Source organism: Dendrobates tinctorius, unplaced genomic scaffold, assembly GCF_039654945.1.
Source record: "Dendrobates tinctorius isolate UK_male_01 unplaced genomic scaffold, ASM3965494v1 ptg000086l, whole genome shotgun sequence".
NCBI lineage: Eukaryota > Metazoa > Chordata > Amphibia > Anura > Dendrobatidae > Dendrobates > Dendrobates tinctorius.
The window spans coordinates 18,328,778-18,400,866 of NW_027361754.1; the positions used below are offsets into that span (position 1 = coordinate 18,328,778).

The 72,089-nt window shown below is 46.1% G+C and overlaps 1 protein-coding gene across 4 annotated transcripts; it reads left to right on the forward strand.

The window, feature by feature from the left end:
• The first annotated feature begins 4,727 nt into the window (after positions 1-4,727).
• LOC141097734 (interleukin-18-like) lies at positions 4,728-44,489 on the forward strand. Of its 4 annotated transcripts, none has more exons than XM_073585112.1 (7): positions 4,728-5,031; positions 20,052-20,093; positions 20,191-20,223; positions 30,358-30,390; positions 31,927-32,064; positions 32,506-32,651; positions 43,919-44,489. In XM_073585112.1, the coding sequence occupies exons 2-7, from the start codon at positions 20,075-20,077 to the stop codon at positions 44,153-44,155; spliced, it is 606 nt and encodes a 201-aa protein (XP_073441213.1). In that variant the 5' UTR covers positions 4,728-5,031; positions 20,052-20,074; the 3' UTR covers positions 44,156-44,489. The 4 variants fall into 4 exon arrangements, with proteins under 4 accessions (XP_073441213.1, XP_073441212.1, XP_073441214.1 ...); XM_073585111.1 differs by lacking the exon at positions 4,728-5,031 and adding an exon at positions 6,252-6,336; XM_073585113.1 differs by lacking the exon at positions 4,728-5,031 and adding an exon at positions 6,289-6,347.
• Positions 44,490-72,089: the final 27,600 nt, after the last annotated feature.

Sequence of the window (72,089 nt, forward strand, 5' to 3'; positions counted from 1 at the left end):
GTAATACAGCATTTCAGAAAAGGAACATTGTACCAACAGTAAAATATGATGGTGGTAGGGTGATGGTCTGGGGCAGTTATGCTGCTTCAGGACCTGGAAGACATGCCGTGGTAAATGGAACCATGAATTCTGCTGTCTACCAAAAATTCCTGAAGGAGAATGTCTGGCCATCTATTCATAACCTTAAGCTGAAGCACACTTGGGTTATGCAGCAGGACAATGATCCAAAACAGACCACAAGTCCACCTCTGATTAGCTTAAGAAAAGCAAAATTAAGACTTTGGAGTAGCTTTGTCAAAGTCCTGACCTTAATCCGATTGAGATGCTGTGGCATTTCTTTAAAATATTGGTTGATGCTTGGAAACTCTCCAAAGTGGCTGAATTACAACAATTCTGCAAAGATGAGTGGACAAAATTCCTCTAGAGTGTTGTAAAACGCTGGCAATTATCAGAAACGCTTGATTGCAGCTGTTGCTGCTAAGGGTGGCCCAAGCAGTTATTAGATTTAGGGGGCAAATACTTTTTCACACAGGGTCCTGTAGGTTTGGATTTCCTTTTCCCACTAATTGGACAACTTCTTCTCATACCCCTCGCTTGTCCCCCACAATATAAAAAAGATTATACTCACCTCCTAGATTAAAACTTCAACCTAGAAAATATTAACGCCCTGTGCAAATGCCCTAAAAAAAGAATGTCCATATTTTGCCCCTTTGATGGCCACAATACCCTTGAGTGCCCACTTAACATTTAATAATGGCCACTGAGTCCCCCAATTTACAGCTCCTCTATACACAGTATGATGGTTAAAGAGCTCCCTCAAAACACAGTATAATGACCCCCACAGAAGTCCCCAAACTGTATAATGGCCCCCGCATTAGCTCTCACACTGTATAATGGTAGCAAAGTAAGCCCCAAATTGTTTAATGGCCCCCATATTAGATCCAATACTGTATAATAGGTCCCATGCTTTATGAGGACCACCACAGATGTCCCTACAATTTATGAGAGCCCCCACACTGTATGAGGGCTCCCAACCGTAGTTCTCACACTGTATGATTGCCCCCATGGTAGGCTCCAAACTGTATGATGGCCCTCACATTAGCCCCTAAACTGTATAATTGCCCTTGCATTAACCCCCAACTACCCAACTGTATAACGGCCCCTACATTAGCTTCCCGCCCCCCTGGTGAGTATAATAAAATATCTTTCATGTCTGACCAGGGGCTTATCTACAGCACTATAGAATGCTATAAATAAGCCCTGAAAGGCAGTGGCCGCATCGTATATACAGTGGGGCAAAAAAGTATTTAGTCAGTCAGCAATAGTGCAAGTTCCACCACTTAAAAAGATGAGAGGCGTCTGTAATTTACATCATAGGTAGACCTCAACTATGGGAGACAAACTGAGAAAAAAAAATCCAGAAAATCACATTGTCTGTTTTTTTTTCATTTTATTTGCATATTATGGTGGAAAATAAGTATTTGGTCAGAAACAAAATTTCATCTCAATACTTTGTGATATATCCTTTGTTGGCAATGACAGAGGTCAAACGTTTTCTGTAAGTCTTCACAAGGTTGCCACACACTGTTGTTGGTATGTTGGCCCATTCCTCCATGCAGATCTCCTCTAGAGCAGTGATGTTTTTGGCTTTTCACTTGGCAACACGGACTTTCAACTCCCTCCAAAGGTTTTCTATAGGGTTGAGATCTGGAGACTGGCTAGGCCACTCCAGGACCTTGAAATGCTTCTTACGAAGCCACTCCTTCGTTGCCCTGGCGGTGTGCTTTGGATCATTGTCATGTTGAAAGACTCAGCCATGTTTCATCATCAATGCCCTTGCTGATGGAAGGAGGTTTGCACTCAAAATCTCACGATACATGGCCCCATTCATTCTTTCATGTACCCGGATCAGTCGTCCTGGCCCCTTTGCAGAGAAACAGCCCCAAAGCATGATGTTTCCACCACCATGCTTTACAGTAGGTATGGTGTTTGATGGATGCAACTCAGTATTCTTTTTCCTCCAAACACGACAAGTTGTGTTTCTACCAAACAGTTCCAGTTTGGTTTCATCAGACCATAGGACATTCTCCCAAAACTCCTCTGGATCATCCAAATGCTCTCTAGCAAACTTCAGACGGGCCTGGACATGTACAGGCTTAAGCAGTGGGACACGTCTGGCACTGCAGGATCAGAGTCCATGGTGGCGTAGTGTGTTACTTATGGTAGGCCTTGTTACATTGGTCCCAGCTCTCTGCAGTTCATTCACTAGGTCCCCCCGCGTGGTTCTGGGATTTTTGCTCACCGTTCTTGTGATCATTCTGACCCCACGGGATGGGATTTTGCGTGGAGCACCAGATCGAGGGAGATTATCAGTGGTCTTGTATGTCTTCCATTTTCTAATTATTGCTCCCACAGTTGATTTCTTCACTCCAAGCTGGTTGGCTATTGCAGATTCAGTCTTCCCAGCCTGGTGCAGGGCTACAATTTTGTTTCTGGTGTCCTTTGACAGCTCTTTGGTCTTCACCATAGTGGAGTTTGGAGTCAGACTGTTTGAGGGTGTGCACAGGTGTCTTTTTATACTGATAACAAGTTTAAACAGGTGCCATTACTACAGGTAATGAGTGGAGGAAAGAGGAGACTCTTAAAGAAGAAGTTACAGGTCTGTGAGAGCCAGAACTCTTGATTGCTTGTTTCTGACCAAATACTTATTTTCCACCATAATATGCAAATAAAATGAAAAAAAAAACAGACAATGTGATTTTCTGGATTTTTTTTTCTCAGTTTGTCTCCCATAGTTGAGGTCTACCTATGATGTAAATTACAGACGCCTCTCATCTTTTTAAGTGGTGGAACTTGCACTATTGCTGACTGACTAAATACTTTTTTGCCCCACTGTATGCGACAAAACTGCTGACAGGTTCTCTTTAAGCGTAATGTAGTTCCATGTGGGCCCTATGAGAGCGGTACCCCCAGGGTGACCGCACCCTCTGCCCCTCCCCCAGTGGCTACATTACTGCTAAGAGCATGCGGACATCATATGAAGACGGTTTTCTGCTTAGGACACTATTAACCAGAATGAAGAGTTCATCTAAAGGCTCCTATTCTGGTGGACTCCACAGACAATCATGCATCTGAATGTGGAAGTGTCCATTGAAAATATATGTTAATATATCTGGAAAATGGGAACCAATGTAGTCAGTGAGTGGCTAACAGTTACAATCACCCACTGGTTGTAATAGCCACCATTTAAAGGTTATTGTTATCTCCTATCTTTGGGGCCCAACAGCCTCCGAGGTTCCTGCTTATAGGTGTTGGGGGGATATGCTCATGGAGATTGACAGTTCAGACTAGCAACATGATTGAGCCACTGGCCTCAACTGAGCTCTCACCGATGCTGCTAGTTGAGGCAGTCTTACCTATGCAGAATCGGAGGAGCTCACAAGCACTGAAGTTGGCAGAATCCAGAGATCCGTCCAGCTGAGAGCAACGCTTACAAGATCTAAAGCAAAAATTTTGCGAGCATGCACTCCATGCCTCAAAGAAAGTCCACCACGTAAAGACTGGAGAAGTAGCCGGATATCTAGGAACTGAGCAGTAAAATATAACTATAAAAATCACTTCATTCTTGAGTACCATGAAGATTTTTATAACAGAGAAATTGCAAAAATACTGATTTTTCCAAGCACTTTGCAATTTCATAAATTTTTCAAATTTAAAGTTTTAGTGATTTTACAGTTTAACAAGATGAGGCGACCACTTTACCATGCACATGAAAAGGTAATGCCACTATCGTCATTGGGTGACAGGTTCCACCATCACAACTCAGTTTACATATAGATCATTGTGGCTGCGTATACTATTGTATTATCATTATTGGGTACCTTGACATGATGTGAGCAAATTTTTTTTTGTTTTCCGGTCTTCAGTCATTCTGCTAAAAAAAATGTAAAAATTAGCAATTTGACCAAAGTGTTACAAAATAGGGATCTGGGCACGGGATGGAGAAAGGGGACGGTCCTGCACTCGTCAAGCCACTAATAACGAAAGGGGCTGGCTGTCAAACCCTTTTACAATTGTTCTCAATCTTTTGGCTGTGTAAACCAGTTGATGAATCAGCAAAAGGATTTTTTATTAACTTTTCTAGCTCGAAATAGTAATTTTATGCTGCCTAATTTAGGCTGTATTCACACATTGTGTTTTTGATGCGTTTTTTAAGAAGCAGACTTGCTAAGTTGTTGCCTTTTTCTTGATGCATTTTTGTTGCGCTTTTTTCCTGTGTTTTTGTCATGCTACATTTGTCTAATGTGCATGCTGATAAAGTTTAGTGCATAAAAAAAAGTATGATTCTACGTCATCAGGTTTTGGCATCAAAAAGGCAGCAAAACCAGATACCTGCATTATATCAGCATTTTTTTCACTTAATCATCACTTTCAATAGGTGAAAAATGCAGAAAAAAAACACTAAAAGAAGCAACAAGCTGCATTGTGCAAAAACAAAGGTATACACCAAATACCGAAAACAAACAAAAATAAGCTGTGTGCATGAGATATCCGAAAGCTCATTGACTTTGCTGGTAACTGTGAAACACAGCTGAAAATTTGCATAAAAAACGCAATGTGTGAACATAGCCTAAAGGGTTTTTTCACTACAATAACATTGAGAATCTGTACATGGAAAGCAATTGGAGATCAGCTACCATAGATTGTGTCACCGCTGCCACTGGCACATAAACTATAGGACTGAGGTTTGTTTTTTAACCCTTAAAGAAAGCAAAACAAAACAATTTGCAATGTGGTTCAGTGTGCAGGGAGCGTAGTTATATTGCATCATCTGAAAAATCCCCTTAGTCGCTAAAGTGTGAGATATAAAAGAAGAAGAAAGGAAGAACAAATTCCAACTGAAAGAAGTTTTGGCAGCGTCCATTGTAATAAGAGGAGGCTGGCGGAAGCTGCTGTCACTTTTCTGGGAGCGCGAGAAAAAGAACCACAGTCTCACGCCAGTTCATTCATTGGGATCTGCAGTATTCGAAGGTAAGAGAATCCATTTGTATATATATATATATATATATATATATATATATATATATATATATATACACACACTGTACATACACACTTTATATACTCTACCTGTATACATACTGTGCACACATAACGTGCATGCATATTGCATGTTCATGTATACATATATTTTACTTTTACAATTTTGTACCTACACGCTATAAATTCATACTGTGCTCATATAAATACTCTTATTACTGTTGTATATATGTATAAATATATCGGCAGTGCGAGACAAAAGTTTGGACACACCAGCGCTTGCAATTGTTTTCCTTGTTTTTATTGGAATGTGCACATTCTCAATTCAGGCTGAAAGCGGCAAAACCATGAAAAAACACATATAGAAACAAAGAGTAAAGAAACACGTGTGAAACAAATGATATGTTATATCTTAGATTACCTGCAGTACCCCTCCACACTCCTCTTTTACTCCTATAACAGCTTTACACCCCCTTGACATTCTCTCCAGCAGCTTCAACAGGTCATCACCTAGAATGAATTTCAACAGTCTTGAAGGAGTTCCCAGAAGTGCTGAGCTCTTGTCAACTGCTTTACCTTCACTCTGCATCCCACTCATCCAAAACCATCTCAATTGCGTTGAGGCCGGATGATTGTAAAGGCCATGACACCTGATGCAGCCTCCATCCCTCTGCTCCTTGGTCACATTGCCTGGAGATGTGTTTTACATCATTGTCTGTTGCACCACAAATGATGGTTACACTAAGTGCACATCAGATGTAGCTGTAGAATGCAGTGGTCATCATGCCGGGAAAGATTACCATAAATTTGGAATAAATCACCATCCGTGTCTCCAGCAAATCACCCTCAACATCACATCCAGCTTCCTTTCAAACCACACATGTATAAACCATCCACTCATCGTTTCTGCATTTCACAAAGTCATGGCTGTTGGTATAAAATATTTCCATTCTGACTCCTCAGACCACAAAACAGATTTTTTATGCTCTAAAGTCCAGTCTTTGTGTTGATTGACCCAAACGGGCCTCTTTTTTTTGGCCAGTCCTCCATTGTGGCTTCTGTCATGATACCAGTGCTGGGTGACCGGCACTTCTGGGGTTAATGTCCTGATCGCAGTGCAGACTCTCACCTGCACACCTGGGACCTATTAGGGTGGCCTCTCATTGTTTCTGGGAGGCTTCTTATAGCCTCAGAAAGCTCCCATAGCCGGGGGGGAGCTGATGCCCTTGGAAGTTCCCGAAAGACCGGGGACCCATCTGTCCATGGATTTTATTACCAATCTTCCCTCTTCCAGGGGTAATACGGTGGTATGGGTAGTGGTGGACAGATTTTCTAAGCAGGCTCATTTTGTACCTCTGTCCGCATTACCTTCTGCTGAGATCTTATCGAGATTGTTTGTGCAGCATGTGGTCCGCTTGCATGGGGTACCCCTGAATTTGGTGTCTGATCGTGGTGTGCAGTTTGTGGCTAAGTTTTGGTGTGCTTTCTGTAAAAAATTAGGGATATCTCTGTGCTTTTCGTCTGCATACCATCCTGAGAGTAATGGTCAGACAGAACGCACTAATCAGTCTCTGGAACAGATCCTCACATGTCTGACTTCTGCTAGACAGAATGACTGGTGTGATATACTGCCGTTGGCTGAATTCGCCTTCAATAATCGGGTGAGTCAATCCACTGGTATGTCCCCTTTCTTCATCAACTATGGGTTCAGTCCTCAGTTTGGTGAGTTTTCTCATCTGGATTCGGGGTGCCCCGGGGCTGAGGACTCTGTTCAGCGGTTAAAAGATACATGGGCAGAAGTCCAGCGGCGTATATCTAGGTCTCAAGGCAGGTATAAGTTTTTCGCGGACAGGAAACGAACACCTGGTCCCATGTTTCAGGTGGGAGAGAAAGTTTGGCTCTCCATGCGAAACATTAAGTTAAAGGTTCCGTCAGCCAAGTTGGGCCTCAAATTCATTGGCCCGTACAAGATTGTGGAAAAAATCAACCCGGTAGCATACAGGCTGTGCCTTCCACCCTCTTTCAAGATCCCTAACGTCTTCCATAGATCTCTACTGAAGCCGTTTGAAGCTGTCTGGAGAGAATCCGAATCCGCTGCTCCTCCGGTTTCGGTTGAGGGACATGTGGAATATGAGATTGGTCACATTGTAGATTCTAGGTTGGTACGGCGGTCAGTACAGTACCTAGTTCATTGGAAGGGGTATGGGCCGGAGGACAGGTCCTGGGTGGCGGCCCGGTTGATGCATGCAGATCGTCTGGTTCAGGCTTTCCATGCTAGGTACCCGGGCAAGCCTGGGGGACCAGAGGCCCCCTGTTGAGAGGGGGGTACTGTCATGATACCAGTGCTGGGTGACTGGCACTTCTGGGGTTAATGTTCTGATCGCAGTGCAGACTATCACCTGCACACCTGGGACCTATTAGGGTGGCCTCTCATTGGTTCTGGGAGGCTTCTTACAGCCTCAGGAAGCTCCCATCCCCGTCAGTTATACTTTCGCCCTTGGCATTGTGTGGTGACCCCTGAGTGTGTTAGTGCTGTGTTCTGGTTGCTTGATTCCCTGTGAATGACTCGGTCTGTTCTCTGGATATCGCTTTGGATTCTGCTTGGTACCTTCTATATCCGTTTGGTTTTTGATCTCTGCTTGGCCCTGACTGTCCGTTCTGTCTCATCCCTGGTACTGTATTGATATCTTGCGTATGACCTTTGGCTTTGTCTGACCTCCCGTCTGTTTATTCCTCCTGTACCTCGCTTGCCTGTATTGTGCCTGACCTCTGCTTTGCCCAACTCTGAGCTTTCTTCCTCCTCTGAAAGCAGGATGCTAAGCCCCGCCCCCTTGCAGTCACATGACCATTCACATGACCGTAGGTCCTGTGCCGGCTTTCTAATCTTCTACATTCAGGTCCCGTGCATCTTTATTGTCCGGCTGTTCTTGTCCCCAGGGGTCCCTACGGTGCTGGTGAGTCCCTGCTTAGCGGAGGCTGTACGCCAGCGCTGTCAGGACCCTGACAGCTTCATTACAGAAAATCGACCATAAGGTATTGCTTCTCAAAATCTCTTCTGGACAGTTGATGTTGAGATGTATCTGCTACATGATGTATGTTCACCATTTATGATGACTGTTTTCTGATGTTCTTTAAATTAGCTGTTTTTGATGCTGGCAACTCTGATGAACTTATCCTTTGCAGCAGGTGTAATTCTTGGTCTTACTTTCCTGGTCCTCATGTGAATCAGAATCATCATAGCAATTGATGTTTTTCATAACTGCACTTGAAGGTTCTAGCAATTTACCAGATTCACTGACCTTAGTGTATTAAAGTAATGATGAGTGTTGTTACTTTAATTAGCTGTGTGGTACTTGCCATACTCTGGCTTAGAACAGTTGTTGAATAGGGCATTGTATTGTGTGACACTGTGAGACAAAAAAAAATACACCTGATGGTCCAAAATATTTTCTGTAGTCTGGTGATTCCACAAATAAACTCTTGATAAGGTGATTTGTTCATTAAATACAATCCAGGTAAGTTAGTCGGTTTTGTGCATTGGGGGCATGTTCATGTCCCCCGCGTTCATTAGCACATCCTCTCAATGCACTTATAGGTTAATTTACATTTGGCTTCTAGGCTCGATTTTCTTAGCGCTGGGACATTGAATTATCAAACAGGGAGTGAGATCGAAACAAAGAAAGGGATTGAAAACTGAAAAATATATTAAAACTGAAACAGAAATAGAAATTGTGAGAGATTGAAAGAGAGAGATCAAAACAAAAAAGATCTAGACAGAAAAAGAGATGGATAAAGAAAACAGAAACAGAGAGAGGTTAAAACTAATGTTGAGCGTTCCGATACCGCAAGTATCGGGTATCGGCCGATACTCGCTGTATCGGAATTCCGATACTTAGTTCAGATACTTTTTCATATCGAATACCGGAATCGGAAGTTCCCATAATGCTATGAGCCCGCTCGATTTGATTCAGCCAATGGGAATCCTCCGAAGTGTGGACACATCCTGATAGGCATGTTAACTATTGGCATGGCTGTGATTGGCTGCTGAAATGATGTCATGATGCACTATAAAAGCCGCCGCCGCCATTTCTGTTCACTCTGCTGTGAATTTAGTTAGGGACAGGCTGCTGTTGAAGACTGTGAGGGACAGTTAGAAATAGCGATTCTCCAAAAAATATTGTGCGTTACCCAGGCTACATAAACCACCACTGTAGCTTTCTTTTGCCGAGCAGCAGTGTTCATAGCTGTCTGCAAGGGCTGTGTGAGTGCAGCTCACGCTGTGTAGTGGGTCCTTCAGCCACGTCTAGTTGTAGGCCACCCAGCGTGCCTCACTGCTGCCTCATACATATTTTTCTTTTCTAGCTGCTTATTTTTCATAAATTCTATCTGGTGTGCTTCCATCCGTATCCATATACGTTCGTTGCAAACACTAGTAGTAGACAGCGGAGCCTTTCAGTGCTAGTGCCCACTTCTCTGCACTGTTCACGGCTGTCTGAGAGGTCTCTGACTGTGTGTGAATGCAGCTCACGCTGAGTAGTGTGTCCTCCAGCTATGTCTGGTTGTAGGCCGCTCAGCGTGCGTCACTGCCTCACACATTTTTCTTTTATTGCAGCTCCTTTTTTTTCTCCTATTAGTGTTCATCCATCCGTATCCATCTACATTGGTTGGTTGCAAACACTATATAGGAGTAGATAGAGGAGCCTTTTTTATGGCTTGTGCCCTTCCGCTGCAGCCAGATTAGTATTACCCAATTTTTTTTGGAGCCTCATCTTTTGCATTGTAGGTTACCTGCCTGCATTGTAATAGCTCCAAAAAGTTTGTGATACTATCACTTTCAAATCTTTGGTCACATCCTTTTAGTTTTTTTTCAAAAAAAACAAAACAAAATAAAGTTCGACAAACACTACATTTGACAGTTGTGTAGGCCACATTAGCTTCTATTAAAGTGTAGTCCACACACACACTTCATAAAATTAGTGTTTGTTATACTTGTGACCAGCTGTTCAGGAATAAGCACACTAAGCCCCCCCTTTGTACTTTTCTGCCTATCTTTATCAGTCTAGCAAGATGAAGAAGGCAGGGAGTAAGGCACGTGGGCGTGGAGTTTCAGCAGGGAGAGGACGTGGGGATTCTGCAGGGAGAGGACGTGGGGATTCTGCAGGGAGTGGACGTGGGGATTCTGTGCCTGCTGCTGGCACCAGTGAGTCAGCATCCCCCAGTTTCACCAGGCAACAGTCCTTTATGTGCAGCTTTGTAGAACCTCGCCGTACCCCACTGCTGCGGGAGGAACAAATTGAAGCCGTTGTCGGATGGATGGCAGCTAACGCATCGACTTCAATGAATTCCACGTCCTCTCAGGGCCAGAGCACCGAAGAGCAACCATCTGTCTCTTCACCACCTGCCAAAGTGTCTAGACAGTCAGAGAGCCCTGGACAGGAGCCATCACAGTCTCTACTTCTGTTCTCTGAATCTGTTGGCTTGGAAAGAGGGGGCCAGCCAAGCAGCATTCCAGAATGTGAAGAAGAGGGAGTATGCAGTGATGCGCAACTTCTTTGTCCCTCGGAATCTGAAGAGGCGGGTGGACCAGTGCCTATGGTCAGCACACCTCAGTACGCATCAGATGATGACGAGACTCAGTTACCAATTTCTGGTGCGTACGGTGCTGGCGAGACAACCCAGGAGAAGCAGGTGTTTGAAGAGGGGAGTGTAGATGATGAGGTCCTTGACCCATCATTGCGTGAGGAACAGGAAGGTGGTGGGAGCAGCTCTGAGGAAGAGATTTCTCGAACGGCCAAAACAGGAGGGAGAGGGAGGGGGCAGACTTGGTTGCCTCTAGCCTCCGCTTCGGCACCTGGTAGGAGCATTCCTCTTTCAAAAGGCAAAACGGGCGCTCCAAAGACTTGCAGTGCGTGGTCCTTTTTGACACAGTTGCAGATGACATTTGCTTTGTCAAATGCAAGCTGTGTCATCAGAAAGTCAAAAGAGGGAAAAATGTCAGCAACCTCAATACCACAAATTTATGGAAACATGTGCGGACCAAGCACGAGGTGGAGTTACACAGACACACTGAAGACGTAGGCCAACGTACAGCACCACCTACCACCTCTTCAGCTCGTGTTGGGGCCTCTTCCTCCAGCTCACACACAGCTGGTTCAGCTTCCTCACAGGATCGCCAAGGAAGAACCTCTGGCAATGTTGTCCGGAGACCCAGTGAACTTCCACCCACAGCACCACGTTCCCAGACCTCCTCACACTCCCAGGCCACTCTACAGCCATCGGTAGCACAGGCATGGGATAAAAGGCGGCCATACTCGGCAAACCATCCCCGAGCGCAGGCTCTGAATGCTGGCATTGCCAAACTACTGGCACTTGAAATGCTCTCATTCAGGCTGGTGGAGACTGACACCTTCCGGGACTTGATGGCCTTGGCAGTCCCACAATACACTGTGCCGAGCCGCTTTTATTTCAGCAGGCGAGCCGTCCCTGCCCTGCAAAAACATGTGGAGGGAAAAATACAACATGCGCTACTAAATGCCGTCAGTAGCAAGGTCCACCTGACCACCAATGCGTGGACCAGTAACCATGGACAGGGACAATACCTTTCCCTCACTGCCCATTGGGTCAATGTTGTGGAGCCGAGTACAGATCTGGAGAGTGGCGCTGTACGTGTTCTGCCAACTCCACCGATTGCAGGAATCCAGTCTGTACACATTGACTCCTCCTCCTACTCAAGTTCCTCAGAAACAGCGCAGCAGGAGCCTGTTACGACCGATATGATCACAGCCGTGGCCAAACGTCAACAGGCTGTACTCAAATTAATTTCTTTGGGGAATCGAAGCCACCTAGCGCAGGAGCTCTGGAATGCCATCAAGCAGGAGAGCGACGTGTGGTTTCTGCCAGCGAATCTCCAGCCGGGCTTGGTAGTGTGTGACAATGGCCGAAATCTGGTGGCAGCTCTTGGCCTAGGCAACCTCACTCACATCCCATGTCTGGCACATGTGCTGAACTTGGTCGTGCAGAGCTTTCTGAGGGACAATCCAAATCTTGATGCACTGCTGCACAAGGTCCGCATAAAATGCGCTCACTTGCGGCGTTCCAGCACGGCAAGATCGCGCCTTGCTGCTCTGCAGCGCCGATTACGCCTTCCGGAACACCACATCATATGTGACCTACCCACCAGGTGGAATTCAACGTTACATATGTTGGAGCGGTTGTGTGAGCAGCAGGCAGCAGTCATGGAGTACCAGCTGCATCAGGCGCAAACAAGTCGAACTGTGCGCCGGTCACACTTCAGCACCACTGAGTGGGCATCTATGAAGGACATCTGCCTCGTTTTGCGTGCCTTCGATGATTCCACGCGGATGGCGAGTGCAGATGATGCACTAGTCAGCAAGACTGTCCCCCTTATCTGCCTGCTACAAAAAACATTGCAAGCACTAAGGGAGGAGGTTTTGGAAGAGGTGGAGGATGAGGAGTCCCAAATGCCATCTGCTTCTGGACAGTCTGCGCTACGTGGTTCCTCACAAAGGCCTAGGCAGGGGACACTTTGTGAGGAGGATGAGGAGGAGTCGATGGAGGAGGAAGACATCTCTCCAGAGGAGGGAGGTACAGAATCCTCTAGTCAATATGTACAGCGAGGGTGGGGTGATGCAGAGCAGGCAGAGATGATGCATCAAACAGGGGACAGCGTTTCTTTGGCAGTTGGGAGTCTGCAGCACATGGTTGATTTCATGCTGCAGTGCCTGAGAAATGACCGCCGCATTGCCCACATTCTCAACACGACTGATTATTGGGTGTACACCCTCCTAAATCCTCGCTACCGGGACAACTTACAAAGCCTCATACCACCGTTGACCCGGGAGCGTAAACTGCGGGAGTACCAAGACACACTGGTGCAGTCCATCATGTTTTCCATTCCACCCGACAGCAGTGGTGCTAGTTCTTTACAAAGCAGCTCTGCATCGAGGCAGTGGTGGAAACTTGGCACAAAGAGGGAGCAGAGGCAACGCCTCAGCACAAGGCAAGACCACTATGGCAGAATGTGGCAAAGTTTTGTGTGTCCGCCACAATTGTCTACACCATCACAGATGGCTCCAGTCAGCAGGAGGCAACGTTTCCGTCAGATGGTGACAGACTACATGTCTTGCCCTGTCAGTGTACTCCCAGATGGCTCTTCCCCCTTCAAGTTTTGGGTCTCTAAGCTGGATACATGGCCAGAGCTTAGCCAGTATGCATTGGAGGTGCTGGCTTGCCCTGCTGCCAGTGTATTATCAGAACGCGTCTTTAGTGCCGCAGGTGGTGTAGTAACAGACCGTCGCACGAGACTATCTTCCGATAACGTTGACCGGCATACTTTTCTGAAAATGAACAAGGCCTGGATCTCGCCAGAATTTGCCAGTCCTCTTCCCGAATAAATAATTGGTTGGCAACAGTATCCAGGTCTCCTGTTGTGTTCATGTTTCTACCACCTGAACTATAACCCCTGGGCTTCAAGACAGCCAGTTGTCGCTCAGAAGTGTCGTCTGCACAGAGAAAAACACTAGCTCCTGTGTTAGTGGGGTTCAGTAACGCCAGCTGCTCCCCTGCTGTGTGGACGGCAAAGTCTCCTGCTCCATCCACATTCAAACTACTACTTATTTTCAACTGTGGTCCACTTAGGCCTGTGGCTCCACTGTCTCTATTTTTTCCCCTGGCCTCCAATCCCGCCAGTTGCTGCTCTGAAGTGGCGTCTGCACAATCCACACTTGTTTCTGTGTTACTGGGGCTCAGTCACGTCAGTTGATCCCCTGATGTGTGTCTGGCAATGTCTCCTGCTCTGTCCACATTCCCATTACTAGTAGTGTGAATGAGGGCAGAGCAGGAGACCTTGCCGGACACACATCAGGGGATCAACTGATGTGACTGAGCCCCAGTTACACAGGAACAAGTGTGGATTGTGCAGACGCGACATCAGAGCTGTAACTGGCGGGGTTGGAGGCCAGGGGAAATACTAGAGACAGTAGAGTCAGAGGCCATAGTGGAGCACGGTTACAATCAGTAGTAGTCTACAACCTATATAAAACCTGCAGCAAGTTCGCCTCCGCCTGCTGCATGATTGATCCTGTGCTCCAACAACGCCAGTTGGTGTTCAGAAGTACCGTCTTCACAGAGAAAAACACACTAGCTCCTGTGTTAGTGGGGTTCAGTAATGTCTGCTGTTCCCCTGCTGTGTAGACGGCAATGTCTCCTGCTGCCTCCCAAATCACACAACATCTTATTTTCTACTTGCTCCAAGTTGGCCTCAGCCTGCTCTGTGATTGATCCTGGGCTACAACATCGCCAGTTGCTGCTCAGAAGTGTCTTTGGCATGGGTACCCCCTCCTGCCCAGCCTGGTTCCAGCATGCCTGCTTTTTCTGGGTATTGTCAACGTCACTTTGCCACCAATATGTTGTCCTGTCGTGTTGCCGTCGGGTTAGCCGAGCCTATGGTGCCCGCAGTTTAGGTGCTTCCTATGTGGGCTGCGGGTTCTGGTACTAAAGGCTGGTTCCGTAGTGCCAATAGGACAAGCACCCCCTGTTGGACTGTGGGTTTCGGTAACTGCTTCCTGCTCGCGGCCTTGCAACTTTGTTGATTATGGTTACCTTGTGCTACCCATCCGGGTTCCAGCACCGTCAGCTGGTTCTCGGCAGAGCCTTTGGCCTAGGTGCCTCCTTCTTGGTATCCGAGTTCCAGCAACGTCTGCTGGTCCTTGGTAGTGCTTTGTAGCACAGGTACCTCCTGCTTAGTAACCGTGTTCCAGCACCGTCAGCTGTTCCACGGTTGTGCCATTGGCTGTTGTTCCATCTGCTGCCACTCTGGGTTCCAGCACCGTCAGCTGGTTCTCGGTAGTTCCATTGACTCTTGTAGCTTCTGCTACCCACTCGGGTTCGAGCACCGTCAGCTGGTTCTCGGAAGTGTCTTTGGCACGGGCACTCCCTCCTGCCCAGCCTGGTTCCAGCACGCCTGCTGTTTCTGGGTAGTGTCAACGTCACTTTGCCACCAATACGTTGTCCTGTCGTGTTGCGGTCGGGTTAGCCGAGTCTATGGTGCCTGCAGTTTTGGTGCTTCCTATGTGGGCTGCGGGTTCTGGCAATAAAGGCTGGTTCCGTAGTGCCAATAGGACAAGCACACCCTATTGGACTGTGGGTTTCAGTAACTGCTTCCTGCTCACGGCCTTGCAACTTTGTTGATTATGGGTACCTTGTGCTACCCATCCGGGTTCCAGCACCGTCAGCTGGTTCTCGGCAGAGCCCTTGGCCTAGGTGCTGCCTTCTTGGTATCCGAGTTCCAGCAACGTCTGCTGGTCCTTGGTAGTGCTTTGTAGCACAGGTACATCCTGCTTAGTAACCATGTTCCAGCACCGTCAGCTGGTCCACGGTTGTGCCATTGGCTCTTGTTCCTTCTTCCGCCCCTCCAGGTTCCAGCACCATCAGCTGGTCCTCGCTAGTTTCATTTGCTTTTGCAGATTCTGCTTCCCATCCGGGTTCCAGCACCGTCAGCTGGTTCTCAGCAGAGCCCTTGGCCTAGGTGCCTCCTTCTCGGTATCAGAGTTCCAGCATCGTCTGCTGGTCCTTGGTAGTGCTTTGTAGCACAGGTACTTCCTGCTTAGTAGCCGTGTTCCAGCACCGTCAGCTGGTCCACGGTTGTGCCATTGGCTCTTGTTCCTTCTTCTGCCCCTCCGGGTTCCAGCACCATCAGCTGGTCCTCGCTTGTTTCATTTGCTCTTGCAGCTTCTGCTACCCATCTGGGTTCCAGCACCATCAGCTGGTTCTCGGCAGAGCCTTTGGCCTGGGTGCCTCCTTCTCGGTATCCGAGTTCCAGCAACGTTTGCTGGTCCTTGGTAGTGCTTTGTAGCACAGGGACCTCCTGCTTAGTAACCATGTTCCAGAACCGTCAGCTGGTCCACGGTTGTGCCATTGGCTCTTGTTCCTTCTGCTGCCCCTCCGGGTTCCAGCACCGTCAGCTGGTCCTCGCTAGTTCCATTTGCTATTGTTCCTTCTGCTACTCATCCGGGTTCCAGTACAGTCAGATGGTTCTTGTCAGTTCCTCAGCCTTCTTATACCTTCTGCTACTTTTCCAAGTTCAAGCTTGTGGAATTGTTTATTGATTCTCACTCTAGATCTCCCTGACGATGACCCTGAAGATGACGACCCTGAAGACCACACTGAAGAAGACCAAAAAGATGACCCTCAAGAAGATGACCAAGAGGACAAAGAACATGAAGACAACCACCAAGATGCAGAACAACAAGAGACAGAAGACCAAGAAGCAGAAGAACAAAAAGCAGAAGAACATTAAGCATAAGACTAAAAATAAGAGCAAATGATATTACCTAAATTATAAGCAGAAGAAGACTAAGCAGTGTATGGGGATGAGTCCGTTCCTCCTCATGGTGCCCCTGGAAAATGCCTGCTGCTGCAGGCCAAACTGAACGCGGATAAATCCTGTTGTAAATCTTTTGTGACAGGCAGAACGGAAGGTGTAATCTTCAAACTTTTATACATAACAACTACAGGAATGCCTGTCACAAATAAGAATATGATGAAGAAGAAGAATAGGAAGAAGATGAAGAAGTAGAATATGAAGAAGAATAATAGTTGAATAAGAAGAATGTAAAAAAAAGAATAATAGGAAGAAGGTGAAGAAGAAGAAGATGAATAAGGTGAAGAAGAAGTTGATGAAAAAGATGCTGCTGCTGAGGATGATGGAGAAAGTGTGGGAGAAGTAAAAAAGAAGGTGAAGAGCATGGAAGTAGTGAAACATACATATCTGACAAAATATAAAAGAGGTTAACATAGTTAATATCTTTGTAACTCCAAGCGTCTTTAAAATAAAAAAATTATTACTGCTATTCCATTTGATTGGGCTAAAGCTCTATGACTTTAATGTCTCCTACACCTCCCACAATACATTCTACATTATTCTTAGTTGTTTTTCTTCATGTAGAATTAACCTACAAGGAAAGAAAGGGGTTTTTTCAATTCCGATATTTCTGTTGCATTGACTTGAATGGGACTTCCGGGATCGGAATCGGCGATACCCGATATTTTTTTTAGATCGGCCGATCCAATCCGATCCGATATTTTTCAATATCGGGTGGTATCGCTCAACACTAGTTAAAACACAAAAATTGAAAAAGAGAGATCAAAACAGATGAAAATAAAAGGGACAGTAAAAGAGCAATTGAAACAGAACTAAAAACAGAAATATTGAAAAGAGAGATCAAAAAGAGGGATTGAAAGAGAGTGAAACAGTGATCGGAAAAGAGAGAGAAAACAGAGAGATTGGAAGAAAAGTCAAATGAGAGAGAGAATGGAATTGAGCTAAGAAAAAACAAAAGTGAGATCGAAATAGACAGGGGTCACAAGAAAGAGCGAAAGATTAAGACTTTAAATATGTAAATTGTTTCTTCAAGGAGGAAGAGGACTTGAATTCTAGTGACACCAATTGGAAGTATCAATCAGAAAAGTCAATATTGTCAATATCGACCCTTTAGTGAGCTTTGCCACATTATGTAGGATAAAAAAAGCCAAACCAGAATCTCTATTTGCAGACACGTGTTTCAGGGTGTTACCACCTCCACAGTGCAATGATTGGCTATATGAGAGGCCTCTGACTGGGGTGTAAGGGGGTAACCTCTAATTGTGGAGACTTTCCTGAAATGTCAGCGTAAGGAGACTTAAAGGCAACACCTGAAGCGTGTCTTAATTGAGATTCTGGTTTGTTTTGCATCATATTGCAAGGCTCGTTAAAGGATCAACATTAACTTTTAAGATGCTGCTTCCAATAGGTGGCACTAAACTTCAAGTCCTCTTTCTCTCTGAGGAAACAATTTGCTTATTTAGTTTCTCTGAAGAACACTGTCCTGCCTCCAAGTCTCCTTACACTGGCACGTCAAGCCTGTCACTCTCCACAAGTAGAAATGTGGCAACTTACAATCCAGAGTAAAATACTGAAACCCAGAGAGACACTGAGACACTGAAAAAGGAAAAGATACCAAAAAAGAGAAAGAGAGAGAAATATCATAACAGAGAGTGGGAGGACTTCTCTGTATTCCTTAGTCTGGTGGTGATTGGAACCATCTGTGAGGACTGTGTACAACATCTGGGGTCAGGGGGAGGGGGATGGGATTAATGCTTACAGACAATACTGTATTACGTGGGCTCATTAATAAAAGCAAACATTAAAATAACATTTTTTTCATATTCCCTCTTGCCCTTTCACACAGGACATCCATTCCATTCCTGGTCTCTCTGTGACAAGTAGGGAGTTTCCAAGCTTATAGTACAGAAAAATGTGATAGTTCAGGAACAGAACTTTCCATTTCCTTTTTTTCACCCCAAATTGTCATGAAGAATAAAATATCGGAATTACTTAACCCCTTACTGACGACCCTGTTGGCTTTTTACAGCTTTGCTACTAAAGGAGATTCCAGTTCTGTAAAATCCTGATTCCCGGATCTCTGCTTTCATCATTGGACATCAGGCAATTAGAAGAGATCACAAAATATCTTAATTCAAATTTTTTTAACTGTGGTCAACCCATTGCCCACCTACAACGTGATCTCGACATTCAGTGCCTTCTTACAGTAGACGAGGTGCTAACAAAGCCCCATTATTTCCCATAAGTATCTATTAGACCATCCCAGGGGCTGATTATCCAAGGCCGATAACTAAGGATTTTAGGAAAATGAACACATGACAAAAAACAATATAGCACTTAAGCCTGCTGACCCACAGGTTAGGTTTTATATTACAGCTCAGTCCCATACATATAAGTAGAGCTGACTTGCATTACTAGACCCACCCTGTAGTCAAGGGTGATGCGGTTTATGGAGGGATGCAGCCATGTTTTTCTACTCCTGGATAAACCCTTTAGGTTTCATAATTTTAGATGAGCAGTTTTGGAAGCCAGACATAATTGCTACAGTATGTGGCCCTGGGCAGTTGTTTTACTTGTTTTTCCAATTTTTTTAAGCTGCAGTTTTTGTGTCAAATTTTTATTTCTTTGCAATCGAAAAGCAGTAATTTAGCAAACAGATAAAAATCCCAACGACCTCTGCAAACTTCTGCGAAATTTAATATACCTGCGAGTTTAGGTTTGTAGGAATTCAGCAGGTTTATAGCGCCTATGTATATGGGATCATGAAAGTATCGGTAGAAGTGATGGTCTGAACGATCTGCAGCAGTCACTGGACGTAGGCATGGTTTGCTTGTACTGGTAGCGCATGATGGTATTATTTCGGCATTCTATTATTTACTTGTGGCAATATTGTATCATATTAATTATTATGTATGCCCTTTGTGTCATTATGTGTCATGCTGACATAGCAGTGGAGGCAGAGGAGTCCTCCTTTACGGATCCATGATGGAACCGGGTGGATTCAATGGACATGTAATGCTGACATCAGCATTTTTCTTGTTATGTAGAATTACGGAAGACTATGATTACTACACATCTGTTCAGTCACGTTGCATGTTTTATTGCTTTAGTACGTAGTGACTTTCTGCACTTCATGGCTTCTTGTTCTTTTGGGAAATCCCTGCTGCGGAGGAGGCTGGAGATGACGAAACCAGCTGCTTAGACAAGCTACTGTTACGTAAGCGTAAAGCATGGCATATTTCACTAGCTTGTCCACTGAAGACATCCCTACCTAGATCTGGGCATGGCTGATCTGCTGTAGGTTTGCAGAAATTGACCATATGTCGGAATCGCAGTGATTGGAGGACGATTCTTATTTTTGCGTTGAGGCATGTGGACATTTTTTTTAAAGCACTTTTCAAAAAGTTAATTAAGATAAGACAACCACTTTAATGGATACATGATGGAAAAAACTCATCCTTTAAATGTATGCCTTTATAGCCAATGGGCAATGGAAGCCACCATCACAGCCTCCATCTTCGTATACATGGGGAGACATGTGCACCCATGGTTGGGTGTTATATTATTTGTTGCTTGATGTAATTAATTTGTATTTTCTGTAATTTTTCAGTGATTCTGCAAATAAGAAAAGAAATGTTGCAATGTGACCAAAGTGAGTGCTACACAACAGTAGTGTGAGTGCAAAATGAAAACAGGGAAAGGTCCTGAATTTATCGATTCACTCAAAGTAAATCAACTTTTTTTTTCAGCTTTTACGAAGATCGACGAAAGGCCAAGTCATGGTAAGTCAAAATCACTACATTTCCACACTCATGTGCTATGTGCTTTGTTAAAACAATGCAAGCTCCATGCCTTTTTTTGATACATTTTTTATTTAAGAATATTCATTGTATATGGATGTAGAGCAAATAGTAATGTGACGCTGCGCGAGCCAGTAAATGCACACAGCGGAGAAACAGTGTTCAAGAACTATTTGTTCGAAACGCGTGTGGTTCTTTTCATACATCACCCCCTATTTTATATTTGCAATGTTGTCTGAGACGTCCCAATTGATGTTGCATCATTTTAAAAATAATTCTTCCAAATAAAGCAAAATGAAAGTGTGGTGTGTGAGCTGGATCCATTTTCACACTATTCCAATTATTTTATACCTTCAATTCAATGCAAGCAAGAAATGTCAGCATGGGATGAAACAGGCCGGTTGTCAAGCTCAGTGCATCAGCCCCTTTCAGTGTTTTCACATCAACTGTCCCTGTGGTCAGAGATGTACAAGTACATCCCAATCAAGTTTGCAGCCATATTACATCTAAAGTTGATTTCCTAGTCATCTCCATATTCATCATCTGCCAGTGTAACAACCCTGCTGGCATCACTGCATGGCCTCCCATCCCCCGCACACCAACTTACTTTCTGCTTCAAGCCATGCTGTGAATTCTGTCTGTTGCCAGCTCTGTGCCTCTGCTCTCAATGTTTCCAGACTGTGTGTATAGGGGGGCGGCGCCTGAACTCTCTGGTTCTTATGCAGTCAGGGTGCACCTGTGTAATGTGTCCCTTACCAATCACCTAGAGCCCTAGACTATTTAGTGTCGCCACTCCCACTGAAACATTGCCTGTGCAATGTCTAAACTCAGTTAGCTCCTTGCTGCTGAGCCAGCCAGGCCCTGTCCTATGTCTTGCCTTCTCTGAAGGCTCTTACTGCGTATTCCTGTGTCTTGGTACCTTGCCTAGCATTTCTCTGTCCGCCTGCCAGGAGGCAGAATATCCTGGCCCTTGAGTCTTGTTCCCAGTGCCTTGTCTGTTCTCTGTCCTCCTGCCAGGAGGCAGAATATACTGGTCCTTGTGTCTTTGTCCCTGTGTCTCTGTCTGAACTCAGTCTTACCTCTGTCTGTCAGTCTCCTTGTCTGTGGTTCCTTCTCTGCCATGTCTTTCCTTGTGTCCTCCCTATCTGTGCGTCCGCTCCCTAGCCGCTCTGCCTGCACGGCTCCCTAGCCGCTCTGCCTGCACGGCTCCCTAGCCGCTCTGCCTGCACGGCTCCCTAGCCGCTCTGCCTGCACGGCTCCCTAGCCGCTCTGCCTGCACGGCTCTCTAGCCGCTCTGCCTGCACGACTCTCTAGCCGCTCTGCCTGCACGGCTCTCTAGCCGCTCTGCCTGCACGGCTCCCTAGCCGCTCTGCCTGCATGGCTCTCTAGCCGCTCTGCCTGCACGGCTCTCTAGCCGCTCTGCCTGCACGGCTCTCTAGCCGCTCTGCCTGCACGGCTCTCTAGCCGCTCTGCCTGGTCGGCTCTCTAGCCGCTCTGCCTGTTTGGCTCTCTAGCCGCTCTGCCTGCACGGCTCTCTAGCCGCTCTGCCTGCACGGCTCTCTAGCCGCTCTGCCTGCACGGCTCTCTAGCCGCTCTGCCTGCACGGCTCTCTAGCCGCTCTGCCTGGTCGGCTCTCTAGCCGCTCTGCCTGCTCGGCTCCCTAGCCGCTCTGCCTGCCCGGCTCCCTTGAAGCCCAGCCTACTCCGCACTCCTGCGGCTCTGCCTACTCCGCACTCCTGCGGCTCTGCCTACTCCGCACTCCTGTGGCTCCGCCTACCTGCACCTCCTGTGTGAACAGGTCCAAACCTGTTCCTTCATATTCCACTCCTTCCTGCCTATATCCATACCTGCACCTCCTGTGTGAACAGGTCCAAACCTGTTCCCTCATATTCCACTCCTTCCTGCCTATATCCATACCTGCACCTCCTGTGTGAACAGGTCTAAACCGGTTCTCTCATATACCACTCCTGCTAGCCCTGTGTCTCAAGCCGTCACCTACCTGCTCTGTGTCTCCAAGCCGTGCCCGCTTGCCCAGTGTCTCCAAGCCGTGCCCGCTTGCCCAGTGTCTCCAAGCCATGCCCGCTTGCCCAGTGTCTCCAAGCCGTGCCCGCTTGCCCAGTGTCTCCAAGCCGTGCCCAGTGTCTCCAAGCCGTGCCCGCTTGCCCAGTGTCTCCAAGCCGTGCCCGCTTGCCCAGTGTCTCCAAGCCATGCCCGCTTGCCCAGTGTCTCCAAGCCGTGCCCGCTTGCCCAGTGTCTCCAAGCCGTGTCTCCAAGCCGTGCCTGCCTGCCAGTGTACCAAGCCGTGCCTGCTTGCCCAGTGTCTCAGCCTGCCTGTTAGTCACACCTGTCCTAGTGACTTGTCCCCGAGTGGGATCAGCAGCCACAGCCAGACACCACCCTGGAGTGGCACCCGACAGCTACCTGCCGCACAAGCCTGACCTCACCATCAGAGGCTCCAGTGAAGACCGAGGTAGCTGTCGTAGTCACGCCCCTTCCAGGGTAGTCTGGTTTGTGGCACAGTGGGGCCACAAACCCCCCGGCTCACGCCAGTCAGCCAAGGCGTGAGCGTGACAGCCAGTAAAGGTCCTTTCACAATTGGCAATCGTTCTCAATTATTGGGCTGTATATAGAAGGCATTTGATCAACTGACAAATGAGCCAAAGGCTCATTCTATGTCTAATGCTCGTTTTATGGCTAAGCTGGTTCATATCAGCTTCACATTGCAATGTGTAAACATAGTATGTGCTGCCAACAACATGGCTGCTGTATGGGGATAGAACGACAATATGCCTGCTGTATGGGGACAAAACAAAACCATGCCTGCTGTATGGGAACAGAACTAAACCATGCCTGCTTTATGGAAACAGAACGACAACATGTCTGCTGTATGGGGACAGAACGACAACATGTCTGCTGTATGGGGTCAGAACGACATCATGCCTTCTGTATGGGGACAGAACGACAACATGCCTGCTGTATAGGGACAAAACAAAACCATGTCTGCTGTATGGGTGTAATAACGTGCAGGAGGAGTATATGTCACCACAGAACAGACAGACCAACAGTAAAAGGGAGGTTTATTTACAGGGAGTAAAACAGATAAAACATATGAATAACAGTGAAAATGCTGTAACAGATATTATCAGAGACTGAAGAGATAACAAAAGTGCACAACAATAGACAGTTATTCTCTTATGGGGTGGCAACTTAACAGTTCCTGGAGAACTTGATTGTAGAAATCACTCTTCTCCCACGTAGGCACCCAGGCACAAGGGGTGCTTGATGTCATCCATCTCTGAGATCCTAGGTATAGTCCAACTGGCGTATGGGGGGTTAACGTGGAGGCTCAAGGGGTATGATGATGGCAGTATCCCCCTGTATGCAGGATCCTTCCCTCTGCTGCAGCAGTGGCATTCTCTTACCAGGGTCAGGGGCTCTGCCTGTGCCAGTCTCTCTTGGTAGGTCAGTGTAACAGTACAGTCTGTTCCTTGGTCACAGGGAAGCGTCTCAGCCACTGAATACAGCCTGTCTGCAAGGAAGAGTCTTGCCACTATCACAGTCTCTCTGAGAAGATTCACGGCATACAGCCCTTGCTCTGCACATACAGACTTCACAGGGGGATCAGGAGACAACTTATCTGTCACTGCAGACTCCAACTGTTAGTAGTCACAGGATACAGTCTCTGCTTCTCTGCAGGTCTCAGTCTGTCCACGGGGTCAGGACGCAGCTCCACTGTCTCCACAGTACGCAGGCTCACGTACTCACATTCTGCTGTCCCTTTGCAACGATACCCCGGACTCTCTCTGTGACTAGGAGCTCTGTCTCTTCTGCAGTCTCTATCAGCGTCCTTCCCCTTCAGCTCCTCACGCTGCACTGACCCAAAAGCCCGGGAAGATTCCCGCTCTCTGCTCTCCTCTCCTGGCCCCCTGTGCTCAGCCACTCCTCTGTCTCCCAGGGAACCTGCTGTCCTGTTTAACTGTTTGAGGCATGGAGCAGAGAGGGCAGCCCTCTCATGGCTCTTCTTGCACTTCACCCCCTTACATTCCCCCTCTTTTAGCTCACCATTCCATGGGCGTGGGGTCTTCATGCTTCTCATTACTCTGTTACGGGTAGACAGATACCTTTGAACCTCGCATCTGCTTAAGTCTTTCTACTGCCCTATACTCCCGAGTATACTGATCTATGAGTGGCTCATCGGTTAGGTTTGGATGCTCTTCCTCTACTTCATCGTCAGCCGTAGAAGACAATTCCTCAGATGCCTTCTGTGTTATCGAACTAACTCTTCCGACGGCTTCTACTGTCTTCTTCTTTTTCTTCTTCTTCTTGGCTTTGCCGCTAACAGCCGTTTCGCCCTTTACTTCATCATCAACGGGAAACGTAGGGACTTCTTGTCTGGGCTCCTCAGTTTGGGGACTTAGTCTTGGCAATTCTTCACCACAGCTCCCCCCCTCTTTGACAGGAGTACTTTCGTCCAAACTAGAACTGGAGGGAGAAACAAATTAGAACAGACTCCATTATATAGACATATTACTGATTCTCAGAGTCAAATACACTAGAACCAAACAGGACCAAATCTGACAATCGGGACACCCATAAATACTATGATACCAAAAAAAACAAGGTGTAAATCCCATATGTATAAAAGTACAATACTTTATTAGAAAATGTAATACAAAATCACAAACATGATTAAATACATAATACGAGGGAAAGGGTAAGCAAAAGAATACCTCACACTGGGTCTGGTACTAAAGATATATATAAAGAGGTGGGAGAGCGGCAAGTACTATAAATCAGTCATAATGACCATCAAAAAAGTGCAAGAAAGACACTTATTGTATGTGACCAAAAATAAATATTATTATTATTATAATTAATCTCATGGCTTGAAACAAGCCACTAGGAATAAACAATATCCAAATAAATTATAAGAAAAAGTCACAAATATTAATAGTGCCACTCTTACCCATAGTCCCTCTTCCCAGAATCCCAGGACACGCAGCCCCAATGCGCGTTTCGCGTTGACTTCCTCGGGGGGCTGGGAAGAGGGACTATGGGTAAGAGTGGCACTATTAATATTTGTGACTTTTTCTTGTAATTTAGTTGGATATTGTTTATTCCTATTGGCTTGTTTCAAGCCATGAGGTTAATTTACATAAAATTCCCAGTATTGGTCTATTTATGAGCTGGGTGTGTAATTACTAGTCTGATATAATACTATTTTTTTTGGTCACATACAATAAGTGTCTTTCTTGCACTTTTTTGATGGTCATTATGACTGATTTATGGTACTTGCCGCTCTCCCACCTCTTTATATATACAGTGGGGCAAAAAAGTATTTAGTCAGTCAGCAATAGTGCAAGTTCCACCACTTAAAAAGATGAGAGGCGTCTGTAATTTACATCATAGGTAGACCTCAACTATGGGAGACAAACTGAGAAAAAAAAATCCAGAAAATCACATTGTCTGTTTTTTTTCATTTTATTTGCATATTATGGTGGAAAATAAGTATTTGGTCAGAAACAAGCAAACAAGATTTCTGGCTCTCACAGACCTGTAACTTCTTCTTTAAGAGTCTCCTCTTTCCTCCACTCATTACCTGTAGTAATGGCACCTGTTTAAACTTGTTATCAGTATAAAAAGACACCTGTGCACACCCTCAAACAGTCTGACTCCAAACTCCACTATGGTGAAGACCAAAGAGCTGTCAAAGGACACCAGAAACAAAATTGTAGCCCTGCACCAGGCTGGGAAGACTGAATCTGCAATAGCCAACCAGCTTGGAGTGAAGAAATCAACTGTGGGAGTAATAATTAGAAAATGGAAGACATACAAGACCACTGATAATCTCCCTCGATCTGGTGCTCCACGCAAAATCCCACCCCGTGGGGTCAGAATGATCACAAGAACGGTGAGCAAAAATCCCAGAACCACGCGGGGGGACCTAGTGAATGAACTGCAGAGAGCTGGGACCAATGTAACAAGGCCTACCATAAGTAACACACTACGCCACCATGGACTCAGATCCTGCAGTGCCAGACGTGTCCCACTGCTTAAGCCTGTACATGTCCGGGCCCGTCTGAAGTTTGCTAGAGAGCATTTGGATGATCCAGAGGAGTTTTGGGAGAATGTCCTATGGTCTGATGAAACCAAACTGGAACTGTTTGGTAGAAACACAACTTGTCGTGTTTGGAGGAAAAAGAATACTGAGTTGCATCCATCAAACACCATACCTACTGTAAAGCATGGTGGTGGAAACATCATGCTTTGGGGCTGTTTCTCTGCAAAGGGGCCAGGACGACTGATCCGGGTACATGAAAGAATGAATGGGGCCATGTATCGTGAGATTTTGAGTGCAAACCTCCTTCCATCAGCAAGGGCATTGAAGATGAAACGTGGCTGGGTCTTTCAACATGACAATGATCCAAAGCACACCGCCAGGGCAACGAAGGAGTGGCTTCGTAAGAAGCATTTCAAGGTCCTGGAGTGGCCTAGCCAGTCTCCAGATCTCAACCCTATAGAAAACCTTTGGAGGGAGTTGAAAGTCCGTGTTGCCAAGCGAAAAGCCAAAAACATCACTGCTCTAGAGGAGATCTGCATGGAGGAATGGGCCAACATACCAACAACAGTGTGTGGCAACCTTGTGAAGACTTACAGAAAACGTTTGACCTCTGTCATTGCCAACAAAGGATATATCACAAAGTATTGAGATGAAATTTTGTTTCTGACCAAATACTTATTTTCCACCATAATATGCAAATAAAATGAAAAAAAAACAGACAATGTGATTTTCTGGATTTTTTTTTCTCAGTTTGTCTCCCATAGTTGAGGTCTACCTATGATGTAAATTACAGACGCCTCTCATCTTTTTAAGTGGTGGAACTTGCACTATTGCTGACTGACTAAATACTTTTTTGCCCCACTGTATCTTTAGTACCAGACCCGGTGTGACGTATTCTTTTGCTTACCCTTTCCCTCGTATTATGTATTTAATCATGTTTGTGATTTTGTATTACATTTTCTAATAAAGTATTGTACTTTTATACATATGGGATTTACACCTTGTTTTTTTTGGTATCATAGAACCGGAGGGATCAGGGTCATTCAAGTGGGAATCTTCAACATCCACATCGGGCGTCACTTTCCATGCCTTTTCAGCCACACTCCCTGTTTCACACCGCTGTTCTATCTTATTTGCCCAGTTGGAATCTTGTGAGCTGGCAGACGGCACAGACCCCACCTCAGGGGACGACACTAGTGGCTTTTTTTCCTCATGGACTGGAACCGCAGGTACGGATATTTCAGAAACTCTTGTCTCCATCTCTCCTTGGTCGGTAGCTTGTGGCGGGTCTGATAGTAACTCATCTCGATGGACCATTCGGGCAATAGGTTCCTCCTCCTCTATGGGTCAAACTTTACCATCGGGGCCTCCAGACCCAGGTTGGGGTTCTTCCAATCCTGCCTCCATGTGCCGGGACAGTACCGACATATGTTCGTGGACAGTCGACATCCTCCCCGCCTCTTCATGGCGTCTGACACCAGAGCACTGTCTTGTTCGGCGTGGGGCTCTCCTTCTTCCGCCATACCTTTCCTTCCAGGGGCGACGCTCTCTCCAATTAGCAGGACCCTCAGAGGGGTGAGCGGGTCTCTGCCACCGCCGTTCTCGGGTAGGGCAATTTCTGGACAGGTATCTCACTCTTCGGCACACCCAACACTCACGGCTGCATCTATCTGGTGGGCGCTTTGGCCTGTATTGCCAACCTCGGTGGGAAGCGTCGCTCATCGGTGGTTGCTTTTCACTCCTGGACACATGATTACGCTCTGGAGCCGTTGCTGAAGCCTTCTTAATGCTCCGCACTTCTCCTCCACTATCTTTCTCTATGTGCTTCCACACATTCCTTCGGAACATGTCGCTGGTTCCCAAGACAGCAGTGAGGGCTTCTCCCAGACTCTCAATCTCCTTCCAGATTCTTCTTATCTTCAGCCGGGAATCCCGGATCCATGCCGTCTCTTCTTCATTAGGGCTGAGTACTCCACAGTTGCAGCGTGTAGACGGTCTTCTTCACTGAGCAGCACTAGTCTCACGTTGGGGGGAAGTTTCTATAGCAGGGGCCCTAATATTCGGCCATTTCCTGACGGATCCGCTTAATCTCTTCTTTCAGGGCTTCTACCCATTGAGGGGCAGCTACCTCCCTGCTCCATACCTTCCCCACTGGTGCTAACACTCCCTGCTCCTGCTCACGCGTGCGCGCCTCACTCTCAACCTGAGAGAAAGTCATGTCTGGTTTCTCCCGCACGCGCTCTCGCAAGGCCTGCTTCATCAACACGTCTCCCTATCCCATCACCAGCTGGTCTCGCAGCACGTCAATGGACCCTACGCCTACACCGTCCTTCCGTCTAGCAGTGTAGAGCTCTTGTAGGGCGTTCATAAACTGAGTCACTGTCTCCCCCTCTCTTTGTACCCGGCAAAACAGTCGCATGCGCAGCTCCCCTACGTCAGTGGGGTCCCCATGCGTCTCCTCAAGTATCCATAATACTTTGTCCAGGGTATCTCTCTCCCGGGGGGACCTATGCATGATAGAATCCTGTGTCTCCCTCTCAATGCTATCTCCGCCTCTAGGGCTGGTGTCATGGGGTGCATCCGCATCATTCCCCGGATACACTCCGTCTAACCCCACAATATCACATTGCTCCCATTAAACCGTGGTATCTTATTCAACATGGCTCCCAGTGGAATGCTAGTCCTGGAGCCTTCCCTGACTGCTTGGTCCGCCTCATCCGTGCCTGCGTGTGACATCCTGCCGACTACGCCAAATGTAATAACGTGCAGGAGGAGTATATGTCACCATGAAACAGACAGACCAACAGTAAAAGGGGAGGTTTATTTACAGGGAGTAAAACAGATAAAACATATGAATAACAGTGAAAATGCCGTAACAGATATTATCAGATACTGAAGAGATAACAAAAGTGCACAACAATAGACAGTTATTCTCTTATGGGGTGGCAGCTTAACAGTTCCTGGAGAACTTGATTGTAGAAATCACTCTTCTCCCAGGTAGGCACCCAGTCACAAGGGGCACTTGATGTCATCCGTCTCTGGGATCCTAGGTATAGTCCAACTGGTGTATGGGGGGTTAACGTGGAGGCTCAAGAGGTATGATGATGGCAGTATCCCCCTGTATGCAGGATCCTTCCCTCTGCTGCAGCAGCGGCGTTCTCTTACCAGGGTCAGGGGCTCTGCCTGTGCCAGTCTCTCTCGGCAGGTCAGTGTAACAGTACAGTCTGTTCCTTGGTCACAGGGAAGCGTCTCAGCCACTGAATACAGCCTGTCTGCAAGGAAGCTTCTTGTCACTATCTCAGTCTCTCTGTATGGGGACAGAACGACAACATGCCTACTATATGGGGACAGAATGACAGCATGCCTGCTGTATGGGGACAGAACGGAAACATGCTTGCTGTATAGGGACAGAACGACAACATGCCTACTATGTGGGGACAGAATGACAACATGCTTGCTGTATGGGGACAGAATGACAACATGCTTGCTTTATGGGGACAGAAAGACAGCATGCCTACTATATGGGGACAGAAAGACAGCATGCCTACTATATGGGGACAGAATGACAACATGTCTACTGTATGGGGACAGAATGACAACATGTCTACTGTATGGGGACAGAATGACAACATGCCTGCTGTATGGGAACAGAATGATAACATGTCTGCTATATGGGGACAGAATGATAACATGCCTGCTATATGGGGACAGAATGACAACATGCCTGCTATATGGGGACAGAATGACAACATGCCTGCTATATGGGGACAGAATGATAACATGCCTGCTGTATGGAAACAGAACGGTCATATTATCGATCGTTCTGCCCCTCCTTCACCTGCACAGTTTGTATTGACCTGCATAAATGAACATTTTAATGAGTATTCATAAAGCTACAGACACGTCATGACTTGCTCAAATAGCATTTTCCACATTACAATGAAAGACCAAGATAGCAACACCAATTCCAGTAATTTCCCCATATACTCTTATGTTAAGTCTACTATTATGAGTTATTTATGCTTTTTTATATCTTATTTTTTTATTTATTCTAGATTATGTTCTGCAAATGAAACTACATTCACCTGGTAATATGATTTCAGACTTACTCCTAGAACTTATACTGTATACCCATGCTGAAATGAAATATGACTATACTAGATTTATGTATACACTTTAGCATGGTGGTATAGGGCATTGGAGCAGTAATAAAGACATTCTTGGTGGTCAAGATTATTAAAGGGGATAATGTATTTAGCTAATGGAGAATTTCACTAAGTCGAAGCTTCCGCTCTGACAGCTACAGCCTAAGTCTAGGAGAAGAGCTCCGAACACTGGAGAACTGCACAGAAAGATGTGGTTTTATCATGAACTATACAAATTACAATTACAGGAAGCATGATAGATTTCAGGGAAAAACCCTTTTTTCTTTGCTTCATCTCAATTGGTAATTCATACTGAGAAGTGATTGACTTTTTTGAACATGACCCATAATTGTAGAGTCATTGTAGAATGGCATAGACCTGCCTCAGAGAGTGGAAAATGTAGAACAAACCACAGTCGTAGTGCAAGTGTCGGATCCTATGGCTGTCTACACCAAAAGAAAAGTACCAGTTCCTCTCAGCAGAAAATATGCATGTGCAAAAGTTTTAGGCAGGTGTGGTAGAAATGCTGTAAAAGAATAAGCATGTAGGCAAAGAGAGGTTGAGGTAAGGGTTTAGCTTCTAAAAGGAGCATGGAAAAGGCTGAATATTTCCATGAAACTCAACTTCTCCCAGATGCCAACTTTGAAAAGATGTCAGTACGCGTTTCCAATTTCAGCTATTGGTACTGGTCAAGATATAAAAGTTTGAAGGAAAGCAGACAGTGTCTATAGCTCTTTAATTACCATTGGGTGGGCTTACTGGGGTTAAGATTTAATGTGTTGGAGCTTATGGCCCCAATTCATCAAAGGTTTATGCCCCAAAAATTGTGTAAAAACTTTGAATAGCTGCAAAATTTTGGAGAGTTGCACAAAAATTTGTAGTTTCTACCCACTTCGCCAGACGGTACAACATCACTGCATGTTTGATTCATGACAATCATTTCCCTAAGCCAGAAACCACACTCCAGTCCTTCTTCATGAAAAAGAAGTGTCTGACTCCACCACATCCCCTCATCAAAAACGGTGTGGAAGTCAGAGGTCTTGATGAATCAGACCCATAGATTTGGCGCAGCTGGGGAGGGGCATGAACGCGGATGGGGTATGATGCCACAGCATGTCTAATTCAAGATGAGAGATTCCGCTACAAACTTCACTCCAGTCCCTCTTCATGAATAAGAAGCGTCAGACTCCACTACACTCCCTCATCAAGACCGGTCAGGAAGTTGAAGACTGCTGAATCTGAGCCACAGAGTTGACCATCATATATGATTGCATTTTTTATGGTTCCATTAGATCCCTTCAATAGATTATGCCGTAGGTGGGGACAGAGACATGCAGATATTGTGGTTTGGAGAAGTGTAGCCACAATAAGAGTATTATCTTGTAATTTGTTTATTAGTATACAAATCTGTACTTCTGATTGTAATGCGAACAGATCAAAGTTTGATTTTTAACATCCAGATTTGTTCTGTAATTACAGATGAATTTGATGCCTTCAAAATGAGTGCCGGCAGGCAAAATGGATTTCCACGGATCATTAAAAATGAGCTAGATGAACTGTTGATCGTCCACCCAGAAAAGTCCCATGCCATTTTTGAACCGGTCCAGGATACTGGAGGTATGCAACAGTTTCTTTTATTTTCCTTGAGTAGAAAATAATCAAAAACTATCATAAAGTAAAAGTGAGACCCACAGAAAATTAATAGTGATGGTGGACAGGCACGGCCTTTGCTACATTTAAGCCATAACTTTAGTGACCCCTTCTCAGGATTTGGTGGGTCAGGCTTCCAATGGACAGCAAGTTATCACCCATCCTGTTGAGTTGGAAGCCATAATTGCATTCACAGATCCAAATAAATTGTAATGAATCCCATTGATTTACGATGCATATGACAGGTATGGAGCTGCAGACTATCCTATTCTTACAGTAGAAAACAAAAAGGATCAGATACCCAATGAAATTAAAGAGTAGCCATATTGTAAGAAACTTAAATGTATAATTTAGTAATATTATTAATGCATCCACATTGTGGAGTTTGGTAATATGTCTGTGTTACAGCGGAGCAAGCGACATTTTATCTGCACAAATACAGAGACAATGCTCATGGCAGAGATGGATTACCTGTAACTATCAGCTGTAAAATAGGAAAAAGAAATTACATCCTGAAGGCTGGAAACATAGAAAGCGATGCGGTCTACGTTGAGGTAAGAGTCGAACATGTAATATAATACCTGAGGGTTTAGACCCCTTGTAGAGACACGAAGGTCAGTGGGTGCTCTGGTCCTCTGGTCTGACTGTCTTTAGAAAGACCACATAGACCAAGACTCATCCCACTGAACGCCCACTCTCCTTCCCCATGGGCATAATATTACTTAGACAACACAGGGTAAGGGTAACACACTACGGCAGGATTGGGCAATTAATTTTCCTGAGGCGCCACATGAGAGACTTTGACTGTTGTGGAAGGCCATACCAATAGGCTGAAATCAATACAGGTCAATAGTAATATTAACATATTATTTCAAATTATTTAATATTAATTGTATCACGTAATATTGAGCAGAATTAAGTATGCTGCCTTACTCCAATATACCGTTTGAACCCGCACACAGCTCCTTCTATATATAGTATGAGCACACACACAGCCCTCATATACCGTAAGAGTCCCCACATAGCCTCCCCATGATCAGCATGAGACCCACATAGCATCCCCATGATCAGCATGAGACCCACATAGCCTCCTCATGATCAGCAAGAGAGCCCCACATAGCCTCCCCATGTCCAGCAGGAGATCCACTCAACCTCCCCATTAGAGCCCCATAGCATCCCCATGTCCAGCATAAGAGCCCCATAGCCTTCCCATATCCAGCATGAGAGGCCCATAGCATCCCCATGTACAACATGAGACCCCCATAGCCTCCCCATGTCCAGCATGAGACTCCCATGGCCTCCCCAAGTCCAGTATGAGACTCCCATAGCCTCCCAATTGTGACGGAGTCAGCTTACGCTGAGTCATTTTCTTTAGAGTGGACCCTCTGGGTCGTGGCACCCACCCACCTAGGGTGAGCTGACCTTGCGAGGAACCACCCCCTATACAGGGAGTGTCAGGGGCAAGACCAAGGTGGTGAGCCACCACGACAGCTGAGACCAGACGGCCAGCTCAGGTAGACACTAAGTAAGAGTGTCTGACGACAAAGGACGTGCAGGAAACAAGACAAGACAAGACGTGAATTCAAGGTACCTTCATTAAGGCAAACTCAGGGTAACATCAGGTGCAAAACGTGATAACAGTCAAAACACAGCAAGGTGCGTGCGTGGCACGCCAAGGTCCATGGCATGGCATGTGCCAGGTGGCATGCCTGGGTACAGGCAAGGGCTCAATGGCATCGGACTCCGGACAACTGGCAGCGATCGACATAGTCAGGGCTTAAGGCAGCAGACATCAGCTCCGGACATCAGACCGCAGTCATTAGGCTTACGATCTCTGGCAGCGATTGGCAGGTTACGGGTATCCGGCAGGCAAAGCAGGGTTCAGGCAAGGAGGCACGACAGATCTCCAGACATGGTGCATGTTAGGGAACACGCCAAGGTCCAAGGCATGGTTCCAGGTAGGGTGCGTGCTAGGGGCACACCAGGGTCCAGGGCAAGGTTTAGGGCAAGGTGCGTGTGTAGGGGACACGCCAGGTTCAAAGTACAAAACACGGTGCATGTGTAGGGGGCACGCCAGGGTTCAAAGTTCAAAGTACAAGACATGGTGTGTGTGTAGGAACACGCCAGGGTTCAAGGTCCATGGCAAGGTCCTGCGCGTGCCGAGGGACAAGCCAGGGTCAGGGTACAAGGCAAGGTCCTGTGCGTGCCAAGGGACACGCCAGGGTCAGGGTTCAAGGCAAGGTCCTGCGTGTGCCGAGGGACACGCCAGGATCAGGTTCAAGTCAGGGTGCATGCTAAGAGACACGCCAGGGTTCAGGCTAGGGCCTGTGCATGCAAGAGGGCACGACAGGGTATAGGCTAGGGTCAGTGTGTGCTAGAGGGCACGACAGGGTACATGGCAAGACCTGCACGTACTTTTACAGAAGCATGGGAGGTATGCCAAGGAGCAGGCTAGGGCCTGCGCGTGCTATTAGAGAAGCACGCAAAGCACAGTGCAGAGACAGCGTGGGTGCAAGGAAGCACAGAGAGCACAGCTGGGGCACTGGCTAGCTGGTCGGGCTGCGGCACAGACTGGCAAGACTCCAGCGAACCCGGCTGAGGCATAACAGGCAACACAGCTGTCACTGGCCGACGAGCATGGCTGAGGCACAAGCAGGCGGGCACGGCTAGGGCGGGCAGGGCTGAGGCACAGACAGGAGGCTAGGAAGGCCAGGCGCATGCAAAGGGCACACGAAGAAACAAGGCAAGGCAAGAAACAAGGCAAAGCTAGACAAGGTATGGAACAAGGAGCGGAATGTAGGCAGAAGCACAGAGGGGGGCCAGAGAGAGAAAAGGGCTAGCAGCGGAGCATAGGCCGAAGCCCAGAGCTGGGTCAAGGGAGAATCTTGAGACTAGCCAGGAAATGTGCTAGAGAGCACCATAGGACAGAGTAAGGAAAACCAGGCAGAGACAGAGAACGTGGAAGTACTATAAGACTCATAGCAAAGGCCAGACATGGCAAAACAGGCAAGGCAGAGACCAAAGGAAGTACTACAAGGCAAAGCATAGCAAGGACAAGACATGGCGAAAACAGGCAAAGGCGGAGAACATAGGAAGTACTACAAGTCCAAGGATAGCAGAGACAAAACATGGCACAAAAGACAACACAAGACATGGCACGAGACAAGAGGCAGAATACAAGCACAGAGCATGTGCAGAGAAGCACTACAGGGCAGGGTGCAGGGGCACAGAATACAGGGAGCGACCGAGCAGACCAAGCAGCCATGCAGGGAAGCAACACGATACTCAGGCCCCGACCATAGGAAGGGGCGGTCTGATATAGCACCTGCACTTCCGGGTCAGGACCAGAGAAGGACTTCTGGTTCAGTCCTCCAGGATCATAGAGAGCATTGCTAGATCAGACTGGGCTGGACCATAGAGAAGGTCACATGATCAGGGGCTCCAGAAACACTGAGAGGTTAGCTGGGTCAGACAGTGCTGGAACATAGGAAAGGTCACATGATCAGGGGCTCCAGGAATACAGAGAGGACTGCTGCATCAGACAGTGCTAGAACATAGGAAAGGTCACATGATCAGGGGCTCCAGGAACACAGAGATGATCGCTGGAGGCAGAGCAGAGACGGTAGTTACCCAGCAACGGCGTGCAGCCATGAGATGAGGCGCGCGTGCACACTGCTCCAGGCATCTTGCAGCTCAACAGTCATGAGGTGAGTGTGCACACTGCTCTAGGGATCTTGCAGCATGCCATAACGGGCATGGCGAACATGACAGTTCAGTGCGCGTGCACACTGCTCCAGAAGTCATGCGGCATACCAGACATGACGGACATGACAGTTCAATGCGCGTGCACCCTGCTCCAGGGATCTTGCAGCATAGCAGACATGAGGTGCACACCGCTCCAGGGGTCATGCGGCAAATCAGACATGGCGGGCATGACACCCATGTCCAGCATGAGACCCCATAGCCTTCTCATGTCCAGCATGAGAGCCCCATCATAGCTTCCTCTTGTCAAGCATGAGACCCCCATAGCCTCCTATGTCCAGCATAAGACCCCATAGCCTCCACATGTATAACATAAGACCTCCATAGCCTTCCTATGTCCAGCATGAGACCCCCATAGCCTCCCAATGTCAAGCATGAGACCCCCATAGCCTCCCCATGTCCAGTATGAGAACATCATAGCCTTCTCTTGTCCAGCATGAGAGCCACATAGGCGCCCCATGTTCAGCATGAGACCCCATAGTCTCCACATGTACAGCATGAGACTTCCCATAGCCTCTCCATGTCCAGCCAAACATCCCATACACACAAAAAACAGCACATACTCACCTTGTTCCCGTTAACCCGGCGCTCTGCCAGTGCCTTGTCTCCACAGTACACCGTTGACATGATAAAACAGCATTGCATAACCTGTCTCACATGCTGGTTGGTGGAAGAAGGGCTGACGGCCCCTCCTCCACCAATGCATTCACAGCTGCCTGCATCCCGAGGATACAGGATACAGATGTTGGTGACAGTGGGTGGCGACAAACAGACTGGGGAGGACAAGGTGTGGCCCTTGGGTCACTGTTTTCAGCCCCTCAGCTGTCTCAGTTCGTGGTCCAGATAGGAACAGCCAGGAGGGAGGATGTGGCCCTTGGACCACACTTTGCCCAGGTCTGCACTCCAGTAATAATTTATTGGATCAACAACAGTCAATGACATATAGTACAATCCAAGCAAGTACATAAGATGGTGCAAATGACAGAGCTTCACCTTTTCCCTGGCTCGCTAGGAAATAAAGCATCTGCTACTTTGGGGCTTTCAGGGCCAACTACCCCAACCAGTGGCACCTCACTTTTGGCAGGCACCCACAGAAAGGAGGTAGTGGCAAGCTTAGGAAGCTGACAATCCATTGAGGTATGTGGCCAGGTGACCTGATTGTTCCAACCTGGGTTCTCCAAATGTCTCTATGAATTCAGTGATGGGCAGTGGATCAAATCTGTATTTCTCTGGTTGGAGCCATGGTTCATTGGTTGCTGTCATGTAGAGTCTCTAAAAACTGAGGCAGATCCCTTTTTTCAGTCCATAGCTCTTATTCAGGCCATTAACCACAGGTTTGATGGAGGTGAGAGGAGGTTATCTCTCTGGGCCCACCCAGAGCTACGCTACTGAAACTGTATCAGTGTGCACATCGCGCTGATACAGTTACATTCTGTGACAGAACAGGGAGAATCGATCTCCCTGCTCTGCCACCTGGCTGCTATGGGGCCCTGAGCAGGAGGGGGGCCCAGTGCCAGCAGTGGGACCCTCGTGCCAGCAGTGCACTCCCGCCCGTCATCACATGTTCAGCTGTATTGGCTATGTGTCAAAACATCTGACTGCATTGATGAGAGAAGGAGCGTTACACTCCCTCTCCCATCATCCCCCTGTCAGCATCTGACATCACCGACACCATCACTGACAGCGGGCACGATGATGTCACTACTTGGCGCCTGCAGTATGGAGATGAGTGGGAGCTCGGAGCAGAGATGGAACCAGGAAGAAGAGAGGTGAGTATTTATTTATTTTTATGGGGTTGCATTATACTATAGAGTCTGCCTATGGGGGTACATTATGCTATAGAGGCTGCCAATGGGGGTGCATTATATTAGGGGCTGCCTAACAGTATAGAACCTGTCTATGGGGTTCATTATATTAGGGGGTGCATTATACTATAGAAGCTACCTATGGGGGTGCATTATATTAGGGGCTGTATTACACTATAAAGGCTGCATATGGGGATTGCATTATGCTATAGAGACTGCCTATGGGGGTGCATTATATTAGGGGCTGCATTATATACTATAGAGTCTGCCAATGGGGTGCATTATATTAGGGGCTGCATTATACTATAGAGTCTGCCTATGGGGAGTGCATTATATTAGGGGTTGCATTACACTATAGAGTCTGCCTATGTGGAGTACATTATACTATATGGAGACCTATGGGGAGTGCATTATACTATAGAGTCTGCCTATTGGGGGTACATTATACTATACAGTCTGCCTATGGGAAGTGCATTATACTATATAGAGACCTATGGGGAGTGTATTATACTACATGGATACCTGTGGGGAGTGCATTATACTATATGGAGAGTGCATTATACTATATGGAGACCTATGGGGAGTGCATTATACTATATGGATGACGATCTGGTATATTATACAATATGGAGGCTATCTAGGGGGCCATCATACAGTGTGGGGATTATAGTGACGGGGCCATCATACAGTGTTGGAACCATTAAATAGTTTGGGGGATATTAAAAGATCAGTATATATACAGAGAGGGCGCATTATACTGTGTATAAGAGAGCATCATACTGTGTATAGGGGAGCTGTACAGGGGAGACTCAGGACATTATTAAATGTAAAGTGGGCACTTATTATTATAGGGGAACTCAGGTTACTGTGACTATCAAAGGGGCACACAGAGGGCATTATTACTTTTTAGGGGACAAAATGTGGGCACTGTTTTTCTAGGGCACTTGCACTCAGCATTACTATATTCTAGAGGGTTGCTTTAGAATGTAGAGGGCACATAGTACCACACAGCAGGTGCAGTAATAGGGAAGCAGCGCCTCAGCATTGGGGTATCAGCAGGATGAGGAGTTTGTGCAGTTTGGGAATAGTCCCATTGGGAACAGTGCTGAAAATGTGAGAAGTGAAATGTTTCTTTGTTGTAATCTCTGCAGATGAGTTCTGGCTGGAGAAGATGTCATGTCGGTCTGGGCCAGATGGAAAAGACGGAAAAAGTGAACGACTCCATCAGAAAGAACGTCAGTGGTAAGTCATTGTCAGTAACTGTACTTTGATCTGTTATATATTCTGCAGGACTGGTATTTATTTACCACTGACCACATGGCGGTAATATCAATATTGGTCTTTATACAGAGAATATTTTCAGTAACAGCGCGGTCATCTGCTGAGGTTCTCCTCCACTATTAAGGTGCGTCACCCAGATATAATCAAGGTTACCTGGTTAGGGGCTCACTCAGAAGTTTCACCCTCCCCTGAGCCAAAACCCTAGCTAAGCCTCTGCGTCTTGACCTACTGAAAAATACATCTGGCATAATTACGAATAAATCCTGTGTCATCACACTTCTTTTACACCTGCTGGTGATCTGCCCATCCCTCGGTGGTCAAAACGAGCATTTTTTAACCCCTTTCTGCCATGTGACGTACTATCCCGTCCATGTGCCCTGGGACTTAATTCCCAGGGACGGGATAGTACGTCACAGCGATCAGCGGCGCCCATGTGGTGAGCGCCGCTGATCGCGGCCGGGTGTCAGCTGATTATCACAGCTGACCCCCGACACGTTAACCCCTTGCACACCGCGATCAAATACGATCGTGGTGCACCGGGGGTTAAAGAGAAGCATCGGCAGGGAGGGGGCTCCCTCCGTGCTTCCATAAGCCCCCCACAGCAGCGCAATGTGCAGCGCTGCTGCGGGGAGCTCCTTTCCTGCAGGTCCCCGGATGCAAGATGGTGACGGGGACCTTCGGGGGCCTGCAGGGAGCTGGCTTCCTCAGTGCCTGCAAAGCGCAGGCACGAGGAAGCAAAGTGCAGTGCCTGTGACAGATCGCTGGGACAACGCAATAAAGTAAAAAAAAAAAAAGTGTAAAAATAATTTTAAAAAAATTGCTAAATAAATAAAAAAAAAATTCCCTAATAAATTCATTTTTTGGAAATAAAAAAACAAAACAATAAAAGTACACATATTTGGTATTGCCGCGTCTGTAACGACACGCCCTATAAAACTGTCCCATTCGTTAACCCCTTTAGCGAACACCTTAAAAAATAAAAATAAAAAATGAAGCAAAAAATAATGATTTATTATCATACCACCGAACAAAAAGTGCAATAACGCGAGACAAAAAAGACGCATATAAATATCCATGGTACCGCTGAAAACGGCATCTTGTCCTGCAAAAACATACAGCATCATCAGCAAAAGAATAAAAAAGTTATAGCTCGCAGAATAAAGCGATGCAAAAATAATTATTTTTTATATAAAATTGTTTTCATTGCATAAAAGCGCCAAAACATGAAAAAAGACCTAAATGAGGTATTGCTGTAACCGTACCGACCCGAAGAACAAAACCATCTTATCAATTTCACCGCACGCGGAACGGTGTAAACGCACCCTCCAAAAGAAATTCATGAAACGCTGGTTTTTGTTTATTCTGCGTCCCAAAAATTGGAATAAAAAGCAATAAAAAGATGTCACGTGCCCGAAAATGATATCAATAAAAACATCAACTCGTCCCGCAAAAAATAAGACCTCACATGACTTGGTGGGTCAAAATATGGAAAAATTATAGCTCTCAATATGTGGTGATGCAAAAACTATTTTTACAATAAAAAGCGTCTTTTAGCGTGCGACAGCTGCCAAACATAAAAACCGCCATAAATAGTAAATCAAACCCCCCGTTATCACCCCCTTAGTTAGGGAAAAATAATAAAATTAAAAAAAATGTATTTATTTCCATTTTACCATTAGGGTTAGGGCTAGGGTTAGGGCTGAGATTAGGGTTAGGGATGTGTTGAGGTTAGGGTTGGAGTTATAATTGGGGGTTTCCACTGTTTGGGCACATCAGGTGCTCTCCAAATGCAACATGGCGTCTGATCTCAATTCCAGCCAATTATGCGTTGAAATAGTCAAATGGTGCTCCTTCCCTTCCAAGCTCTGCCATGCGCCCAAGCAGTGTTTTACCCCCACATATAGGGTATCAGCCTACTCAGGACAAATTGGAAAAACATCTTTTGGGGTCCAATTTCTCCTGTTACCCATAGGAAAATAAAAAATTGGGGGCAAAAATATCATTTTTGTGGAAAAAAATGATTTTTTTTATTATCACGCCCGGGCGTTATAAACTTCTGTGAAGCACTTGGGGGTTCAAAGTGCTCACCACATATCTAGATAAGTTCCTTGGGGGGTCTAGTGTCCAAAATGGGGTCACTTGTGGGGGGTTTCAATAGTTTAGGGACATCAGGGGCTCTCCAAATGCACATGACACTCGCAGACCATTCCATCAAAGTCTGCATTCCAAAACGTCACTACTTCCCTTCGGAGTCCCGACGTGTGCCCAAATAGTAGTTTTCTACCACATATGAGGAATCAGCGTACTCAGGACAAATTGGACAACAACTTTTGGGGTCCAATTTCTCCTGGTACCTTTGGGAAAATAAAAAAATAAAAAAATTGGACTAAATGATCATGTTTGTGGAAAAAATACGATTTTTTTATTTTCATGCCCGGGCATTCTAAACTTCTGTGAAGCCCTTGGGGGTTCAAAGTGCTCACCACACATCTAGATAAGTTCCTTTGGGGGGTCTAGTTTCCAAAATGGTGTCATTTGTGGGGGGTTTCCACTGATTAGGTACATTAGGGGCTCTCCAAAGCAACATGACATCCGCAGAGCATTCCATCAAAGTCTGCATTCCAAAACGTCACTACTTCCCTTCAGAGTCCCGACGTGTGCTCAAACAGTAGTTTTCTACCACATATGAGGAATCAGCGTACTCAGGACAAATTGGACAACAACTTTTGGGGTCCAATTTCTCCTGGTACCTTTGGGAAAATAAAAAAATTGGTGACTAAAAGATCATGTTTGTTGAAAAAATACGATTTTTTTTTTTTCACGCCCGGGCGTTATAAACTTCTGTGAAGCACTGGGGGGTTCAAAGTGCTCACCACACATCTAGATGAGTTCTAGTTTCCAAAATGGTGTAATTTGTGGGGGGTTTCCACTATTTTGGTACATCAGGGTTTTCCAATCGCGACATGGTGTCCGATCTCAATTCCAGCCAAAAAAGTCAAATGGCGCTGCTTCCCTTCTAAGCTCTGCCATGCGCCCAAATAGTCGTTTACACCCACATATAGGGTATCAGCGTACTCAGGACAAATTGCACAATAACTTTTAGGGTCCTGCTACCCTTGGAAAAATAAGAATTGAGGGTGAAAAGATCATTTTTGTGGAAAAAATATGATTTTTTAAATGTACCACTGTACGTTATAAGTTTCTGTGAAGCCCTTGTGGGTTCAAAATTCTCACCACATATCTAGACAAGTTCCATGGGGGGTCTAGTTTCCAAAATGGGGTCACTTGTGGGGGGTTTCCACTGTTTAGGTTCATCAGGGGCTCTCCAAACGTGACATGGCGTCCGATCTGAATTCCAGCCAATTTTGCATTGAAAAAGTCAAACGGCGCTCCTTCCCTTCTGAGCACTGCCATGCGCCGAAACAGTGGTTCCCCCCCACATATCAGGTATCAGCGTACTTAGGACAAACTGCACAATAACTTTTGCATCCAATTTCTCCTGTTACCCTTGGTAAAAACAAAAAAATTGAACCTGAAATTTTTTTTTGTGAAAAAAAGGTAAATGTTCATTTTTTTTAAATATTCAAAAAATTCCTGTGAAGCACCTGAAGGGTTAATAAACTTCTTAAATGTGGTTTTGAGCACCTTAAGGGGTGCAGTTTTTATAATGGTGTCACTTTTGGTTATTTTCTATCATATAGACCCCTCAAAGTGGCTTCAAATGTGATGTGGTCCGTAAAAATAAAATGGTGTTGCAAAAATGAGAAATCAACTTTTAACCCTTATAACTTCCTAACAAAAAAAAAATTTTGGTTCCAAAATTGTGCTGATGTAAAGTAAACATGTGGGAAATGTTACTTATTAAGTTTTTTTTGTGCCGTATCTCTGTAAATTAAGGGCATAAAAATTCAAAGTTGGAAAATTGCGAAATTTTAAAAATTTTCGCCAAATTTCCATTTTTTTCACAAACGCAAGTTATTTGAATGAAATTTTACCACTAACATGAAGTACAATATGTCATGAGAACGCAATGTCAGAATCACCAGGATCTATGGAAGCGTTTCAGAGTTATTACCTCATAAAGGGACAGTGATCAGAATTGTAAAAATTGGCCCGGTCATGAACGTGCAAACCACCCTTGGGGGTTAAGGGGTTAAAGCAAGTCTTGATGAATAGTACATTGAAATAAGATGTGCCAAATTCATAAAGAGGAACGTGCTTTCTCATGGATTTCGTGAGCTGTCCTGTGTCTCTTCATCAAATATACCTGGTCAGTGATGAAAGTATGTTTCCGTTGTACTTCACATCCAGTTTGTGGATGACAGTATTATGTCAGCCGCGCTTGGACATGCCTCTTTACACTCCATCCAATTTTCAAAAGTTGGCAAAGCTATTCAAAAATCAAAATAGCAACACTTACAACATTTTTGCACAGCTATAAGTCATGCAAACATTTTGCAACATTTCAAACATGTTAGAATACTGAAAATTATTTTATGAATTGGGGTAAGTTATAGAAATTGCTAGCTCTATCTAATAATTCTAAGGAAGAGTTGCCCCCTTTCCTAGCAGCATGTATGGTATGATATGTCCTAACAATCATGGTATGAATATGTCAATCTTTGGGAAATCACATTTCTGATTACTCCCTCTATAATGGGGAAAGTTCACACTACCATACAGTGGTCATATTTTTTGGTTGGTATTATGGCCACAGCTGATAACTTGGGTCATAAGACCGGCGGTGAGGTTAAGAACAATCGGAGCCAGTAATTGTGATCAAAATATGGGCGAGAAAAAAAAATGGTCATCCTTAAATTGAATGCTTCTCAAATGAGGAGGTGTCAAAATTTCCCTTCAGAACTTGTTATTTTACCCATGTGATCCATCTTTTCTATGGTTACTTATTTATAGTATACATTATGTGTCTTTAGTAATATTTACAACTTTTAACCAAGGACCTAATTTCCTAGGAACATAAATTGCCATCAGAAATCCCAACGAAGACCAGTGAATTTATCTTCTACCTGCAAGAATTTTCGATTGGGTGCGAAAGTTTCTGTTTTGAGTCATCAATGAAGGAAGGATTTTTTCTCGCATGGAACAAAGACAAAGAAAAGAAGCTGATACTTAAACCTAAACCTAAAGTTTCCATCGATGAAACATTAAACTTTTTCCTTGTCGGAAAATACGGACAACAAAAACTTTGATACGACATGTAAGCTGTACAAGAAGGTATAAATATACTGATAAGGCAGGTTATAGGCACATTATAGTATCGTTTTTTTTTACCGGAAGCCAGAGAATTTGGCCAAATAATGTAAAAATATACTCAAGGGACCCTTATCGAAATGCCAAATTGCTCCTTTCATTTCTTACGTGGTTCCAACCCTATGACTCCTATCTCATGAAAGGAGGACCTGCACCTTATCAGTTTTTCTTCCCATCTATTGTGAAAGAGATGGGCAATATGATATCATATTGGTTTAGTGTCCAATTTTAAGAAAAAATGTTTTTATTGAATAAATGGTATGTTTTGATAAAGATGTGTTGCTGAAATACCTATATTGTTTTTCTATTTCTCTAATTGAGTGCCTGGAAGCTAGGCTAACTATCCAAGCACCTCCTGCGTCTTTGGATACCTGAGCGACTTCCACCTGAAGTGGAGAATGTGATACTTGTAAACGTCATTTCTCATGGACAAACCATGAGGCAAGGAAGTCAAGGGTCAATTACCAAAAGAGTTCATCATAGACAGAGTGGCAAGATAAAGGAATAAACAGGTCATAGTCCAGGGTCAGAATTCCAGGGAGGTAGTTGATCAAGATAAAGGGGCTAGGCAAACAGATGGTCAAAGGAAATGTCCAAGGTCAGGTAGCAAAAGATCAGAATAACAGACCACTGGGAATCAAAGCACACACAACCAAGCTAAAGCTACGACTGGCAATCGCCTAATCATTGCCAGCCAGCTAAATCACCAGGAATTCTCCCTGAAAGGGTGACAATTGGGGTAAATACAGCAGGTCTGGCCTGATGGAGTTGCTGGGCAAATCTATTACCAATAATGACAACCCAGCACGCCCCTGCATACTATAGGGTGGCTGAACTGTCACTCACAATACAGAAAGCCCGGCACACCCCCCCTTCCAAAGGGCGGCTAAGCTGTCATGTCACTCACTGCCTCCCTAGGACACAGTGAGTTCCGGCATCGTGACACTGAGCTGATTATTTCTCTTCTTAATTTACAAATGAATCCTCTTGTACATTCTACTTTTCTTTTGTGCTCCACTAAAAAAGTTGAACGTAACTGAAAAGGTTGTAAAACAGCTGTCTAAAATGTCTTATTTTGGACTCCGTTTGCCTCCCTCAAATGGCTGCACTGGGTGCACATCTGAATCCTGATTTTTGATGATTCAGATGGAGGCCCCTGACAGTTATGGGAGAGCAATGTTGTGATTGTGTCCAGGTTGCTGCTTGTGGCAAACTTCATGATAATAATTCCATAACTACCACCACTACCTACTTATACAATCCTCAACATTGAAATTTCTACAACAAAATGGAAAAGTCATGTAATTATTGAAATCACAGAATGGATAGCCATGTTAATGATCAGCAATTGATTAAAAAATGGAAACAACATTTTCAAAATCTCGTTTTATTCAGTATCAAGTATGAGCTCCATATGCAGAAGTCCCTGCACTTACTAACATGTCTCCATCCTGTGGTTTCCAGAATTCCACAAGTTTTCTTTCTTGGTGTTGCAATTTAATTTTTGAAAAATGTATAAAAGAAAATATGGAGAACAAGATTAAAGGGAATCTGTCACCTATTTTTTGGTCCGGGTCCGTTTTTGGTCCGATGGGTGTCACTGTCCGGTCCGGCACCTCCCATCTTCTAACGATGAGGTCCTCTTCTTTGCTTCCCGTCACGGCTCCTGCACAGGCGCACTGCTCTGCTCTGTTGAGAGCAGGCAGAGTACTGTAGTGCGCAGGCATTGGGAAAGGTCAGAGAGGTCCGGCGCCTGCTCACTGCAGGACACTGCTCTGCCCTCAACAGGGCAGAGCAGTGCGCCTGCGCAGGAGCCGCAACAGGAAGCAAAGAAGAGGACGTCATCATTAGAAGATGGGAGGCGCCGGACCGGACCACGACACCCATCAGACCAAAACCGGACCCGGACTGCCCCTGGGTGAGTATAATATAACTCGTTTTTCTTCTCTTTCAGGTTACATCGGGGGCTTATCTACAGCATTACAGAATGCTGTAGATAAGCCCCTGATGGAGGTGCAGGCTGCTGATAGTAGAAAAAATAGGTGACAGATTCCCTTTAAGTTACAAAAATTAATTTTCTATCCCAGTTTCCCTCTGCAAAGTCATATTTCTTTCTATCTCTGATCTAGAATATTCCTATCATCTCCATCCACTCATTTGCTCTTCGCTATGGACACCTCACAGCTGCTCTTCTCCCATTGACTTCTTCATTCTCATTTCATGATCTCGCCATGCATAGTTTTGGTCTTTACACTGGCCTCCAAGAGGATGTAAATTAAGATATTTGGTTTGATGACAAAGAACATTTTGTGATTTACCAAACCCTTGGTTTCGTTGTGACTAATTCCAAAGCTGTGAATAAAAACTATTTGGTTCCCGATTTCTGGAGTACAGACAGATCTCATCTTCTCTATTTCTACTGCTTTGGTGCTATTTAAAATGCTAAAAAATGTAAATGAATAAATATCTAAATAGAAGCCTGGCAGTATGTTATCTATTGTGATGCAGCGCCTACACAGGGGAAATGAAGCATTACACAATTGGTTGTCCATTTAATACTGGACATGTCCTCCAGATAAGAAAAATCTAAACAGGAGGACCCATCAGGAAAAAAGAGAAATGTTCAATCACCACACACTCTTGATAGATGCTTGTGAAAATTTTATTGTATAGATGCAGCAAAAACACAATTCAGGTGCAGGAATAGAGGAAATGTTGAGGCGACAAGAACATAACGTTCCGGCCCTCATAGGGACTTATTCATATAGTCGCTGTAGAAGAAAGACAAGGTATGAGAGATCAATTCCATAATAGAAACCAAAAATAAAATTAGAAATAAACTACAAATAAAATTACAAACAAAAAAAAACAGATAAATAAAATACAAGATATACACCTGGTAAAAAAAAACAATAGACTTACAAGACTACAAGAAACAAAGTAATGATGATTCAAAGCTTAATTGTAGTCATGTATAGGTCTGGAATAAGCCATAGGAACCATCAAATAACATCGCATTGCAAAACAAAAAAGGGCAAAAAAATTCCAATCCCTTAAAGTGAAAAGGGTACATGAAACAAATGTCATGATCAATGTGATTGGATATGTTTAAATATAGGGGAATTCCCCCCAACTGACAGTGTCATAAATACTTGGTAGGGTGTATAACCTTAAGCTATGATGTGCCCAATCAATGTCAAGTTAATGCAGAGTAAGGCTACTTTCACACTTGCGCCTTTTTGCGCAGCGTATCGAGCGCACATGAAACGCATGTCAAAAGCGCTTGTAAACGCTGCGTTTTTTTGTAGCATTATTGTGTGCATTCCAACAAAAAATCTCAGCGTTTTTATGCGTTTGTAAGCGTTTTTCATGCGTTTGCATTTCTTATGCGCAATGGTGTCACTTCACAGGAGAAAAAAATTGTTGAAAAATTCTTGCAACACACTCCACCAATGGGACATCAGTGGGCGTGTCTTATGGAAATTCTTTATGTAGACCCTTTTTACAGCTGAATTCTCACATTTGCTTGCATTTGCCTTGTGAAACATGGATCTGCGCTGGAAGAGTTTTTACTTTGACTTGGATCTGGACATGAGGATGGCGCAGGCTCATGCAGTTGCTTGCCATGAACAGAGGGAGAGAGAGAGGCAGCGAAGATGGCAGCGGCGGCGTATGTGGATACATCCCATTATTGAACTCCAGGAGAGCCGTGGAGCGTACCACACCCTCTACAGTGAGCTACAGGCAAACCCGGAGAAATTTACAGATTATACCCAGATGTCCCAACAAAGCTTTAATGATTTGCTCGGTCGGGTCCAAGAAGCCATCCGGAGACAGGACACACAGCTCCGGCGTGCGATTACTCCTGAGGAACAGCTACTGGTTACATTACGGTACGTAGTATTGCAAAACCAATGCCTGCAGAGATTTCTTTGTTGTGACATGTACTATTACAAATCTGGCAGAATTATAGTTCTGCTAAGTATTTAACAAAAAGCTGCGTTTTTTTATGGCATGTAATGAACAAAAGGATGCAGATGTATTTTTATAAACTTTTTTTTTTTTAATTTATTGTTGGTGTTTTTAAAATCTTCTTTCATTCCAAGATTCCTGGCAACTGGAGAAACACTCTCTTCATTCCACTTCCAGTACTGTATTGGAAGCTCCACGTTGTCTGGAATTGTAGCGAACACCTGCCGGGCTTTGTGGAATGTTCTCTGTCCAGAATTCATGCCCCTGCCCACCGCAGAAAAGTGGTTGGAAATCGCCGCAAAATTCTGGACAGTATGCAATTTACCCAACTGTTTGGGAGCGGTGGATGGGAAACACATCCGGATTATCAAGCCAAAAAGAACTGGATCGGAGTACTACAACTATAAAAAGTACTTTTCTACAGTATTCATGGCTAGAGTTGAGCGACTTTTGTTTTTTTAGGGTCGCGTTTCGTTTCGTGAAACCCGACTTTTCCAAAAGTCGGGTCGAGCAAGATCGTCCGATTATAGGGAAAAGTCGGGGTCGTCCCGAAACACGAAACCCAATGTAAGTCAATGGGGAATAAAAGTCGGCAGTGAGAGGAGGACAGGAAACACACCTACAGTGCCCATTTGAATGCCAAAAGCATCAATTCTTCTTACTTAAGCTTGTCAACCTTAATTAACTTCATAATACAAGTTACGCACTGAAAAATGGGGGTTATTTGGCTAAATTTGTGGGGGGGAGGGCTGGCTGCAGGTTTTCATGTGCCCTGGGCGAAAGAGCGTCCCTTTAACACATACCACAACTCATCATGCTCCGATACGGCAGAGAAATAGCGGTATAGTACAATGAAAAATACCTCACTTTTTACATCTCATGACGAGGCCCATCTATTTCTCCATACAAAATCATTGGTCCCATATAATGTTTGAAACAGTATATGATGAGCTCCACATAATGCTACAGTATATGTTGGTCCCCATGGATGAAGCTCCACTGTCTTATGGGTCCAAATAATGCTCCAAACATAATGGGCCCCATTTCTAATGCTCTAGTGTATAATGGGCCCTGTAAATGCTGCTCCAGTGTCTGATGTCCACCTTTGGAATGTTCCAGTGTATGGTGGGCCCCATCTATCATTCTCCAGAGTATAGTGCTCCCCAAAAATTGCTGTCCCAACATTGAAAACAATCAAATAAGTCTCCTCGCTAGGGAATCCCTGTACTTGTCTGGACAGGTGCTGTAGCTTGCTTAACAGCTCGCCAGCCGTTCTCACGCCCAGTATGGATTGCACGTGATTGCACAAAGGTTAGAAAGGGTACCGTATCCCTGGATAACATGTATGGATAGCGTACACATTCAAAATATATGTCTATACAGCATGAGGCAGGCTCAGACGGTGTTAGGCCCAGTATGGATTGCACGTCATTGCACAAAGGTTAGAAAGGGTACAGTATCCCCGGATAACATGTATGGATAGCGTACACATTCAAAATATATGTCTATACAGCATGAGGCAGGCTCAGACGGTGTTAGGCCCAGTATGGATTGCACGTCATTGCACAAAGGTTAGAAAGGGTACCGTATCCCCGGATAACATGTATGGATAGCGTACACATTCAAAATATATGTCTATACAGCATGAGGCAGGCTCAGACAGTGTTAGGCCCAGTATGGATTGCACGTCATTGCACAAAGGTTAGAAAGGGTACCGTATCCCCGGATAACATGTATGGATAGCGTACACATTCAAAATATATGTCTATACAGCATGAGGCAGGCTCAGACGGTGTTAGGCCCAGTATGGATTGCACGTCACTGCACAAAGGTTAGAAGGGGTACCGTATCCCCGGATAACATGTATGGATAGCGTACACATTCAAAATATATGTCTATACAGCATGAGGCAGGCTCAGACGGTGTTAGGCCTAGTATGGATTGCACGTCATTGCACAAAGGTTAGAAAGGGTACCGTATCCCCGGATAACATGTATGGATGGCGTACACATTCAAAATATATGTCTATACAGCATGAGGCAGGCTCAGACGGTGTTAGGCCCAGTATGGATTGCACGTCATTGCACAAAGGTTAGAAAGGGTACCGTATCCCCGGATAACATGTATGGATAGCGTACACATTCAAAATATATGTCTATACAGCATGAGGCAGGCTCAGACGGTGTTAGGCCCAGTATGGATTGCACGTCATTGCACAAAGGTTAGAAAGGGTACCGTATCCCCGGATAACATGTATGGATAGCGTACACATTCAAAATATATGTCTATACAGCATGAGGCAGGCTCAGACGGTGTTAGGCCCAGTATGGATTGCACGTCATTGCACAAAGGTTAGAAAGGGTACCGTATCCCCGGATAACATGTATGGATAGCGTACACATTCAAAATATATGTCTATACAGCATGAGGCAGGCTCAGACGGTGTTAGGCCCAGTATGGATTGCACGTCATTGCACAAAGGTTAGAAAGGGTACCGTATCCCCGGATAACATGTATGGATAGCGTACACATTCAAAATATATGTCTATACAGCATGAGGCAGGCTCAGACGGTGTTAGGCCCAGTATGGATTGCACGTCATTGCACAAAGGTTAGAAAGGGTACCGTATCCCCGGATAACATGTATGGATAGCGTACACATTCAAAATATATGTCTATACAGCATGAGGCAGGCTCAGACGGTGTTAGGCCCAGTATGGATTGCACGTCATTGCACAAAGGTTAGAAGGGGTACCTTATCCCCGGATAACATGTATGGATAGCGTACACATTCAAAATATATGTCTATACAGCATGAGGCAGGCTCAGACGGTGTTAGGCCCAGTATGGATTGCACGTCATTGCACAAAGGTTAGAAGGGGTACCGTATCCCCGGATAACATGTATGGATAGCGTACACATTCAAAATATATGTCTATACAGCATGAGGCAGGCTCAGACGGTGTTAGGCCCAGTATGGATTGCACGTCATTGCACAAAGGTTAGAAAGGGTACCGTATCCCCGGATAACATGTATGGATAGCGTACACATTCAAAATATATGTCTATACAGCATGAGGCAGGCTCAGACGGTGTTAGGCCCAGTATGGATTGCACGTCATTGCACAAAGGTTAGAAGGGGTACCTTATCCCCGGATAACATGTATGGATAGCGTACACATTCAAAATATATGTCTATACAGCATGAGGCAGGCTCAGACAGTGTTAGGCCCAGTATGGATTGCACGTCATTGCACAAAGGTTAGAAAGGGTACCGTATCCCCGGATAACATGTATGGATAGCGTACACATTCAAAATATATGTCTATACAGCATGAGGCAGGCTCAGACGGTGTTAGGCCCAGTATGGATTGCACGTCATTGCACAAAGGTTAGAAAGGGTACCGTATCCCCGGATAACATGTATGGATAGCGTACACATTCAAAATATATGTCTATACAGCATGAGGCAGGCTCAGGCAGTGTTAGGCCCAGTATGGATTGCACGTCATTGCACAAAGGTTAGAAAGGGTACCGTATCCCCGGATAACATGTATGGATAGCGTACACATTCAAAATATATGTCTATACAGCATGAGGCAGGCTCAGACGGTGTTAGGCCCAGTATGGATTGCACATCATTGCACAAAGGTTAGAAGGGGTACCGTATCCCCGGATAACATGTATGGATAGCGTACACATTCAAAATATATGTCTATACAGCATGAGGCAGGCTCAGACGGTGTTAGGCCCAGTATGGATTGCACGTCATTGCACAAAGGTTAGAAAGGGTACCGTATCCCCGGATAACATGTATGGATAGCGTACACATTCAAAATATATGTCTATACAGCATGAGGCAGGCTCAGACGGTGTTAGGCCCAGTATGGATTGCACGTCATTGCACAAAGGTTAGAAAGGGTACCGTATCCCTGGATAACATGTATGGATAGCGTACACATTCAAAATATATGTCTCAGGAGGCAGGCTCAGACGGTGTCAGGCACAGTATGGATTTGACGGCCCAGATTACACAGCGGAGGAGCAGGGAGAGGTAAAGATTGCAAATGCTGGGGCCCTGGCCAAGCATGGGGAGCCCACTCTTGGGCGTCGGTACTGGCACTGGGCCCCTCATAGTACAGCGGTGTGTCTGACGGCGGGTGTGCACCACCACCGTCAGAGACACTTGATTGCACTATGAGGGACCCTGTGCCAGTGCCCGCGCCCAAGAGTCGGCCTACCCACCTGTCCAGGGCAACGGCACTCGCACGGTGTCGTGCGGTAGGTGGTGACCCCGGCCATGGGGGGGGAGGCAGCACAGTTATGGAGTTTTAGAAAGTAGCATATGTTGATGTTGGACATTCAGCTGATGCAAAAGGCGAAATAGGTGAAGTACCAGGAAGAGGTGGACCAAAGCAAGCCATTTTTCTGTCACCCTATGTGTCATCAGGGGAAGGTGGGACAAAATCCTTGGAAACCCATGCGTGGTTCATTTTAATGAAGGTTAGATCATCCACATTTTGGGTTGACAGACGGGTCCTTTTTTCTGTCAGGATTGATCCAGCTGCACTGAAGACTCTTTCCGATAGCACACTTGCAGCTGGGCAAGCGAGCTCCTGTAAGGCATATTGGGCCAATTCAGGCCAGGTGTCCAGTTTAGCGGCCCAATAGTCAAAGGGGAATGACCTGTGTGGGAGAACATCGATATGGGAGGAAAAGTAGTTTGTAACCATAGTTGACAACTGCTGTCTCCTGTCACTTTCCATCGATGCAGTATTACCAGTTGTGTGAGCGGTATTTGAAAAATCAGTCCACAACATTGTCATGAAACCCCTGTCTCCAACGCCACTTCTGCTGTGTGCACCACGAACACCTCTGCCAAGCTGCCCCCGGCCCGTACGGCTCTTGTGAGAACCATCACCGCTGCTGTGTGCTGGGAATGCCTCAAGCAACCGATTTACCAGAGTTGCTTGTTTATTAGCCAATATTAGGTCAAGGTTCTCCTGTGGCATGATGTTTTGTAATTTGCCTTTATAGCGTGGATCCAGGATGCTGGCCAACCAGTAGTCGTCATCGTTCATCATTTTGGCAATGCGGGGGTCCCTTTTTAGGATCCGCAAGGCATAATCTGACATGTGGGCCAATGTTCCCGGTGTCAATGATGCACTGCGAGTGCTGGGTGGAGGAGCACTTTCTGGCAAATCCACATCCCTCCAGTCACGCACAAACCCTGTACCAGACCTTGCCACGCCAACATTTTCACTTGCCCCACGAGATGCATCCTCCTCCCCTAAGTAATCATCCTCATTATCCTCCTCCTCCTCCTCCTCTTCTTCCTCCACCTCGTCCAGGAGAGGTCCCTGAGCAGACAATGGCTGAATGTCATCAAGGATTCCCTCCTCCTCTTCCTCCTCATCAACATTGGCTGCAGACGCCTGCTCCTTAAGGTGCGTCAAAGTTTGCATGAGCAGACGCATAAGTGGGATGCTCATGCTTAGGATGGCGTCGTCTGCGCTTACCAGCCGTGTGCATTCCTCAAAACACTGAAGGACTTTACAAAGGTCTTTCAGCTTCGACCACTGCATGCCTGTCAACTCCATGTCTGCTCTCAAAGTGCCTGGCCGTGTATCCTCCCACAAATGCATTATGGCCTGCCTCTGCTCGCACAGCCGCTCCACCATGTGCAGGGTGGAGTTCCACCTTGTTGCAATGTCGATAATGAGGCGGTGGTTGGGAAGGTGGAGCAATCGCTGCAGCTTCTGCATATGAACGGAGTGTACAGGCGACCGGCGGATGTGCGCGCACAGTCTTCGCACCTTCTGGAGCAGGGCTGTTAACTCCGGATAATTTTTGAGGAAGCACTGCACCACCATGTTCAAGGTGTGAGCCAAGCAAGGTATGTGGCTGAGTTTTGAAAGGGCTATGGCTGCCACAAAATTACGGCCGTTATCACTAACTACCTTGCCTGCCTCAAGATGTACACTGCCCAGCCATGACTCAGTTTGTCGCTTCAAGTACTCGGCCAGCACCTCGGCGGTGTGTCTGTCGCCCAAACACATCATCTGCAACACAGCCTGCTGACGCTTTCCACTAGCTGCTCAATAGGGGGACACATCGTGTGCAACAGTGGCAGCTGCAGATGGAGTGCTCGTACGACTGCGCTCTGTGGACGAGCTTTCGCTTCTGGAGGAGGAGGAGGAGGAGGAGGGTCGAACGCCTACAGCCAACTGTTTCCTATACCGTGGGCTAGGCAGCACTGTCCCACCACCGATGTCCCCTGTGGACCCTGCATCCACCACATTAACCCAGTGCGCAGTGATGGACACGTAACGGCCCTGGCCATGCCGACTGGACCATGCATCAGTTGTGAGGTGCACCTTTCCGCTCACTGACTGCTTGAGTGCATGGACAATGCGGTCTTTCACATGATGGTGGAGGGCTGGGATGGCTTTGCGAGAGAAGAAGTGGCGACTGGGTAGGTCATAGCGTGGTACTGCATAGGCCATGAGTTCGCGGAAAGCTGTGCTTTCCACCAACCGAAAGGGCATCATCTCAAACGAGATTAGTTTGGCAATGTGGGCGTTCAAACCCAGTGTACGCGGATGAGAGACTGAGTACTTTCTTGACCTACTCATAGTGTCTGGGAGGGTGAGCTGGACTTGAGAGCTGCATATGGTGGAAGTAGCGGTGGACAGGGCGGACTGAGAGAGGGTTGATGATGGTGATGGAGTTGGTGTTCTTTCTGATGGCCTAGAATCAGTCTTTCGTTGATATAACAGTGGGATTCCCTGACTGCTGTGGCCTTGCAACGACACCTCAACATTTGCTGCTGTGCTAACCGGTGGGCTTACAGTGGGGGAAACAATGTAGCTTGGCTGACTACCTTCGTTGTGATCAGTTGCACATGTGGCACTTGAGGTTTGGTGTTGTGTCCACGCTTGCAAGTGCATGCTGGTTAAATGTCTAAGCATGCAACTGGTATTCAAATTTTTCAGATTTTTCCCTCGGCTAAAGGTCTTTGCGCACTTCTTACAGATAACCTTGGCCTGATCATGAGGATTTTGTTCAAAAAAGTGCCACACTGCACTCTTCCTACTTTGGCAGACATTTTGCGGCCTAGCACGCTGTGATCTTTTGACCCTCTGGACAAGCTGTCCAGCAACTCTTTTGATGTTTGGAACCTGTATTTGGAGTGCTCCGGGCCTGCCAGATAAAAGCTGTTGCGATGTCGATGTCTGCTGTGGATGCTCCTCATCTGAGCTATTGGAAGCAGCACCCTCTTCCCCCAATGGATGCCAATCTGGGTCAACAACTGGGTCATCCATCACCTCCTCTTCTATGTCATGTGCACCTTCCTCTGTGTCACCGTGTATGGTGGTATAGTGTGCGGGAAGGGGCACCTGAGTCTCATCAGGGTCAGAATCTGGCTCTGTACACTGCGAGGACAATGTAGTGCTCTGAGTGAATGTACCAGCAGAATCATCCATCAGCGGCTGTGCATCAGTGCACTCCATGTCAGATTCATCTTGGCCTGGGTAATTCACCATTTCACTTGATAATCCAGGCATGGTATGTGAAAACAGCTCCATGGAGTAATCAGTAGTATGGCCTGCGTCATCCTTCAATCTTGGTTGGGGTGAAGGACACAAGGAAAGGTGTGGTTCATGAACATGAGCCTCCAATGACGACTCAGTGCTTTTACTTTTTACAACTGAAGAAGAGGAGGCGATAGAGCTGGAGGCTGAGTCAGCAATGTAAGACAAAACTTTTTCCTGATGCTCTGCCTTTAAAAGCGGTTTGCCAACTCCTAGAAAACTAAGCGTTCGAGGCCTTATGTAGCCAGACGATGACGCAGGGTCAGCACCTCCTGCATTCGGTCCTATTTTGCTCTTGCCACTACCATCAGATCCACCACCAACACCATCATTACCAGCTGCCAACCCCCGCCCAATTCCACGGCCTCTTCCACCAGCCTTCCTCATTTTTGGTAAAAATGTAGACAAAATCCAACAAACTATATAGTAATGTAAAACAAGGTACAAGGTGTCTATAGGACAGGGGAGTTTTAGAATTTCTGCACACACTTGTGGACAGTGGACACTTGTGGATTGTGTGAGGCCCACTGATATCTGAGCGCTATGTGACACGCTCGATGGCACAGCTGCCTGTGACCAAAGTGACGAGAGGATAATGGAGATTTTGAATCTCTGCGTACACTTTTGGACACTGGACACTTGTGGATGGTGTGAGGCCCACTGATATCTGAGCGCTATGTGACACGCTCGATGGCACAGCTGCCTGTGACCAAAGTGACGAGAGGATAATGGAGATTTTGAATCTCTGCGTACACTTTTGGACACTGGACACTTGTGGATGGTGTGAGGCCCACTGATATCTGAGCGCTATGTGACACGCTCGATGGCACAGCTGCCTGTGACCAAAGTGACGAGAGGATAATGGAGATTTTGAATCTCTGCGTACACTTTTGGACACTGGACACTTGTGGATGGTGTGAGGCCCACTGATATCTGAGCGCTATGTGACACGCTCGATGGCACAGCTGCCTGTGACCAAAGTGACGAGAGGATAATGGAGATTTTGAATCTCTGCGTACACTTTTGGACACTGGACACTTGTGGATGGTGTGAGGCCCACTGATATCTGAGCGCTATGTGACACGCTCGATGGCACAGCTGCCTGTGACCAAAGTGACGAGAGGATAATGGAGATTTTGAATCTCTGTGTACACTTTTGGACACTGGACACTTGTGGATGGTGTGAGGCCCACTGATATCTGAGCGCTATGTGACACGCTCGATGGCACAGCTGCCTGTGACCAAAGTGACGAGAGGATAATGGAGATTTTGAATCTCTGCGTACACTTTTGGACACTGGACACTTGTGGATGGTGTGAGGCCCACTGATATCTGAGCGCTATGTGACACGCTCAATGGCACAGCTGCCTGTGACCAAAGTGACGAGAGGATAATGGAGATTTTGAATCTCTGCGTACACTTTTGGACACTGGACACTTGTGGATGGTGTGAGGCCCACTGATATCTGAGCGCTATGTGACACGCTCGATGGCACAGCTGCCTGTGACCAAAGTGACGAGAGGATAATGGAGATTTTGAATCTCTGCGTACACTTTTGGACACTGGACACTTGTGGATGGTGTGAGGCCCACTGATATCTGAGCGCTATGTGACACGCTCGATGGCACAGCTGCCTGTGACCAAAGTGACGAGAGGATAATGGAGATTTTGAATCTCTGCGTACACTTTTGGACACTGGACACTTGTGGATGGTGTGAGGCCCACTGATATCTGAGCGCTATGTGACACGCTCGATGGCACAGCTGCCTGTGACCAAAGTGACGAGAGGATAATGGAGATTTTGAATCTCTGCGTACACTTTTGGACACTGGACACTTGTGGATGGTGTGAGGCCCACTGATGTCTGAGCGCTATGTGACACGCTCAATGGCACAGCTGCCTGTGACCAAAGTGACGAGAGGATAATGGAGATTTTGAATCTCTGCGTACACTTTTGGACACTGGACACTTGTGGATGGTGTGAGGCCCACTGATATCTGAGCGCTATGTGACACGCTCGATTGCACAGCTGCCTGTGACCAAAGTGAAGAGAGGATAATGGAGATTTTGAATCTCTGCGTACACTTTTGGACACTGGACACTTGTGGATGGTGTGAGGCCCACTGATATCTGAGCGCTATGTGACACGCTCGATGGCACAGCTGCCTGTGACCAAAGTGACGAGAGGATAATGGAGATTTTGAATCTCTGCATACACTTTTGGACACTGGACACTTGTGGATGGTGTGAGGCCCACTGATATCTGAGCGCTATGTGACACGCTCGATGGCACAGCTGCCTGTGACTAAAGTGACGAGAGGATAATGGAGATTTTGAATCTCTGCGTACACTTTTGGACACTGGACACTTGTGGATGGTGTGAGGCCCACTGATATCTGAGCACTATGTGACACGCTCGATGGCACAGCTGCCTGTGACCAAAGTGACGAGAGGATAATGGAGATTTTGAATCTCTGCGTACACTTTTGGACACTGGACACTTGTGGATGGTGTGAGGCCCACTGATATCTGAGCGCTATGTGACACGCTCGATGGCACAGCTGCCTGTGACCAAAGTGACGAGAGGATAATGGAGATTTTGAATCTCTGCGTACACTTTTGGACACTGGACACTTGTGGATGGTGTGAGGCCCACTGATATCTGAGCGCTATGTGACACGCTCGATGGCACAGCTGCCTGTGACCAAAGTGACGAGAGGATAATGGAGATTTTGAATCTCTGCGTACACTTTTGGACACTGGACACTTGTGGATTGTGTGAGGCCCACTGATATCTGAGCGCTATGTGACACGCTTGATGGCACAGCTGCCTGTGACCAAAATGACGAGAGGATAATGGAGATTTTGAATCTCTGCGTACACTTTTGGACACTGGACACTTGTGGATGGTGTGAGGCCCACTGATATCTGAGCGCTATGTGACACGCTCGATGGCACAGCTGCCTGTGACCAAAGTGACGAGAGGATAATGGAGATTTTGAATCTCTGCGTACACTTTTGGACACTGGACACTTGTGGATGGTGTGAGGCCCACTGATATCTGAGCGCTATGTGACACGCTCGATGGCACAGCTGCCTGTGACCAAAGTGACGAGAGGATAATGGAGATTTTGAATCTCTGCGTACACTTTTGGACACTGGACACTTGTGGATGGTGTGAGGCCCACTGATATCTGAGCGCTATGTGACACGCTCGATGGCACAGCTGCCTGTGACCAAAGTGACGAAAGGATAATGGAGATTTTGAATCTCTGCGTACACTTTTGGACACTGGACACTTGTGGATGGTGTGAGGCCCACTGATATCTGAGCACTATGTGACACGCTCGATGGCACAGCTGCCTGTGACCAAAGTGACGAGAGGATAATGGAGATTTTGAATCTCTGCGTACACTTTTGGACACTGGACACTTGTGGATGGTGTGAGGCCCACTGATATCTGAGCGCTATGTGACATGCTCGATGGCACAGCTGCCTGTGACCAAAGTGACGAGAGGATAAGGGAGATTGGATTGCTTTTAAAAAAGCAGTTTGCGGAGCAGTGGGTAAACAGCAATGCCAGCGTGTCAGGAAGCCTTAAAAGGCAGCCCAACAACCAACACCACTGATACACCACAATATAGCCTCCCCTTGCACTGCACACACAGTGACTTGTGTGTTGTGCAGGCCAAATCGCTAGCAGCAGAAGCAGTTTTTTTGTCCTCTTCCCTGCCTAACGCTCTCCCTACAGAATCAGCAGCAACCTCTCCCTATACTAAGATCGGCAGAAGTAAGATGGCGGTCGGCGTGCACGCCCTTTTATACCCCCTGTGACGCCCACCAAAGCAAGCCAATCACTTGCATGCCCTTCTGAAAGATGGTGGTGACCCGTGCCTATGTCATCACGTTGCCCACAGTGTCCGTGGATCCTGATTGGCTGAAAAAGAGCGCAAAACAAACTTTTGAAACGCGACTTTGGCGCGTAAGTCGCCGACCTCGTGGCCGACCTCATCCTAGGGTCGGGTTTCGTTTCATGAAACCCGACTTTGCCAAAAGTCGGCGACTTTTGAATTTTTTCGACCTGTTTCGCTCAACTCTACTCATGGCCATTTCGAATGCAGACTGTATGTTTGTAGCAGTGGACATTGGGACATTTGGCCGTGGAAATGACTCCCAGGCCTTTAAGAACACGGACATGGGCCAGAGATTGTATGGCAACCAGTTTAATTTTCCCATACCACGTCCTCTTCCCAACACCGAAACTCTGCCACAACCCTTTGTAATGGTTGGGGATGAGGCATTCCAGATGTGCCAAAACATGCTGAAGCCCTACTCCAGCCGGGACTTGGACCACACAAAAAGAATTTTTAATCACAGACTGACCAGGGCCAGAAGAGCTGTTGAGTGTGCCTTCGGTATTCTTGTATCCAGATGGCACATTCTCACCACAACCATTAATCTAAAACTGGAAACAGTGGATGAGGTGGTGAAGGCCTGTGTGGCTCTGGGTCGCCCCCGCTGGCTTCACCCAGGGCTGTGGGGTACTCGGTACCGGGCCGGTGTCAGGGGGATGATGTGTCACAACAGCGGTGACCCGGTCCGTGGCCCTGGGCCCCAATATCAATGGCGGTGATGTTTGTTTGTAATGTAAAGTTTGTGACGCCACCCCTGGTATTTGGCAAGTAAGATGGTAAGCCAACGCTGCTTGCAGATCCACTGGGACTGATGGTGTGATGCAGCTAAGATGGTATAGCTCCCCACAGGTGGAGCTGCAGTCCCAGGGCAACGTATAGGTGCAATGGAGGAGTAGGGGCACAGAATGGTGTAGATGTTGATACCCAGATGTAGCGGTGCTGATGCGGGAATGAATGGGGGACACCAGAGCTTGCAGTTTCAAAGCTTTACTCACAGTTCGTAGTGCACACAGGTGCCCGCTTCGGTACCGCGTCCTCTGGGACAGAGGCCCAGCCAACCTCCAGGCAAGTTAAGACTCTCCCTGCCAGCACCCCGCCAACATGTGCCTTCCTGAACGACTCCTCTATTGCGCCTATTGGTGTGAAGAGCTCCAGTACCGTGGTTCTCTGAAGTTCCTCCTGTCAGATGTTCCTAACAACTCTCTCACTTGTATGACAGACAGCTGTAGCCTGGTTCGGGGACTCCCTTCTCCTGAATCCCGGCTCTCTATCCGTTTCGCTGTTGTGTCCCAAGTCTTGGTTGGGAGTAGTGCATTTACAGCCAACTACTCCACCGGTGTCTGCTGCAGAACAATAAGTGTCCATACAACCTCGGGGACCGGGCCCCGGCCTTGCACTGAGAACCTATAGGCAGGGTTCCTATCCAACCCACTCCTCTTTTCTGTTCTCTCTCCACTTCGTTCCGTACTTGTCTTTCTCTCTCTTATGGAAATGCAGGTTACAGTTCTACGTCTCTCTCTCTCTTTCCTTTCCCATGCCAGCTGGCTCAGGTCACTGAGGCAGCTGCAGCACTCCTTCCTCCATCCCTTCTTCCAGGGATCCTCCACTCCTCACTGAGTTGCTTCCTTTCTCTCCTCTCAGACTACTCTGAGACTGACCTCTGTCAGACTGACCTCGACTCCCCTCCGGGAGACTGACCTGTAATTCTATCTTTCCCCTTTCTTTTATACTAACTCCACCCACCTCCCAGCACATCTCGTGTTACGAAGCAGGGTTCCATGAAGGGTGCTCTGCTACCCCCAGCCTGAAGCTGGTATGTGTCCCTGCTGAACTATCCTGTGTGTGGGATGCAGGTGTTGGAGTGTGGCAGGGAGTACCCACCTTACCTGGATGGTGGGGCACTACACCTTAGGAGAAGGTGCAGTACCTCTGTGGCGACTGAGCCTCAGGGGCGCCACAGTTCTACATAATTTTGTCATGGCTAGAGAGCATCTGAACTTAGATCTTGATGATGTTGCTCCTAACCAATTGCCTGAATTTACTCAGCACCCCCTCAGGTCATCGGTTGAAATTGGCCAAATGAGGGACCAATTTGCGGCCTACTTCATCTCGGATGTAGGCCGGGTGGAATGGCAAGAGCAAATGGTGTAAAAAATTTTTCTTGTTGTTGGGTTAATAAAACAATGTTTTGATACCTGTACTGAGTGCATTGTGTATTTTTACATTCCCAATAGTATTATCAACTCGCCAGGTGTACCAGTGAAATTATGATGCTGTGTTTTGTGCATCATGAATTTACTAGTACTCCTGACAGGTGACTATACATACACACACACAAGTTGTATCACCGTTATCATCTCGACAGTGTGTTCACTTAGCAGCGACGGTGGAAAAAATACAACTAATATTTTTGTCACTTGGACCAATTTAAAAAAAAAAAATTGTTGATGCACTGGCATCCTTTACTTTTTATTACACCAAAACATGTGACTATAAATATTATTTGTACGATAACCACTGTGGCTTGAGTTTGAAAACACACTGGAGACATAATAGAGTCTATACAACTTCTACCATACCTAGGCCTGGTGTATAACACATATTGAGTTCACAAAGTTATCACACATGGGCATGACAATACACATATTACTTAAACTGCAGCATCTATAAAGTCTGCTTCAAATATATGGAGAGTTAAGCAACGCTGCAGGTTAAAACTCATGTGTATTCACCTGCCCAGGAGTGATAGTGATGATGATACAAGGCCAGGGTATGGGTGAAGTAAATATAACATTTATTTTAAGCATCAGGTCATCAGTTGATTCCACACACTTAAATAGAGTATGTTGTTAATTACTAGGTAAATCTACAATCCCCTTGCCTAGTCTCAAAAATAGTTAAATGATGATGGTACAAAAAAGGCAAGGTAACAATAGATGTGCCTTGCACTCAACACCATCCTCTATGCCAGGGTTTCCAAAATCTAGTCCTAAATGTCCACCAACAGATCATGTTTTAAGGATTTCCTTTTTTTTGGGTCAGGTGAAGCAGTTATCACCGGAGTAATGGAATTACTTAAAACATGATTTGTTTGTTGGCCTTGAGGACTGGAGTTGGGGAACCCTGCTCGATTCAGTCTGTGCAATATTACAGTGGGGAAAAAAAGTATTTAGTCAGTCAGCAATAGTGCAAGTTCCACCACTTAAAAAGATGAGAGGCGTCTGTAATTTACATCATAGGTAGACCTCAACTATGGGAGACAAACTGAGAAAAAAAAATCCAGAAAATCACATTGTCTGTTTTTTTTTCATTTTATTTGCATATTATGGTGGAAAATAAGTATTTGGTCAGAAACAAAATTTCATCTCAATACTTTGTGATATATCCTTTGTTGGCAATGACAGAGGTCAAACGTTTTCTGTAAGTCTTCACAAGGTTGCCACACACTGTTGTTGGTATGTTGGCCCATTCCTCCATGCAGATCTCCTCTAGAGCAGTGATGTTTTTGGCTTTTCGCTTGGCAACACGGACTTTCAACTCCCTCCAAAGGTTTTCTATAGGGTTGAGATCTGGAGACTGGCTAGGCCACTCCAGGACCTTGAAATGCTTCTTACGAAGCCACTCCTTCGTTGCCCTGGCGGTGTGCTTTGGATCATTGTCATGTTGAAAGACCCAGCCACGTTTCATCTTCAATGCCCTTGCTGATGGAAGGAGGTTTGCACTCAAAATCTCACGATACATGGCCCCATTCATTCTTTCATGTACCCGGATCAGTCGTCCTGGCCCCTTTGCAGAGAAACAGCCCCAAAGCATGATGTTTCCACCACCATGCTTTACAGTAGGTATGGTGTTTGATGGATGCAACTCAGTATTCTTTTTCCTCCAAACACGACAAGTTGTGTTTCTACCAAACAGTTCCAGTTTGGTTTCATCAGACCATAGGACATTCTCCCAAAACTCCTCTGGATCATCCAAATGCTCTCTAGCAAACTTCAGACAGGCCCGGACATGTACAGGCTTAAGCAGTGGGACACATCTGGCACTGCAGGATCTGAGTCCATGGTGGCGTAGTGTGTTACTTATGGTAGGCCTTGTTACATTGGTCCCAGCTCTCTGCAGTTCATTCACTAGGTCCCCCCGCGTGGTTCTGGGATTTTTGCTCACCGTTCTTGTGATCATTCTGACCCCACGGGGTGGGATTTTGCGTGGAGCACCAGATCGAGGGAGATTATCAGTGGTCTTGTATGTCTTCCATTTTCTAATTATTGCTCCCACAGTTGATTTCTTCACTCCAAGCTGGTTGGCTATTGCAGATTCAGTCTTCCCAGCCTGGTGCAGGGCTACAATTTTGTTTCTGGTGTCCTTTGACAGCTCTTTGGTCTTCACCATAGTGGAGTTTGGAGTCAGACTGTTTGAGAGTGTGCACAGGTGTCTTTTTATACTGATAACAAGTTTAAACAGGTGCCATTACTACAGGTAAGGAGTGGAGGAAAGAGGAGACTCTTAAAGAAGAAGTTACAGGTCTGTGAGAGCCAGAAATCTTGATTGCTTGTTTCTGACCAAATACTTATTTTCCACCATAATATGCAAATAAAATGAAAAAAAAACAGACAATGTGATTTTCTGGATTTTTTTTTCTCAGTTTGTCTCCCATAGTTGAGGTCTACCTATGATGTAAATTACAGACGCCTCTCATCTTTTTAAGTGGTGGAACTTGCACTATTGCTGACTGACTAAATACTTTTTTTCCCCACTGTATATGACTGAAGAGACTGGTGCTGAAAATAGTCACATAGATTTGTTTTTTTAACACCATATATCTCCATTACTGATGTTTCTTTTGTCAGTCTTGGACATATGTGTTGTCAAAAAAACAAATCTACTGTATATGACTTGTATTTTCCACACCAGTCTCTACATTCTTCTAATATTGCACAGACTGAATCGAGCAGGGTTCCCCAAATCAAGTCCTCAAGGACCTCCAACAGATCATGTTGTAAGGAATTTCATTGTTCCGTTGATAACTGCTTCACATGAGCGAAAAAAAATGGAATTCCTTACAACATGATCTATTGTTGGACCTTGAGGACTGGAGTTGGGGAACCCTGCTCGATCCAGTCTGTGCAATATTAGAAGAATGTAGAGACTGGTGTGGAAAATACAAGTCATATAGATTGTTTTTTTTTTTGACAACACATATCTCCATGACTGACACAAGAAACATGTCTCAGTAATGGAGATATCTTGTGTCAAAAACGTTAAGTGTACGGCGCAGTGTGTGTACGGCGGGATTGACACAGTAATCAATCCAAATTTTTTGAAAGCAGAATTGCACACTTATTTTTCCACAAAACAAGAAAAAAAAAGATTGTATTAGGAATGACGTTTGAGGGAAGATTGGGATACTTTGGGGGTGTGGAGAGACGAGGAACGGCTGGAGGATGAGGAAGGGGTTCTAGGAGAAGGGGCGACGAAAGTACTGGGGGAAGGGAGCTCTGGAATGGACATTGAGGCAGGTTGAGACACATTAGGAGGAGAGGGTGGATGGACGAACAAAGTTTTGGCGCAGGAGTATTCTGCCTGGACCGACTTCCACCGTGTGACCGCCTTACTTTGCCCAACCGCTTGGAGATGGTGGACCGTGGCGTTGACCTGTAAAAGATGGAATGTGGGTCACCACTAGTGTTGAGCGATACCTTCCGATATCGGGAAATATCGGATTGGATCGGACCGATACCCAAAAAGTATCGGATATCGCCGATTCCGATACCGAAAACCAATACAAGTCAATGGGACAGAAATATCGGAATTAAAATAAACCCTTTCTTTCCTTGTAGGTTAATTCTACATGAAGGAAAACAATGCCATAACAAGAGAAACTGGAGTACACGGTGACAGCAAGAAAAATACTTTTTGTATAAAAATATAAATGTTTATTTATGTATACAAAATATATAAATGATTGTACATAGTAAAACAGTGCACCAAGGAGCATACAAGCAAAACACAAGGGCCACCCCTCTGGCAAAACAATCCCGTTGCAAGCAAATCCACAGGTCAAGTGACCAAAAGAAAAAGTGTATAAGGGGCAGGTCAGGAAGTTCCCATCATAGACCGCAACATGACCGCGATATATCCTGAATAGCCAAGTTAAATAACTAAATAGTACCGCTTACCGGGATCTGAGAAGCCAGAGAGGGAGCCCCAGGTGCCCAATGTCCACCCCCGACGCGCGTTTCGCGGGCTCTGAAGCCTGCTTCCTCAAGGGGATAGTGAATAGTGCGGAATAGGACCTTAAAATAGCTCATGTGATGGGTCACGTGATGCAGAGGAGCCAATAGCGGTGGTTTGTGACGGCGCATGCGCGGTGTGCGCGCCAGGTCCTCCACACAGCCCGGGCGTCATGCCATCCTATGCACAAACAGGACAACGATTGTCCCGCTGTGCATGGAGGCATAGAGACGCCCTGCAGCCAAAGGACACAAGCGCCCACTACCACGAACGCGCACAACCCCCTTGGCTCCGCAAAATCTGCCACCATTAATATAATAATACATATGGGTGAACCCAAAAGTACATAATACACAGAAAGGCAGGTAGTCCGCCCCAATAATGATGTAACAAAATAAACACCCAAAAATAAGAAAGGGGTACAGAAAAAACGAAGCAGAAAAAACAATATGAAACAAATAAATGCACCAACAATAATACAGAATAAACAAAAAATAAATAATACAGAATAATATAAGGCTCAACAGATATATATATATGTAAAAAACAAGCAGCAGAGAAGATGAGGAAGGAATCATCACAATATATCCATCTGTTTGGGTTTTTCTTCCCCTCTTTTCAAAAATTCTGCAGCCGTTTCAAATTTTGGGAGCTCTAAATGTATCACAAATTGAGAGAAAAGGAATCCTATAATACACACAAAAAATTCAAAAAATTAATTAATTAATTAAAAGCAGTGAAATAAAAACAATATTGAAACAAAGGACATAAGGCAGTGATAGAACCAGCAGATGACAAACATAGGCCATTTATACAGGAACTAGAACTCATAGGAAAGGTGCAAAGCTGAGATGTTCATTTAGGCCCTTAGGGGCCATAGTGTCCAACAAAACAATCCAACGAGTCTCCATCTGGGCCAAGATCTTTTTATAGTTACCCCCTCTAATCCCCAGATGGAGAATATCAATGCCACGTATTTTAAGGGACCCCGCATCACAATTGTGGTGGGTTTTAAAGTGGCGCGGGATTGTTTTTAGTTCCGAGGGGTCCATAACTGCTTTTGCAGCGCCAATATCACGGACATGTTCACGCACCCGTACACGCAGTTCCCTTGTTGTCAAACCAACGTATATCCTGGGGCAGCCACAAGTGGCATAATAGACCACATTAGTGCTGCCGCAGGAAATACGATGGCGAATGTCAAAGGTGCGTAGACCATCCGAAGCGGTGAAGTTTGTACTCCGTTGAACATTGGCGCATGCGAGGCAGTGGCCACAGGGAAAGAAACCCGGAGTTGGACCACGAGAGCTGAAAACATTACGAGTTGCCGGAACGTAATGGCTCTTGACCAATAAATCACCCAAGTTTTTGGAACGTCGAGATGTCATAGCAGGGAGGTCACCCAAAAAGGACTCAAGAACCGGATCAGCTTTTAAGACATCCCAATGCTTAATGAGAATCTGTCGCATGTTTGTCCATTGATGATTAAAAGTTGTGATAAATCGAATGGGACCGTCAAGTCCAGCTTTATCTTGACCCTTCTTCGAATGCAATAGAGTATTGCGTGGAGTTTTCCTGGCCCGATCATATCCTTGTTTGATAGATCTGCCACTGTAACCCCGAGCCCGAAAGCGTTGTTTGAGGTCGGCAGCCTGGGCCTCAAAAAGAACATCAGAGGAGCAAATGCGCCTCACTCTTAGGAACTGTCCAACCGGGACGGCCCTAATGGTAGATGGATGATGTGCAGATTCTGCATGAATCAAAGAATTTGATATTTGATTCATTTTTGGCGACGCGGGCGTGCCGGCCGCCTCCCATGTGCTGTGCTGGCTTCGCTATATTGATGACATCTTGATGTTGTGGGACGGGACGGTGCAGCAGCTCGGAGACTTCATGAATCAACTTAATCAAAATTCTTTTAATATTAGATTGACCCACCATCATAGTAGTACTAGAGTGGACTTCCTGGACATATCTTTGGAGGTTGACCCTTCACGTCGGGTCAGGACAGATGTGTTCAGGAAGCCCACCTCGGTCAATTCTTTGATTCATGCAGAATCTGCACATCATCCATCTACCATTAGGGCCGTCCCGGTTGGACAGTTCCTAAGAGTGAGGCGCATTTGCTCCTCTGATGTTCTTTTTGAGGCCCAGGCTGCCGACCTCAAACAACGCTTTCGGGCTCGGGGTTACAGTGGCAGATCTATCAAACAAGGATATGATCGGGCCAGGAAAACTCCACGCAATACTCTATTGCATTCGAAGAAGGGTCAAGATAAAGCTGGACTTGACGGTCCCATTCGATTTATCACAACTTTTAATCATCAATGGACAAACATGCGACAGATTCTCATTAAGCATTGGGATGTCTTAAAAGCTGATCCGGTTCTTGAGTCCTTTTTGGGTGACCTCCCTGCTATGACATCTCGACGTTCCAAAAACTTGGGTGATTTATTGGTCAAGAGCCATTACGTTCCGGCAACTCGTAATGTTTTCAGCTCTCGTGGTCCAACTCCGGGTTTCTTTCCCTGTGGCCACTGCCTCGCATGCGCCAATGTTCAACGGAGTACAAACTTCACCGCTTCGGATGGTCTACGCACCTTTGACATTCGCCATCGTATTTCCTGCGGCAGCACTAATGTGGTCTATTATGCCACTTGTGGCTGCCCCAGGATATACGTTGGTTTGACAACAAGGGAACTGCGTGTACGGGTGCGTGAACATGTCCGTGATATTGGCGCTGCAAAAGCAGTTATGGACCCCTCGGAACTAAAAACAATCCCGCGCCACTTTAAAACCCACCACAATTGTGATGCGGGGTCCCTTAAAATACGTGGCATTGATATTCTCCATCTGGGGATTAGAGGGGGTAACTATAAAAAGATCTTGGCCCAGATGGAGACTCGTTGGATTGTTTTGTTGGACACTATGGCCCCTAAGGGCCTAAATGAACATCTCAGCTTTGCACCTTTCCTATGAGTTCTAGTTCCTGTATAAATGGCCTATGTTTGTCATCTGCTGGTTCTATCACTGCCTTATGTCCTTTGTTTCAATATTGTTTTTATTTCACTGCTTTTAATTAATTAATTAATTTTTTGAATTTTTTGTGTGTATTATAGGATTCCTTTTCTCTCAATTTGTGATACATTTAGAGCTCCCAAAATTTGAAACGGCTGCAGAATTTTTGAAAAGAGGGGAAGAAAAACCCAAACAGATGGATATATTGTGATGATTCCTTCCTCATCTTCTCTGCTGCTTGTTTTTTACATATATATATATATCTGTTGAGCCTTATATTATTCTGTATTATTTATTTTTTGTTTATTCTGTATTATTGTTGGTGCATTTATTTGTTTCATATTGTTTTTTCTGCTTCGTTTTTTCTGTACCCCTTTCTTATTTTTGGGTGTTTATTTTGTTACATCATTATTGGGGCGGACTACCTGCCTTTCTGTGTATTATGTACTTTTGGGTTCACCCATATGTATTATTATATTAATGGTGGCAGATTTTGCGGAGCCAAGGGGGTTGTGCGCGTTCGTGGTAGTGGGCGCTTGTGTCCTTTGGCTGCAGGGCGTCTCTATGCCTCCATGCACAGCGGGACAATCGTTGTCCTGTTTGTGCATAGGATGGCATGACGCCCGGGCTGTGTGGAGGACCTGGCGCGCACACCGCGCATGCGCCGTCACAAACCACCGCTATTGGCTCCTCTGCATCACGTGACCCATCACATGAGCTATTTTAAGGTCCTATTCCGCACTATTCACTATCCCCTTGAGGAAGCAGGCTTCAGAGCCCGCGAAACGCGCGTCGGGGGTGGACATTGGGCACCTGGGGCTCCCTCTCTGGCTTCTCAGATCCCGGTAAGCGGTACTATTTAGTTATTTAACTTGGCTATTCAGGATATATCGCGGTCATGTTGCGGTCTATGATGGGAACTTCCTGACCTGCCCCTTATACACTTTTTCTTTTGGTCACTTGACCTGTGGATTTGCTTGCAACGGGATTGTTTTGCCAGAGGGGTGGCCCTTGTGTTTTGCTTGTATGCTCCTTGGTGCACTGTTTTACTATGTACAATCATTTATATATTTTGTATACACAAATAAACATTTATATTTTTATACAAAAAGTATTTTTCTTGCTGTCACCGTGTACTCCAGTTTCTCTTGTTATGGCATAATTTATTGGAGTTGGTGAATTTGTTTGCTGGGAGGCTCACCAGGTGGTGATGTCATCCTGTGCATTTCTCTGTACACTGATTTTGTTTTTAATGAAGGAAAACAACTAAGAATAATGTAGAATGTATTGGGGGAGGTGGAGGAGACATTAAAGGCATAGAGGTTTAGCCCAATCAAATGGAATAGCAGGAATTAATTTTTTTTTTAAGATGTTCGGAGTTACAAAGATATTGACTATGTTAAAGGGGTTGTGTAGCAATAGAGGGAGACGTTCAGAAAAGGCACATGTTGGCGGAGTGTTGGAACGGAGTGCTTCATCTAGCTTGGAGGTTGACTGAGCCCCTGACCCGGAGGACACGGCACGGATGCGGGCACCTGTATGCACAACAGACTGTGAGTAAAGCTTTGGAACTACATGCCTTGGTGTCCTCCAGTTATTCCTGCGCCAACACACTCAGCACTGCTACATCTCTGTGCCTGGCACTGCACCATCTACATCTCTTCACTACCTCTCTATCTACACTGCCCTGGGGCTACAGCCCTACCTGTGGAGGGCCACAACATCATTGCTGCACCACACCATCTGTACCAGAGGATCAGTCTGCAGCGTCGGCTTAACATCTTCATTGCCGAACACCACAGGTGGCGGCACGAATCATTCACTCATAAACTGTAATCATCATCCACACGTTCAACATTTCCCATTTACAATGGACGCCCAGGGCCACGGACCGGGTCACAGCTACCGTGACATCTCCCATTGAAACCAACAGGCCCGGTACCGAGTACCCCACCAGCCCTGGTGGGCGATCCAACTTGGCGGAAATACATAACAGAACAGGTTGTCCGGGCTTTTCACATAATCTCAGTGCATATCTAGGCTGCAGAATGCTGACAATAAGTAATTTACCTTCTGTGGCTAGTCTGCACGGTTTCCAAGATATCATCTCTTGATTCTAAGATAAACGTCCAGGGGGGGGGTGTTCTGGCATTGAAATGAGAACTGGTCATTTCCTCCTCCCTCACTAGTTTCACTTTCCATAGATCCCTGTTCAGCATGTGTCTGGGGGAGGAGCAGCTGGGTGGTCTGCTCGCAGCCAATCACAGCCATGCCATTAGTTAACATGCCTACATGCCTAACAGGATGTGCCCACACTTGTTAGGATTCCTCATTGGCTGCATCAAATCAAACTGTCTCATAGCATTATGGGAACTTCCGATTCCGGTATTCGATATGCAAAAAGTAACGGAACTAAGTATCGGAATTCCGATACCGCGAATATCGACCGATACCCGATATTTGCAGTATCGGAATGCTCAACGCTAGTCACCAATCTGATGCTCTGTGGTGGTGGTGGCAGTGCTCCTAGAAGTGGCAGTGGCAGTGCTCCTAGAAGGAGACAAAGTTGTGTCGGTGCTCATAGAAGTTGCGGCGGTGGAGGTGATACGAGGAGACAAACTCGTGTCGGTGCTCAAAGAAGTGGTGGTGGTGGTGATCCTTGGAGACAAAGTCGTGTCAGTGCTCCTAGAAGGAGGCTGCGTGTCGGTCATCCGAGCAGGAGAAGTTCTGGCAGGACTCCTTGGAGGAGAATTGGTGGCGGTGCTCTTTGGATGAGGAGTGGTGGTGGTGCTCCTTTGATGAGGAGTAGTGGCGGTAGTCCTTTGATAAGGAGTGCTGGCAGTGCTCCGTTGATGAGGAGTGCTGGTGGTGCTCCTTTGATGAGGAGTGCTGGCTGTGCTCCTTTGATGAGGAGTTCTGGCGGTGCTCCTTTGATGAGGAGTGCTGGTGGTGCTCCTTTGATGATGTTGACTGGTGGTGTTTGTGGCCCAAGTAGGTTCTGTTGTGGCATTGCTCCAAGCAGGTGGTGCAGTGGCAGTGGTGGTGCTCCATACAGGAGCAGCGCTTGCCATAGTGGTGATGGCGGAGGAGTGTCCAGCAGCACTCAGACTCGGGGTGGTGTAATGGTGTCCGGCTTGGCTGGC

Excerpts from the sequence above, each read along its gene's own strand:
- LOC141097734 (XM_073585111.1), top strand. The coding sequence starts at position 6,261 with ATGCCCTTGGAAGTTCCCGAAAGACCGGGGACCCATCTGTCCATGGAT. Across the intron at positions 30,391-31,926 it reads AATGAAACTACATTCACCTG|ATGAATTTGATGCCTTCAAA; the intron begins GTAATATGATTT and ends CTGTAATTACAG. Across the intron at positions 32,065-32,505 it reads ACCGGTCCAGGATACTGGAG|CGGAGCAAGCGACATTTTAT; the intron begins GTATGCAACAGT and ends TCTGTGTTACAG.